Genomic DNA, 66,772 nt, shown 5'->3' with positions numbered 1-66,772 from the left:
ATTGGCAGTGCCACGCACAAGCAGTGCCAGGCGTGGGCAGCACCGGGTACAGGCAGTGCCAGGTATGGGCAGCACTGGGTACAGGCAGTGCTGGGTACAGGCAGGGAGGGAGAGGAGGACGTGGGAGGAAGTAGAGGAGCTTTGCAGCCACCATGGAGTGGGTCCTGCCCCGGGGGGGTCTGTCCAGCCCCAGCTGGTTTCACCCCTCACCCCACACCCACAGCTAAACTTGGGCCCCCCCCCCCCCGCACCCCAACAGGGTGAGCCCCTTGGTGAGGAGCCATCATGGCGGGGTCACATGCACCCCAGAAAGGGGTCCAGATGGGGGGAGCCCCATCCCCAGGGGCAACTCAGTGACACCTCCCCCGGACCCAGCAGCTTGGGGACCCACCGAGCCAGGGCCCCCCCACCCGAGGGACCCTTTGCAGAGGGACAGATGGACGGATGGGGGGCTCACCTTGAGGTCCCTGTGGACGACCCCCATCTGGTGACAGTGGAGGACGGCCTCCAGGATCTGCTGGATGCAGTGGCTGCGTGCAAATGGCGGGGCAGGGGGTCAGGGGCACGCTGCCCCCCCCCACCTCCTGCACCCCTCCTGCCCCCCCAAACCAGCCCCTGGCCGCGCTGCGCCTGGAGGGAACCCTACAGAAACATCAGTATCTCATATTGGTGGGGTGCTGAGCTTGGCACCCCCCATATCCCTGCCTGGGGGTCACTGCCTGGGGGGACACCCCTGGGTGCCCCTCAGGGGGTGCCCCCATCTTAGCGTGGAGCTATGGGGGTCACCCTCATGGTGCTGCTGTGCTGCCCCCCAGCCCTGTTGCCCCTCGGGACCCCCAGACAGGACTCACAGGGGAGGGACGGGGGATGCGGGGAGGGCGGATGGAGACGAGACAAGAAAGAAAGAGGGAAGGAGCGGGGGGGATGAGAGGCTGGAATGGGGGTGAAGGGGGGGCCCTCGCCCGGCTGGGGGGTGCTGGGGCATGGGGGGAGCAACCTCCCTGCAAGGGGGTGGCAAAAAAAGGGGGGGTGTCAGAAAAAGGAGGGAGGAGAGAGCCCCAGAGCGGGGTCCCGGCGAGGGCAGTGGGGCCGGGAAGCACAGATGCTCCGGCAGGCGGGGGGCACGGCCCCCCCCGGCCCCCCCCATTATACTGACCTGTGGCTCCCTCTGCACAGGGGCAAAGTGATGGGTGGGAGAAACGCGCTAATAGCTCATGGACACAGTGACTGCAAAACAAAACGGGGGGCGGGGGGGGCGGAGGGCGGGATGGCGGGGGGGGATCAGGATGGGGGTGAAGGGGAGGGATGGGGAAATAGGTGGGAGGGGTTAGGATGGGGATAAAGGGGTGGGATGGGAGAGGAATGGGATGGGAGTGGGGGGCAGGAGGACAGAGGGGCAGGTTGGGGAGCAGCAGGAGGTAAAACAGAGGGAAGGGGGTGCCGGGGGGGGCAGCGAGCAGAGGGGCAGCGGTGGGACAGACGGACACATGGACGGACACACGGACACGCACAGAGCCCGAGCCACGCGTGATGGGAGACGGGGAGGGATGAGGGGGACAGGGGGGGATGGACGGAAGGGGGGGGTGGGATGGGGACGGGGGGGGGGGCGGAGATGGGGGAACGAGAGAGGGGGGAGAAACAATGTTGTGAAAGCCCAGAGACCACGGGGACGGGCACACGGTGGCACACAGGGCGCTGGGGGCCTGGCACCGGCACGGGGGGGGCCCTGGGGGCCCCCCACCAGCCACCAGCCACTCCCCGCACATGTCATGACAGCGCCAGGCCTCAGCGGCGGGGGTGGGACATGGGGGGGCCCACTTAGCACCCAGCAGCAGGATGGAGCTGGGGGGGGGGAGCAGGGTAAAAACCACCCCCCCACACTGGGTGCCCCCCTGCCTGCCTCACTGGAGCTGCCCCATCCCTGCAGCCCCCCTGGGGAGAGGCACTGGGGGGGCCTGGGGGTGTCCGGGGGGGGTTTAGGGGGATCTGGGTGGGGGCGCGGGGCTCACCTGGCATCGGCTTCACTGTAGTACTCCCGCGCCACGATGTCCTCGAAGAGCTCACCCCCGGTCACCCTGAAACACATGGAGCCGGTGCCATCACCCTGGGACATGGCCCTCCAGGGCCCCCCCAGGCCCCCCCCGGTACCCCTGGCCACACTCACAGGTCGAAGACGAGGTAATGGAAACCCTCTTCCGAGATGCTGTCATGGAGCCGCACTGCAGGGACAGGGATGGGCACAGGGATGGGCACAGGGATGGGCACAGGGCCAGGAGCCCCCGCGTGGCACTTGCGTGTCTGTGGCATGCACCTAGAGCCAGCGCGTCCCAACACCCAGCAGGGAGCCAAGGGGGGACTCCCCATGTCCCAGGGGGTCCCTGCAGTGTCCGCTCACCAATGTTGGAGTGCTTCAGCAGCCGGCAGATCCGGGCCTCACGCTCCAGCTTCTGGTGGTCTGAGAGGAGAGGGGTGAGGCAGAGCCCTGACACCCCAACAGCACCCAACACCTGGACACCCACCACCCGCACCCGGGGTCCCCATCCAGAGGAGCCACACGTGAACACACGTGGCTCTGTGGGTGCAGGTGGCTGTGGGTGTGCACATGTGTGCAGGTGTGTGCACATGTGCAGTTGTGCATTTATGCAGCTGTGATGTGTGCATGTACATCTGTGGTTGTGCATGTATGGATGTGTGTGCAAGCATGTGCATGCACATATGTGGATGTGCATGTGTGCAGTTGTGTGTACATGTGTGCAGTGGATGTACGTGGGGTTGTCCATGCATGTACACGTGTACAGGTGTGCTGTGTGAGGCTGTACTTGTGTGGATGGGTGAACCTGTGTGTGGCTGTACCTACATGCACATGTGTACCTATGTGTGGCAGTACATGTGTGAGGCAGTACATCCATGTGGTCATGCTTGTGTGCACACGTGTATCTTTAGGTGTGGCTGTACCTGTGTACTGGTGTACATCCGTGTGGCTGTAACTCTGTGTGTGTGTACCCATGCGTGTGTATTCATGTGCATGTACCCATGTGCTGGGCAGGGCTGTGAGGGTACACACAGACATGGACACACAGCTCACAACCCCCTGCACACGTGTGGGTGTACACACACATGTGTAACCATAGTCACACATACAGCTCCCATGTGTGCACACACACGCAGAGTATCATAGACACCACGTGCACACGTGTGTGCATATGCACACACAGCAAACACACACATCCATGGCTCAGTACACACACGTGTGCACACACAGAGCACACATACACAGCCTGCTAACGTGTGCACACACACGTCACACACCTGCACACGCACCTCATGACACACTACAGGCACAGATCCTGCTCACGCACGTGCACATACCCCCATGTGCAGTGCACATGCCTGTGCATGTTGCACATGTTGCTCACACACAGCAAACACACACGTGTGCACCCCCCACGTGTGTGCACCCATGAACACAGTCATGTGCACACACATGTACACACACCATGTACACATCGCACATACATGTGCACACACGCACTGTGTACAGGTGTGCACACACACACTGCTCACACCCGTGTGCACCCCCCATTCCACTCACTCCTGGGCATGCACACACACTTTTGCACATAGCACATGCATGTACACACACAAACACACATGTACACCATACACATGTACACACACGTACGCACACACACATGCATGTACACACACACGCAGCTCACACACATGCACAACCCCTGTGGTGGTGTGGGGACCCTGCTGGGCAGCAGGAAGGAACAGGAAGAGCCAGAGCCAGCACCATGGAGCACCGAGCAACTTCCCAGCACCACGGGTGTGATGGGCACCACGGGTGTGATGGGTACCATGGGTGTGACGGGTGCCCTGGGCACGCTGCACATCCCCACGGGCACTGGGGGCCAGGCCAGGGGTGACTCGGGGGAGTCTCGGGGGGGGGTCCTACCTCTGGCCGAGAGTTTTTTGGTGTTGATGATCTTGGCGGCGTACTCATGGCCGGTGCAGAGCTTGACACAGCGCCGGACCACCGAGAAGGCGCCCCTGGGGGGGGGCAGGGATGTGCTCAGCCCCCCCGACCCCCAAATAGGGCTCCCCCCCGTGACTCAGCACCCAGGAACGGGGCTGCACTGGCCGTGACTCAGCAGCAGGGGGTGAACCCGGCACCGGGGGGGGGCCTGACACCGAGGGCCTGTGGATGGGAGGTGCTGGAGGGGAATGGGGAGGGAGGGAGAGTGTGGCAGGGGCCGGGGCAGCATCACAGGGGAGGAGGGGGCGCGGGAAGCATCCGGCACCGGCAGCCTGTTGCCATGGGGACAGCAGGTGGCCCGGATGGTGGCGATGGCCGTGGTGGGGATGGTGGCGGTGATCGTGGTGATGGGGATGATGGTGATGGTGGCAGTGATGGTGGTAGCAGTGGTGGTGATGGGGATGATGGGGGTGATGAGGGTGGTGGAGATGCTGATGGGGATGATGGAGATGATGATGATGATGGAGAGATGGAGATTATGGTGACGGGGATGATGAGGGTGATGGTGGTGGTGGAGATGGTGATGGTGATGATGTGGATGATGATGATGGGGGATGATGGTGATGGGAATTATGGAGATGATGGGGATGGTGATTATGGGGATGGGGATCATGATGGTGATGGTGGAAATGATGGGAATGATAGTGGTGAAAGTGATGGTGGTGATGGGGATGATGGGGATGGGGAAGGTGGAGATGGGGAAGGTGGGGATGGAGAAGGTGGAGATGGGGAAGGTGGAGATGGGGAAGGTTGAGATGGGGATGATGGAGGGGATGGGGATGATGGAGATTATGGGGATGGGGATGATGGAGATGATGGAGATAAGAGGGATGGGGATAATGGAGAGGATGGGGATGAGGATGATGGAGATGATGGGCATGATAGGGATGATGGGGATGGGCATGATGCAGATGATGGAGATGATGGGCATGATAGGGATGATGGGGATGGAGATGATGTGGATGATGGGAATGATAGGGATGATAGGGAAGCGTATGATACAGATGATGAGGAAGGGGATGATGAGGATGGGGATGATGGGGACGATAGGCAACGGAATGATGGAGATGACGGGGAAGGGGATGATGGGGACGGGGATGATGGGAAAGGGGATGATGGGGATGGGGATGATGGAGATGATGCGGATAGGGATGATAGTGGTTATGGTGGTGATGATGTGAGTGAGCACAGGGCCTGGCTGCAGGCACACTGGGGCACAGGGAGGCAGCAGCAGCCCCAGGGACAGGGACATCGTGCCCATGCCCGGCAGCAGCACCTGCTCACCCACAGCCCCTCCTGGTGCCACAAGTGCCTGTGTCCTCCCAGCACCACTGTCCCTGCTGTCCCCTGCCCATCCCCTGCCTGTCCCTAAGGCAGCGGTGCCCCCGCTCTGCCCATGCTCCGCAGCCCCATGCCAAGGTCCCATGGGGACACTTGGACCCTGTCCACCCCCTGTGCCCTAGGTCCCCTCCCTTGGCCGTGGGACGAGAGGGACCCCCTGGACCTGGCACACACCATCCCCTCCCCACAGGGCCCCGGGGACAGGGCCCCGGGGGGGTTCCAGCTCCCGCCCCCCCGTGCCTCAGTTTCTCACTGGCCGATGTCCCCCCACAGCCCCGGCTGGGGGGGATGCACACAGTGGCTGGTGGGTGACACGGAGGGATGGGGGGATGGGGACCACGTTGCCATGGCAACCAGGACGGGCTGGATTTTGGGGAGAACGAGGGAACGGCACCTACACCCGCCCCCCCCTCTAAAGGGACCCCTGGTAACCCCAGCAGAGCATCCCTCTGCCACCCCGATGGGATCTGCCCCCCCCTTCCCGTTTTATGCCCCCCCGCACACAGGTCGGGGGCTGATCTGCCTCTTCCCCCGCCCCCCCCCGTGGCCCTGGGGGCAAATGAGTCCCCTGCAAACAAACCAAGCTCCTCCAACACCCGCACGGGGGGGGACACGACGAGGGATGGAGGGACCGGGAAGTGGGGGTCCTTAGGCGGATCCATTGGGGCTGGCATCTTGTAAGGACCGGCGGGGGGGGGAGCAGATTTGGGGAGTTATGTAAGGCCCACAGGGGTCCAAGGGGGGGTGGGGGGTCTGTAAGGACCACAGGGAGGGGGGCTATAGATGAGGGGATGGGTGGAGAGCTCAGGAGCTCTGTAGGGGTGTGGGGCTCGGGGGGGGTCTAAAGGGAGCAGGAGCCAAGAGGACTCAAGGACGGTCGGGAGGATGAGGGATGTCTGTAGGGATCGGGGGGGGGCATAAGGATCCGGATGGGGGGTCTCTATCAGGATTAAAGAGGTCTATAGGGTCTGTAAGTACTGGGGGGCATCGGTGAGGGCTGGGAGGGGGTGTCTGGGTGTCTATAAGGACCAGGGGATCCGGACAGATGGGGGAGCTGTGAGAACGGGGGGTTCTACAGGAGCAAGGGGGAGCTGTGATGACTGGGGGGGACTGCAGGAGCCGGGGCGGGATCAGGTCTGCTTGGGGGGGTGTGGGTAGCCAACGGGGGGGTGTCTGTGAGGACCCGGGGGGGGTCAGAAGAAGTGGAGTGGGGGGGGATCGGGTCAAGGGCGGCTGTAAGGACTGGGGGGGGGATGGGAGTCCCCGGGGTGGGGGTCCTTGGAGGGCAGCAGGGACTGGGGAGGGGTCCGGGCTGTAAAGCACGGGGAGGGGGGACGGTACCGTGGGGGGGGGAGGCAGGGCCAGTCCCGGGGGAGGGGGCTGGGCAGGGCCGGTCCCGGTTGAGGGGGGGGGGATGCGTCACGTCTGCACCGAGCGGCGGCCGGAGCCCCGGGCAGCGCCCCCCGCCCGCTGTCCCCCCCCGCGCCCGGTGCCGGGGCCGCGGCTCTTACTTGCCGATCTCCTCGTAGAGCTGGTACTCGTCAGTGAAGCGGGTGCAGGGCACGGTGGTGGCCATGCTGCCGCCGCGCCGCGCCGCAATGAGCCGCCCCGGCACCGGCTCCGCTCCGGCTCCGGCTCCGCCCGGCGCGGGGGGGCGGGAGGGAGGGAGGAGGCGCCGCGGGCGGGGGAGGCTCCAGCCCGGGACAGCCCCCGCCGCCCCCCGGCCGGGATCCCCCCCCCCCGCCCCGGACCTGCCCCCGCGCTGGGACCACCCCCGCTGTCGTCTCCCCCCCCGGACCCCCGGGATCCCCCTTACCCCACCCCCCCCCGGGCCTCTTTACCCCCCCCATGGAGGTGACATTCGCATCCACCCCATATCCAGCCGCCCCCAAGGATCGCACATCCCCCCCGAGGACCCCAAATCCACACTCCCACTCCCAAACCCCCAATATCCGGACCCCCCGGGGACCCCACATCCACCCCCTCCCCCATCCTCCCCATAAGCCCCCCAAACACCGCACCCTCCCAATGTCACCCCAAACAACCCCTCCAGGCGCCAATCCCCGCCCCACAATTGGGAAAGGGGCTGGGGGGGGTGGACAAAAATCCCCCCCCCCAAAGGGCACCCTGAAGCCCCTCACTGCCAGAGCCCTGCTGCGGGGGGGGAACAGCTTTGTTTTGAGGACACGCACACACAAGAGGCCACCGGAGCTGCAAGGCCTGGCTGGGGGGAGGCCACACACACACCGGGGTCTCCCCCTCCCTGGCCGTAGGCGCCCATCACCGTGGCCGGGGGCGATGCGGGGCGCGGGCAGCGGGAGCCCCCCCCGGGCGCGGGTGGGCGGCTGGCGGCTGGCGCTGCCGTTGCCATGGGGACCGTGGGCGGCCGGGGGGGGCCAGGGGGGCTGCGCCGAGCCTGGTTCTATTTGTGCATTGCCACAGCGCGGGGGAGCCGGGGGGGGGGAGGGACAGGGACGGGAGGGGGGAGCAGCGGGGCGAGACCCCGAGGTCGGCACCCCCAAAGTCACCAGGCACCAGGCGCCCACCCCGACAAATCCAACCCCCCCCCGGTTATCCCAGATCCACCCCTCAAGGACCCCAAAATCCAGCCCTGGACGCCATGCACTGAGACCCCCAACTGCAGAGCAGGGCCCCCCCGGCGTGTCCCTGTGCTGGGGGGGGGCATGCTCCCCCCCGTGTGGTGGCACCGAACCACTTGCAGGCCTCGCGCTCAAGAAACGTGTTTATTGCAAACCAAGGGGGGGCCGGGCGGGTGTAAGGGGGGGGGCAGGGACCCCCTCGGCACAGGGTGGGGGTGGGTAGGAAGCTGCAAGCACGAGGCCGGGGCTGGGTTCCCATCCCAGACCCCACAGTGCTGTGGGGATGGAGGGGCTGGTGGCCACTGGGGCCCAGAAGCCTCCTGCCCGGGACCCCCCCATGTCGTAGGTGCTCCCCACTGACCTCCAGCCCCATCCTAGCAATGGGGTGAACCCAGGAGAACCCCCCCCCTCCCGGTGCTGGCTGGGGCAAAGCTGCCAATGGCAGGGCAGGGAGGGTTCCCTCATCCCGAAAAGAAGCATCCTCATCCCGCAGGAATAACGACTGTGTCACCCAATGAGCTCCGTCTATTCCACAACACAGGAGAGCCCCCGGCAGCAGAGGTGAGGGGAGAAGGGTCCCGGCGCCGGGTTGCCGCGGTGATCAGGCATGGATCCGGTTCATACGGCGGCGCCGGGGTCGGTACCGGCGTGAATGGGGCTCTCCCGGGGGCTCCTCCTCTCCCCGCTTCCTTTGGTGCCGCTGTCAAAACTGCACAGCGCCGGGGGAGATGTTGAACATGGAGGGGTCGAACTTCTGGCCGCGGAAGGGGGAGCCCTCAGTGTCCCAGCCCTTCTTCAGCATCTCATGCACCTTCTGCACACAGAACACAGGCTCCTGTCAGACTGGGGTGACGCACCCGACACAGCCACTCTGTGGGGTCAGCAGCAGCCCCCCTTGCCCTGGGTGAGGGACGCAGCCACTCAGAGCAGCGAGGTGAGGCTTGGGGGTGTGCCCATCACCAGTGCCCACGGTGGTGTGGGGCAGGCAGCACCTACCAGCTCATGGCTCTGGGGCTTGCCCTGCAGCTTCTGGTGGTAGTCGAAGGTGAGGCGGTCCAGCACGGCGTGCTCCTCCTCGTCCACCGTGGCCATGGAGCGCTCCTTGTTGATCTTGTCGATGTCAATCTGCTCCTCGCCCTCCAGGATGGCGTTCCACCAGTACTCATCCCCCTTGTTCAGATTGATCTGGCGGTAAAACGCAGGTCAGGGAGCAGGAGAGGAACTCCTGGGATGTGGTACCCCCACTATGAGCTCAGCTATGCCCAGGCATCGCTCCAAACCAGAACCCCCCCATGTGCTGGGCTGCACCCCCAGAGTGAGCAGCAGCTCAGGGAGGGGATCCTGCCCCTCTGCTGTGCTCTGGGGAGACCCCCCCTGCAGTCCTGATCCAGCTCTGGGGCAGCAGCACAAGAGGGTCATGGAGCTGCTGGAGTGAGGCCAGAGGAGGCCATGGAGATGCTGCGAGGGCTGGAGCAGCTCTGCTCTGGAGCCAGGCTGAGAGAGCTGGGCTGGGGCAGCCTGGACAAGAGAAGGCTCCTGAAGGGGAGACCTGAGAGCAGCTCCAGTGCCTAAAGGGGCTGCAGGAAAGCTGGAGAGGGGCTTGGGACAAGGGCCTGTAGGGACAGGCCAAGGGGAATGGCTTGAACCTGCCAGAGGGGAGACAGAGATGAGCTCTTAGGCAGAAGCTCTTCCCTGGGAGGGTGCTGAGGCGCTGGCACAGGGTGCCCAGAGAAGCTGTGGCTGCCCCATCCCTGGCAGTGCTCAAGGCCAGGTTGGACACAGGGGCTTGGAGCAAGCTGCTCCAGTGGAAGGTGTCCCTGCCCGTGGCAGAGGTTGGAGCTGGATGAGCTTTAGGGTCCCTTCCAGCCCAAACCAGGCTGGCATATGATGTGATGAAGGGGCTGTGCCCGGCAGAGCATGCGGCTTCCCCCACTGCAGTGCCATCATTCCGCATTCCTCTGGCCCAGGAGCCATCATGCGGGTGACAAGGAAGGTGAAGATGCCACCATTGGGGCATCCCAAACCATGATCCCCAAGTGCCTTGATCTGATTTTGCCAGGAGAGGTGGGCTCCTTCCTCCCGTGTTATCCCTGCACTAATCCCAGCAGCGGGGAAGGTTTATGGCATTCGTCAGCCTCTGCAAAGCCATCAATAAAGGCGGACAAAACAATTTACCCAAACCTCCCTGGAAGCTCCACAGCTCTGGAAGGGAAAAGAGGGGCAGCCCTTAAAGGTGCGGAGCTGGTGTCTGTGGCGTGAAGAGAAAAACCAGTTAATACTGGAGGGGGTGGCTGGGGCTTAATCTTGGGGGAGCAGAGGTAAAACATTCCAGCTTGGAAAGGCATTTGCTTTTCCAGCCACACAATGTGTTTGTTCTCCTCTGAACTGCACAGTTCCCCTTTGGAGGGGAGGAAAAGCCGCCACGGGTTTGATTTGGGGCTTCCCAGACCTGGGCAGGCAGGTGGAAGAACGCCGAATTCCCCTGGGAATACCATCTCCTGGGAAGGAGGATGAGCCATGGGGCAGCAGCTGCCCCACGCCAGCGTCAGGAGCACACTCCAGGCCCACTGCTGTTCCTCAGGCTTTCAAACAAGAGGGATGAGATGAAACCCATGGGATGGGATGTCCCCATAGAGCTGAGCTCTCACGGCATTGCTGCTGTCCCCACCAGAGCCAACCTGGCAGCAGAGGGATGAACGGATGCCAGAGGACTCCAGGGCTTGTTCCCACCTCCATCCCAGAGCATCACGGGAAGGAAAACCCATCCCAAATCCTGACCCCACCAAATTCCCTTCCATCCCTGGTGCCCTGCCACTGTCCCCACCACCAGCAGGCCCCAGGGAACCCACGGAGCCATGGACCAGGTGGATCCCCTCGTCTGCAGACCCTCAGGGCCTCAGCGGATCCTTTCCTCCCCCTCCCCACACGTGGCCCTCACTTTACTGACTACATGCCACTTCCCACCCTGATGGGAAGATGGAACCATTCATTCCCTCAGCAGTATTTCTGTGGTGCTGCTTGTGCATGTGAGGAATTTACTCATCCCCCTTTATTCCAGGTGGAGAGATGGAAAAGTGGGACTTGCTCCCAGGTGGGATCCCCATTTTCTGATGTGAGGCTCTGAAATGCCAGCAGGCCAGGGCAAAGTTCTCCCTCTATCATCCTGAGTTTGAGGCTTCGTGGTTGGAAGTGGTGCTGGAGCACTTGCCATGGACAGATCCAGCCTCCAGCATGGAAGCACAGGCTCAGATTGGTTTCTCCAAGACATCCCTGCTGATGGCCTCTGTTGATCCAGCCCATCACTTGGTTGGGTGCCTGCAGGAGGTTGTAGTGATGGAGATACAGGCTGGAGCCTCGACGAGAAGGTTGAGGTAAGGAAAGCCAAGAGCCTATGGCAGAGCCCTGGTCTAAGTCCAGGCAGGGGGATGTCCTGCAAATCCCACCCATGGAGAAAGGCTCTGGCATGCTCCTGACGGGCTCCAGGAGGGAGCGGAGGGGAGGGAACAAGGACAAATGTCAACCTCATTATGTTCCTCACTTTGATTTGCCTATGCTTGAAGCTGAACCTATGAGTTTCCGAGACGGGACCTCTGGGGTCCTAGAAATGCCCATGGCCACGAACCAGAGGAAGGATCAGGTCCCTGCAGCGTGCCCAGGCTCTTGGTCAGACTATGGCTCTGCTTTCCCAGCTGGCAGGTCCCAAAGGGCCTCTTGGGATGCAGGGAGGCCCTTAACCCACAGCCCAAAGGGTTGCAATGAGTCCAGATGAGCTCAAAGCCCAGATGAGACTTCGAGGGATCTTCCAGTGGCACAAAGAGGGTGACAGATGTCACTGGTATGCACATGGGGTCATGTCACAGCTCCACGCCCTGCCAGGAAGCTCACGGCCCTCTGGTGCCAGTGCTGGGCTTTGTCACAACATAAGGTTTCCTCTTGGATACTAAATACCTTGTCAGAGTTGCAGAGATGCTGTCAAGGGATATAAGTCTTGGAGAAACAGGCTCTCACCACCTGCTTTCCTTTGGGAACAACAGAAAAGTCAGTGGGAGATGTTTGGGGAGGTGACGTTCCCTGCAGGATGGGGAGGGCAGGACGGAGGGAGAGCACCAAGGGTTGTTATTACCTCGGCTTTGCAGCTCACGAGATGACAAGCCCAAGACTGTGATCGCTGTTCAAGGCAGGACTTGGTGACAAAAGTCCAAGTGTGGATAACCAGTGCTGGAGAGGAGGAGCAAAAGAGCGGGAACAGGGGGAAAGAATCCTCAACCACAAAAATAACCCCAAGCAAGCGTGGTGTGCACAACACTCAGCCGGGACTTCTAAAAACAGCTTGTGTGGAGTTATTTTAACCTCACTTTTGACAAGCGAGCGGGTATGCCACAGAAGGGAGAGCACAGGGACTACACCCAGGACCAGGGCTTTGGCACGGGCCTGGGATGGGATCCTGAGCAGGAGGATGTGTGGACAGAAGAGCCTGGAGCGCGCAGGCATCCCGGTGATCACTGACGTGTCTGCAAGAGTGCGCAGGACTCAACAGCCTCTCTGTACAGCACTGGAACCTTCCCAGATGGACAAGAGCAAGCAGGAGAGATCTCACCTCCTCGACACATGGATCAAGCTGCGCCCACAGGGATTGCCTCAACTCACATCATGGGCCACAGGAACATGAGCACATAGGGGCTTTCCTCTGGACACAGCCCATTGAGGTGGCCAAGCAGTATCCAAGGTGGCCAGGATGTCCTCAGATGACTCCGTGCTGGCACTTGGTGAACTTGGTTTCAGCTGTTAATCCCCCCTGCCCCAGGTCCCGGGGAGGGAAGCCAGGTACCACCTTAGAGCATCTTGCAGGACCAAGCCACTCCTGACTCCGCACACAGAGATGCACAATGTGTGGATGCACAAATTCAGGAACAGGAAGGGCCCGTGAGCCCCCAGGTGACCAGACGGGTCCTGTCCAGGCCCGCAGGCATTGAACGGAGCAGTTCGTTAACACACGGCTGCATGTCTCCTGATGAATGGATCGGGAGGAATCACAAACCACTTTTGGCTACTCAGCGCATGGGAAAAGGAGATGCTCTTGGACGAGAATTACTCACTCTGCTCCAGTTACCTACAATTCTTCAAGCAAAACTCCATCCCACCATCAATATGTTGGCAGCCAGCTGGAGCCTCACAACCCTGTGCTCGCGCTAACGGGAGGCGGGACCCAGCTCAGGGGTTGGAGGTGACGGGACTGCTTCCCCAAGTCCCATTCCATCTGCGTGCCACTCCCATCCTGCTCCCATCCTGCTCCTCTGGCACTGGCTATTCAATAAACATCACCTCCCTTACTGATCCTCAGAACATGCACCAGGGATTCCCAGCAGTCACCCGTTGGGCCACCTCCTCTTGAACAAGTTTACTCCTTCCCAGGATTGTTCCTCCTCCCAGATCAGCTGATTTTCAAGAAGCTTAAGAACACTTTAAAACACAGGTTAATGACGCCACCGCCTCCTTTTCCACATGGCCTAACGGAGCTGGAGAAGCTCCTCTCTCTTAGTACCAGTCTGTCATCCCCCGGTACATCCATACAGATCTGTAGTGGCCCCAAAACTCAAACAGGAATTTGGCAACTGTTCGACACCTGAGATCCCAGGCTGATGGGCAGCAACACAACCTCCAGGCCAGCTTCAGCCGGGAACAGAACACACCACCTCAGCCTGTTGAGCACACCAGAAATGAGTGTGTTACCCCCCAGCAACACACTACTGGGCAGCCACAGCCCTGAACCACCTTGAGAGGGAAGATCTGTGGTGCAGGGGCGCAGGCACACCATGAGCTGTGGCGTCTGCTGAAGGCAGAGAAGGAGCCAGAGCAACTGCTTCAAACAGGGGAAGTTCAGGTTAGATAAGGCAGAAGCTCTTCCCTGTGAGGGTGCTGAGGCGCTGGCACAGGGTGCCCAGAGAAGCTGTGGCTGCCCCATCCCTGGCAGTGTTCAAGGCCAGGCTGGACAGAGCCTTTGGCACCATGGTCTACTGTGAGGCAACCCTGCCCTTGGCAGGGGGTTGGAGCTGGATGAGTTTTAAGGTCCCTTCCAACCCAAACACTTCCATGATCCTATGAACAGGCATCTGCAGGATGCTGGAGCAGGACCAGGGCCAGGAGAACCAGAGGGCAAAGCTGGTGAGGACAGGCAGGCAGCACTGGTGCCACGGTGCAGTGCCATGGCCTTTCTCTGCCAGCAGACCTCCTGTGCTGGGATGAGGGGACAGTGGCCACCTCTAGATAACTGATGTGCTCCCACCATTACAGGCTGGAGCTTGGGAACCCTCCTCACCGAACCCAAAGGCTGTGCTGCTCTGCCAGCTTGCTCAGAGGGGCAGCTCAGGAGCCAGAGACAAGGGATGGCACACAAAGGGCAGAGTGAGCTGGATGTTGGACACAGAAAGCCAGACCACGTCCAGACCTGGCTCAAACTTCCAGCTGCTTCAGTTTCCCAGCCAAGCCCAGCAGAGCTGCAGGCCAAGGAGCAGAGACCCCCTTACCAAAACACACTTCCCTGGTTCCAGACTCCAGAGGGAACTCTCCGTGTTGATCTTGTGGGTGAGTTTCCCTTCCATGAGGACGTGCGGGCTGCTCCCCTCCAGCACTGCTACCCGAATCGTGCTGCTGCTAATATCCACAGACACCTGGAAACATAGAGAGAGAGGAAATAAGCAGGGAGGCTCCTGTTTGCCCTCTTGCTGTGCTACGTGAGGTGTGGGGTCAAGTGCACTTGCTGGGGATGAGAGAGAGAGAAGAGCTTTCAGCCCCATGTGTAGCAGGAGCCTGGGAATCCTGCTGTCATTTCTCAGCACCCAGCAAGAGCTTGGAGAAGAAAGGAAACCTCTCTGGGATCAGAGGCTGCAGGGCCCAGGGGACGGAGCCCCGGAAGGATACCAGGCAGCTGGTTCTGCCACCGCGGCTGCCCCGTGCCTCAGTTTCCCCACAGAGAAACCAGCAACGGCTACAGGCCTCCTCCATGCAGCACTCAAAGGCTGGATGCCCACTTGCTGTGAGCCAGCTCTGCAGGAGCACAGTGGGTGTCCAGCGTCACCGTGACGAGCCAGCCATGGCTGGGTGTCCTCCTGGGGGCTGAGCGCTTCCCTGTCCAGCAGGAGCCACCCAGGGATTTCTACACGAGCAAGAGCAGCAGCAGCTTGTCCCTTCTGCTGCACCACGCCACAAGCCGCCAGAGCCAGGGCGGGCTCAGCCCAGGCCTCCCACCGGGGTGCGAGGAGGGGACGCTGCAGCTCAGCTCCCTTCTCCCTGCTGCGGGGATGAGAGGACGAGGTAGCTCCGTCCCCAGGAACAGGGCCAGCTCCTGCCCGCAGCAGCCATATGGGGAACCCTGCTCCGACCTGCCACGGAGGTGACATGCCTCTCCCCTGGGGAGACAGAGGCAGGCTGCAGCTTTGCTGCGCCGCACGCAGAACCTCCCTCTCCAGAGAGACCATCTGCTCCCTGCTTTCCCTTTTGGTCCTGAGCTGCTGCCAGCAGAGCCCGAGCCAGGCCTAGGGACTGAGGGAGGACCTGGCCAGGAAGGGGCAGGTTGGTGGCCCCCAGCACTGCCCCGTCTCTGGCCCAAAAGGATGAGACTGCAGTGAGATTTGCCTGCATTCTCTCCCAGAGTTCCCCCAGATCTTCCTCCTGCTCTGCAGATCTCATTTGAAATGTTATTACATTATCCATTACCTAGGAGATTTCCAGCAGCTCACTAGCTCCACTCAGGCAAGAGACAGGCAAAGCCGCTCCAACCGGGGCGGGCACCATGGCTGCATCTGATTGATGCCCCCTAGATAAAGCCCCCAGACCTGCTGTGTGTGACAGGGACCTGCCAGGGCTGCAGCACAGGCCTGGACACACAGCCCAGTGTGACACCGAGCTCCCTGCAGCCGGCTGGGAGCAGGACCGCAGTCCCACAGGATCACGGAAGGGACATGAGCTCCCTTGGGATCTCCCTGGCACATGGCTGCAAACAGCATCTGGATGCGAACCTTCTCCAGAGAGGCTGCAGCACAGAGCAGCTTCCTCCAGCCCAGAAGCAAGGTGTTGGGATGAGGCTCTGCTCCCTGCCACCACTGACTGCCCTGGTCCCCGGTCCCTGGTCAGGGATGCTGACCCCGGGCTCTCAGAGCAGCCTTAACCCAGCGCAGGAGGCAAGTGTAACACTGGCTTCTTACCTGCAGTCAGCACAAAGCCCCTCTTGGCACCCCAGCCCTCCAGGAGCAGTGATGGGAGAACAACGTGCATCACCAGAGAGCCCTGACACACCTCAGCTGGACAGAAATGTCCAAGAGGACTCATGTGCACACACAGTGGTGCTCGCTGAGTGCAGGCTTTGGTGCATGTGGCAGCTTCTCAGATACCTTGGTGGGGTTTCACCCCACCTCTGCCCAGCATCCCCACTCCATGGGAGGATAGCTGGGCTCTTTGAGAGGCTGCCCTCCCTCCCTCTGACTTCCCCCACCTGAACTGCCCCATCCTGCCCTGTACAGCCCCAAAACGGGGGTTTGCCAGGCACAGACAACCAGCACCAGATGCTGGGCAGTTGCTGCAGGGAAGCCAAGGGCAATCCCACTGGGAACATGCTGTGCTGGCAGTGCAGCCACAAGCAGTGGCACTCCGTGAGCTCCCCATAAGCACCTCTGCCCTCCAAAATGCCGCTCTCGAGGAGACCCGGGTTTTGGCTCTGCCCTGGCTTTGCACCACGGCGGCTTCTGTGCATGCTAAAACGCCCACATCACCCAGGAATCCAAAGGAGCAAAGCCCGAGCTCTGAAGGCATCCGGCCGGGCTCCTGTGGCCAGGCACACGCAGTGCTCACTGCCATCATCTTGGGTTAAGTGCTCAGGGAGTGCTCAGCCCCGCGGGCCCCTGTTGTTCCTGTAAGTAGATCAGAGAGGTGGGGAGCACAGGGGAAGATGCTCCCACCCACCCCATCACCCGTTCCTGCTCAATGGGCACTTTTTTGGAGCTCCATACAAGGAAACCTTAAGCTCTCCCGAGTGTAAATGTGCCATAGCAACAGCCTCAATCCAAAAAAGTGTCAGAAGGAAGATTCTGAGCAGCGTTAGAGAAGGGCGCGCTCTGAGCCCGGCGACCAAACTGGGGAGTTTTAATCTCGCCTTGGCAGGCAGAAGCCAAAAGCCTGATCATCCTTACAGAAGATGAAGGTGTGCTGCTGAATGCAGGGGAATGATTCTTTTCTGCAGGAACCCAAGTCCATTGAGCTTTGAAATGGCTCTGACCCACCTGCTCTGGCCCATGACCCATCTGCTTCCAGCCCCCGCAGCTGGGGGAGACTCAGAGAATCAAGTCTCGAGTCAAGGGAAGGTCAGCAAAGCGCATCCTGGCCCCACTTCTCCTGCCCCGGCGAGGCCCCTGTGCCTCTGAGTGGCAAAGGACAGGGCAGGCAAAGCCTGATGGGCTTCTGTTTTGGCAAGGACACAACTTCCCTGGTACAAAGAGCACTTCCCTGGTACAAAGAGCACTCCCCTGGGCAGCGAGAAGCATCATGGTGGCAATAGGATGCAGAGGGATGGAACATCCGCCTGGATGCCCCTGAATCCTTCCAAGAAACAGTCTGGGTTTGTTTTGGAGACCCACCGGGAGCAATGCACCTCCCAGTCCCCTGCTGTCCCCATGGCAGCCGTTTGCTCCCTCACCCCTCCGGTCTGGATTGCTGCTGCCAATTACACTCTTTTGGCATGATCCGGAGCTGTGTAGGTTGGAGCTGGTGAACAAACCCAAGCGTACTCATTTCAGCTGCCCTGGAAGCAGAGGAGGACAGGAGGTGGGGAAGCAAGGACTTCCCAAATGGAAAAATACAGGATTAGCTGTGGGGAGGGCAGCACTTGGGAAAGACAGGATAGTTCAAATGTCTGGGTCCAACTAAAGCCAGCCACGGGCACCATGGGCACCGTGAGTCCCTCGCTAGGAGGGGACAGAAGTGGGGAAGAAAAGCTGATGTGACAGAGAAGGAAAGTTCCTGTCTGAGCCAAGGAGGGAGGTGAGACCCCCCTGCCCATGCAGGCTGCCAGGGAGAGGGGCCCCAGCTCCTTCCACCCGGAGCAGGTCAAGCCTCCCACAGGCTGAGCCTGAGTGCCAGAGGAGTTGTTCCAGCAGCTCCCACTTGCAAACAAGAGGCAGGAGATACACCAGGCCAGAGGGGGAGCTGGGAAAGGAGCATCCATCCCCAGCCAGGCTCAGAAACCCGCGTGTGCCTTTGCAGTCAGTGGAAGCAGAGAAAGAAAGTGCCACGTGGTGCCAGTGAACCCGCCAGGGCTGGAGCAATGGGACACTGCAGTCTCAACAGGAACACAGGCAGGCTGGGTCCATACACATAGCACCAAAGAAAAAGGCACAGCCATTTCGTCCTCCTTGAGTATGAAGGACAAGGAGCCTCCTGCTCCAAGCACAGCTTCCCAGGCAAGCTGAGAACCTGAGGGAAAGGGAAATGCTGGAAGATACACCATTAACACCACTTTACCTGTCTGCCTTTCACAATGTGCTTGGGCACGGGCACTTTAATCTCCAGGTCACTGTAGTCTTGGGACCAGGAGTAGTTCTCTCGCACAGCTCCGTTGTAGCTGTCGGGGTTTGTCTGGAACTGCTCCTGTTTCCTGGAGGGGGTGAAACAGGTGACATGGTAAGTGTCAGAGGGAGCAGAGCCTGGGAAGAGCAGGAAACCTGAAAGTAGGATATAAGAAGCAGAAAGGGAGGACCCTGTGAGCTCCCCTGCGAGCTGGGTTCACCATGAGAAACCAGAGCCGGTTTTCCTCCTCCTGATTTTAGTGTGTTTGGGAAGATCCCAGCTGGAGGGAGATGGGCACAGAGGTAATGGAGCTGAGCTCCACTGACCCTGGGATGTGACGACTGGATAAGCGCATCTTGAGCAACACTTGGTGCAAACTGCCATGTCCAGTTGAGGAGGAGAAGGATGAGGAGGCGGCTGTGGGGATAGGATGGGGCTTATCAGATTCATAAGCGACAATCAGTACAGTGTTTCCAGACAAGATGCGAGATCTCCATCACCCCACATCCCTTTGAAAAGGCAGGCTGAGGATCTATTCCACCGAAATCTCCCGGAGAAGGCTTTCAAATCAAACCAAACCCTTCCTAAAGATAGCTGCGGTGCTCACAAAAGGCAGAGTTATTTTAAAGTGTTTTGCTATGTACCTAAGCCTCCAATCTGGAGCTCTACAAACACGGGGCTGCAGAGTGTTACATAAAGGGGAGATGGGGACGGGTGGCCCCGGGGACCGCATCGCCCCACTGGCACCCCCCGCTGAGGGGCCCTCGCTGCACGGGCGGGGGTGGCCGCGCTGCAGCACCCTCTGCATTACGCACGATCCATGGATTTTAATTAAATGAGAGCCAAGGCGGTCGAGGGGGTTGTGGAGGGGCTGCGGAAACAGCCCTCCCCTTTCCTGTTGTTCTGATGTATTCGCAGCGGGCACCGAGGGTTTTACCGGCCCTGTTACAACCTCCCGTGCCCCCCAGTGGGTTCTGAGCCGGTTCCCATCACAGGCAGCGCTGGGGTCTGGAAGCACCCGCGGGCTCCCAGCCTCCAGGGGGGGATTTGGGAGCAGGGGAAGAGCATCTTTTTTCAGGCATCTTGGCCTTGCCTGGCGGTCGCCCATTGGGTGCCCATCGCCATGGAAACGGGGTTGGCATGGCAGCGCCGAACCGGTGCTGGCGCGCGGTGGCTCCAGCTGCCGGCTTCCAACCGCCCCCGGATGGTGGGAGTCGAACCGGCTGGAGGGCGAGAGCAGGAACGGCGCTGGAGAGCGGGAACGGCACCGGAGAGCAGGAACGGCGCCAGGGATGGGGAACACGGCGCTGGAGAGCGGGAACAGCACCAGAGAGTGTGATCTGCAGGGCTCTGAGGGGGGAAAATGAGGTGCACTCCAGACTCACAGAGTGGTTTGGGTTGGAAGAGACCTTAAAGCTCGTCCAGCTCCAACCCCTGCCACAGGCAGGGACACCTTCCACTGGAGCAGCTTGCTCCAAGCCCCTGTGTCCAACCTGGCCTTGAACACTGCCAGGGATGGGGCAGCCACAGCTTCTCTGGGCACCCTGGGCCAGCGCCTCAGCACCCTCCCAGGGAAGAGCTTCTGCCTAAGAGCTCATCTCAGTCTCCCCTCTGGCAGGTTAAAGCCATTCCCCTTGGCCTGTCCCTACAGGCCCTTGTCCCAAGCCCCTCTCCAGGTTTCCTGCAGCCCCTTTAGGCACTGGAGCTGCTCTCAGGTCTCCCCTTCAGGAGCCTTCTCTTCTCCAGGCTGCCCCAGGCCAGCTCTCTCAGCCTGGCTCCAGAGCAGAGCTGCTCCAGCCCTCACAGCAGCTCCGTGGCCTCCCCTGGACTCACTCCAACAGCTCCACGTCCCTCTGGTGTTTTGGGCCCAGTGCTGGATGCATCCCATAGTCCTGCCTGCAGCATCTTTCAGTTTGACTGCACCCTCCTTACACCAGAAGCTCCACCTCCAGGCTCAGTGGCTGCACCGGCCGAGGCAGAGCTCACCATGCTCCTCCCAAACCTGCCAGCAAGACACTAGGGGGAAATTATGCCAGCATCCCAAGCGTCAGTGTCTCTCTGAGCTCAAGCAAAGAACCAGACAAGAACCAGCAAATGGCTGCTTCCTTCCAGGCCGCTCCCCTCCTGCCTTTCTCAGGACAATCTCAAACGCCAAAGGGGGAGACAGCAAGCCTGTGCCCGGCCAAGGTGTTACAGCAGATTCAGAGCATCAAAGATGGGCCAAAATCCATCAGCACTTCACGGCACCCCTGTGGAGGTCAGTGTCAATTGTGCTCCTTCCACATGGAAACCAAGGCAAGACTTGCTCTGCAACAGCTCTGCTGGACTTCTCTCTGCACAGCATCACTCCCGAACAAGCATAAGCCTTCCTCCTAGCCCCAGCTAACGGGGTGACCTCGTGCCCCAGAACAGGAGCACAGGGGCAATTTGTGAAGGCCTCCATGAATTCCTCCGCCATAAAACTGCCTGCTCCTGAGCAAACGAGGGTTTGAGATGGTGAACACGGGCCTCAGCCTTGTTAGGCGCCTCTGACAAACAGCTGACAGCTCTACCATCCATCTCCTGGAGGAATTCTTCCTTTCCTGGAGGTTTTCCAACCAGATCCTTGCTTGGTCCAACTGTGCTTAGCACATGCTGGCGGCACTCAAGAAATTGGACCCAGCTCCTTGGTTGGGAGGCAGCTCCTGCTTGCACCAAGCTGGGCCACCATGCCCGAGGTGCCTCTCCCAGCCAAAGCCATCCTTCGTGTCGCTTCAACAGCACCACCATGCAGCAGGCGAGAGAACTTCCTGCACCAACCCCATTGCCAGGAGACAGCCCCGTGCCCAGACCACCAGGCAAAGATCAAGGCCAGATCCAGAGCATGGTGCGGGTTGGCTGGGAGTAACACGGCTGCTCCCAGTGCGATGGTCACTGCCGCTGGGCCAAGCGACGGCTGAGGACAGGGAGGGTGAAAAAGCATCAGGGTTTGGCACCGTGTGCACTTGGCTGCCGGGTGGTGGGGATGCTGTGGGTGGGTCTGTGTGTTCTGTCTTGTTCTATTTTTGCTCATGATGTGTCATTTTGGGGGAGGTGAAACCTTTAACAATGCTCTGGCGAGAAGCAGCCGATCTGTTTTCCACTCCTTGGAGCTGCACGGCTGCGCTGGCACCAGCAGCAGAGCTGCTCCCCTTGTGCAGGGTCAGACCCCAGACGCAGCAAGAGGGGAGCGGGACCTGCCAGCGGTATCACCAGGATGTGCCATGGCTGAGGCAGAGCTGGATGCAGGTCGAGTCATGCACCAGGCCTCGATTACATGTTTCTGGGCATTTCTTATCCCAGGATTTCCAGCTCCGTGGGCTGGTGACGCACGATGAGCTGAGTGATGTGGAAACGGTGACAGAGCGATCCTCTCGCTGCGGACACGGCTGAGCGCGGCTCCGTCCTCAGAATGCACCAGCTCCAGCTCTGCAAAAGCAGCACCGGACACAACCCAAGAGCAGGAACCACATGCCGAAGGATTTCATTGAATGTTCTGTATAAGGAGAAGTAGGGCAGCTCCCTGAGTTCCTCTTTACTGAGCACTTTTGGGGCAAGAATGCAAAGGTCGAGGAATGGATACAGCAGCATGGGAGCAGCCACCCTTCAGCCCGATGCTGCAGGCTGAGGGTGGACAAGCCTCATGGGAAAGAGCTAATACAGGCCTAATCCCAAAGGACTTGCTTTTCTCATAAAAAGAAGAAAAAAAATCCCAAGGATTTTCAGACCTACTTAAGGAATCCAATCCCCTTAGCCTGGAGCACCTCAGCTTTCTGATGCAGGGCCCCTGCCCTCTTGGGAGGGGGTGCTGATGGAAGTCTGGGACACCAACCTGCCGCTCAGTGTCCACCAGGACAGGGACTGGGGCAGGCACCGAGCTCAGGAGTCTGCGTGCTACTGGTGCCGCGGACGCCCTCCAGCCACTTGGCATTCACGGAAAGCTTCCTGCGGGAAGCAGCTCCGCTGCTGTTTGCTCTTAGTCAAGGTGAATTATTTAGGCAGCTTTAAGGAAAACGTGTCACACCAGTGAAGTGATGCAGATGTGGAGGTGGAGATGTGGAGAAGAGGAACAGCCACGACAGCTAAAGCCGGGCGAGCAGGACTGGCTGAGGCAGAAGAGGATGATATGGGGAGAAAGCCAGGTCAGTGCTGTGAGCAACCAACCCGCATATGCCGTAATGGGGACCCAAACCTGCTTCCCTCTGCAAAGCTGCTCCTGAAGGAGGGATTTATAACAGTCCTACCCCACCTGTGCTCTGCCAACACATCCCAGCAGGTCCCACAAGCACATCCCAACACAAAACGTCCCAACGCCTCTCCCCTCCACAAGATCTTCCTATGTTCTGAGTGGGAAAAAGAGGCGAATGGCGTCTTACAGTCCCCCTGCCAGCAAACAGCAGAGAAACCCCACCCCAGCTCTGTCTTTTAACCACTGTCAGAGGCTCCGCGCGACGCATGCAACCTTCTTCAAGCTCAAGAGGTTCCAAGAATGGAAAGATCTCATTAAGTAATAATGAAGTTCTGAGCAAGTAGGAGAAGAGAGAATCAGGCACAAGACGTCCGCATGCCTAACCCAGATCGGCAGCAGCCTGCAAGGGAGATGCACCGCGCCGCCAGCCCAGCCAGCGCTCAGTGCTAGGAGCAGACATTCGGATCAAGGCTGTTGCTCCATGACAGCAGCCTGGAGCACGTGGCAGCCATCAACGTAACTAATCCCACATCCCAGCGCTGCGATGACTCTAAGAGGCACCAGGAACTGCAGGAAGAGAAGCTGCTGCTGACACTCAAGCACCTGAGCAGGCTGCAGCACTGCAGGACACCCAGCACCACAGCTGGGCTGTAGCCAAGGGCTTCTTCCCCTTGATGCCTGCCCTGGGTGGGTTTCTCCAAGCCAGAAGCCTCCACGGCAGCTCCGAGTGCCAGTGCTGGCAGCTGTGGTGGGAGAAGGACCCTACCTCCTGCTTGCTGTGGCCTCAATGCCTCTGCTTTGACAAGGCAGCAGCACTTGGATCTTCCTGTAGCTCACAGCCAGCACTGGTTGGCTCAAAGCCTCTTGCTGGGCTTCCCAGCAAACAAAACAGGGAGGACGATGCAGAGGAGGGTGAGAGGAGCCATGTGCAGCCTGTCCCCCCCAAAACCTCTGCAGTATGCTCAGCTCTGCTGCTGTGGGTAGCGCAGGGTGGCCACTGTCCTCCTGCCCTGGTGTCAGTCATCAGCCAGGCTCCTGCTCCCATCACAGCCCCCTCTCCCCGCTGGGGAAGCAGCCTGAGCCACACCTGCATCCAGGCTTCCCAGCACTAACAGGACTGGAAATCATTGCGTGAAGAGCGGGGCAAGGGCCAGCAATGGCAGAGCCCTCCCCGTGTCACTGTGGAAAGGCCAGGCTCGCGCCACAGCACCCACACAATGCTGGAATGCAGCTTTCCAGAGCTCTTGGCTCCCAGCCCCTGCTTGCCAGCATGACCAGATGAAAGCTCAAAGCCACCTCAAGCCATGGGAAGGGCTGTGCACCCTCAACAGCTTCTGTCAAGCCCCAGCATGAGCCAGACTACAGACAAACCCCAGCCTTTAAGAAGAAACTGAAGAGGGTCAGACATGGCCTCTGCTCCTCGGGGTACCAAGACAGGTGCTGGAGCAGCTGAGTAACAGGTAGAGAAGCCGAAAGTTTCACCTCTTTGGAAAGCTGCATTTCCAAAGCTGCAGGGATTGCGTGTGCAGAAAATAGCAGGGTTGTGCTCCTCCTGCCAGCGTGCCGCAAAGGAGCCCCCCCCCACCTCCACAGTGAACATCTCCTGGCATCAAAACATCAGCACCAGGGCACTTTCTCTCTCCTGCTTTCGCCCGAGAAGTGCCAAGGCAGGAGGAGTGCCGCTATGGGCTCTGCAGCCCTTCACCAGGGCCTGCAGGCACCCAGCACTTCCGAACAGGTCCCTCTGCACGCAGCACTCCGGTTTACTAGGTCTTGGGCTCAGCAGTGAGCAGCTGAATACCAAACCCTTCCCTCTCAGAGCTCAGTTCATAGCCACAGTCAACAAGCCTCATGATCCACTCGGATCCACGTGGCAGCTCTATGGCTGTCAGTGAGTTCAGCAGTGGCGCAAGGGGCATCCCGGAGCCCTCCTGACCCTCAGGGTTTCTTCCAGCTCAGGTGTGTATGTGCTGCTGGGGCAGAAGGCCCCAAATCCAGCTGTGGAAGGTCCCCTTCACCCCCAAAACAGACAGAAGCTCAGCAGCAGTTCCCCAAGGATCTACTCCCCCCCACCCCGCGCACAGCTCCAGGGCTGCAATGCACAGCATTGGTGGTCCTGCTCTCAAAACCAGACTGAAAAATGGAAGCCAACACCTCCTTTTGACCCCCCAACCTCAGGCACCCCCCAGCCAGGCTCCAGCCTGCAGTGACCACCCTCAGCTCTACAGGAAGTTCTTCTCACCTTCAGGAAGCCTCAGAGCTTCGACTCATCCCCAGGATGGGACTAACAACCGAAAACAGGGCGCATGGAGACACTTTCCCCTTGTATCCCATTGCACTTCTGTGCCCGGATGACCCTGGAGGGCTGCCCTGTACGAGGTGCCTCTCAAGACAATGCCTTTATTACTGAACCCAGCAGCCCACGAGTGAATCCACCCAAGGTGCAGCAGCCAGAATCCCACCAGTCCCAGCATACGGGCTGAGGCTCTGCCCCTCTCCTGGCCAGGTAAGAGCCTTCCTCTTTCCCAAGCTCCCACACTTCAGGCAAGCTTTTAGCCTTCCCTTTTGGTTTCTGAGTTATTTATGGAGCCCTTTGACAGAGCCAACTTACTGACATTAGGCGAGTTTAAATGCCACTGCCAGCTCTAGGAGCTCCAAAGCGTCGTCACCAGAGGGCTGGATTTCACTGCTGCCAGGATATGTAGGTCAAGGACAGCAGGACACACCACTGTTCAGAGGAGGCCCCCGGGACCTTTATTGTTTGTACAGAGCTGATACAACCTTGGCTTTCAGAGGTGTCCTCCAAGACACCTACAGGCAGCCAAAACGGCTCTAATAACTAACTACATACAACATAACCAAGTTCAGTTATAGCTCCCCTGGGAAAAAGGAGGTAAGGCCAAAGAAATCCAATGGGATTGAGTTGTGGAAGCACAGGACAAAGTGGCCCCTCAGACCCCCACACTGCAGACTCCAAGCAGCCAACGGGGCCGTTCCAGACTGTGGTAGTTTTCCACATTAGGCCACTTCTTTTGGTGGACAACACAGTGTTAAAAGAAGCAAACAGAAAACGCCACTTTAAATCAGAATCAGGCACACGCTGTCCCAAGCCTCCAGCCCTGGGATTTTCTTCTTGTTAAGAGAAAAATTTATAGGTTTTAATTTAGTTATTTTTGGTCCCAGGACCCAATTTGGGAGCTCAGTACCTTGGTAGGGCAACCAAAGCCCTGAGCAACACAGTGTGCAATGGGAACCGGCGCTCCATGGCTGAGCTCAGCAACCCAGCCGCAGGAGCCCCACTCCCCATGAAAGCACTGGGAAAACGGGACCCCAATTGATCCTCATCAGCTGAAAAAGGCTTGTTACAGTGAAGGGCTGCACCGGACACAGGACTGGGTGGGTCCCATCCTCAGCTCAAGCATTTCAGCCCTTTGAAAAGATGCTGCTGAGCAGCCGAGTTTCCACTGCTGTGGGAGGAGGTTTGTGTGTTAAAGGGGTTCTCCCAGCGGGAAGCCACGGCCTCTCTCCTTGCAAGAACCACAGAATCAACTCAGTTGGAAAAGACCTTTAAAATCATCAAGTCCAATCATGCCCCAGCACTGCCAAGGCCACCACTAACCCATGGCACTGAGGGCCTCGTCTACACAGTTCCTTGGGAGCAGAGCCCAGCCCCTCCTGGCTCCATCCTCCTGTCAGGCAGTTGCAGGGAGCAATCAGGTCCCCCCTGAGCCTTCTCTTCTCCAGACTGAACTCCCAGGTCCCTCAGCCCTTCCCCATCACACTTGGGCTCCAGGCCCTGCACCAGCTCCGCTGCCCTTCTCTGGCCCCACACCAGCACCTCAATGTCTCTCCTGTAGTGAGGGGCCCAGAGCTGAGCACAGGATTTGAAGTGCGGCCTCATCAGTGCAGGGCACAATCCCCGTCCTGGCCCTGCTGCTGCACTAGATGAAAGACTGCTTGGCACGGAGGACTTACTTTAAAGTTTCCCCCTTCCCCCAGTACCTGGACACACCCCTCCTAGAAATCAAACACAACAGCCCCACAAGTCCAGCTGCAGCTCTAGAGAGTGAAACAGCTTTGGTGACACCAGGCAAGCCAAGGACTCAATGCCTTTCTTCCCCTGGGCATGCAGTGGAGGGAGATCTGGCTAACATGGGGCTTCTGTGAAGGTCCTGTTCCCAGTAGCTCCCACCTGGAGAGGTGATGTTCAGCATTAGAGAGCGCTGGGATGGGAGGAAAAGTGTTTGAGTGATGCCAGTTGACTGGGGGAGGACCACATTTCTGGAAGAGGGTTTCATGGCCCCATGGGGACAGCTCATGAGGAAAGAAGCAGGGCAGGAAGTGGGAAACACACAGGCTCTTGCCACCCAAGCATCAGCAAGGAACACAAGAGGATCATGCAGAACCAGGAGGAGCATGAAAAAGCGTAAGTGAGAAGCATCCTCGTGCTTCTCACTCGTCAGCCTAAAAACAGGCTGAAAGGGAGAAACGGACACAGTAGGAAAACCCCACATGGGGTGCAGAAGGGAAATGGGAACCGCTTCCTGCCCCTCCACCTGCATGGAGACAGAAGCCGCTGCGCTGCTCTTTGCCGGCGGCAGGGGGAAAACAGAGAGGAAACATCACCGCACGCTCGGTCTGTTCTATTCCTCTTCCCTAAACATCTGCTGCTGCTGCAGACAGGACAAGGGGCCAGATGGAGCCTGGCGGTACCGGGTCAGGCCGTTCTCCCGAGGTCTGTCTGGCTCCTGCTTGCAATGGAGGAATTCCCTGCGGCATCTCTGCGCAGCTCCTGAATGCAAGAGGAATGAGAACCAGGACAGACACTGCCTTAAATATGGATCGGCATCATCGCCATCTTTCTGGGTCAGGCTGGAAGAACAGTGTGGACTCAGGTGAGCTCCCACGGAAACCCACAGGGATGCTGGGGAAGGAAACCAGTTTAACTGGCTTCTGGTCTGGATGGGCCCAGGTAGAGCCAGCTGAACAGGAGCATCCGCACGTTCCCCGCCTGTTCTCCTGGAAAATGCTTGAGAGGAGAAAGCTTGGGACAATGCTGCCTCTGAGTCAAACCAAACTAGCCTCAGAGCCAGCAGTGTGCAGTGGTCCCTTGCCTCCACAGCCCTGCTCCTTGCTGAGGGTGATCAGCAGTGAAACTCCCCTCTCCAGCACCCCAAAGAGAACAAAGCCCAAAGCCATGCCAGAAAACTCATCCTGCAAGCACCTCACACGACAAACACCCATCTGGACTTCCAGCAAAGCCAAGCTGGTGCCAAGTCAAATTAGATTCAAACAGGAGCTTCGTGGAAATTCCCCAGAGCGCTGCTGTGTCATCTTGAAGATGCTTCCCCCTGTGCCCCACAAAAGATCAACCCCAGGGCTTTGGGAATGGAAGTGGCTGCTTTCAGGAGAGCAGAGAACTGGAGCCTAAGAGCAGTCAGCTCCCCACATTAACATGTTTCAGTTCAATTTTGGTCTGCCTCTCGCCAGGGACAGTGGGATGGGAAGCACAGAAGTGAGTTTTGCAGGTCACTGCTGAGCCACCCGGAAGAGGAACGGCAGAGCCAGCCCCATAGCAGAGCTCAGCTGGACACAGGGGCAGTGTGGCCAGGGCCAGGCTGGGGCACGGGCAATGCTGCTGCATCTTCATCCCCTCCTTCAGCACAGCCACATTGCACACACAGGGCAAGGGGAGCCTCTTCCCCAGGTCACACATGGCGAGAATCACAGAAGGGTTTGGGCTGAAAGGACCCTAAAGCTCATCGAGCTGCAACCCCTGCCACAGGCAGGGACCCCTTCCACTGGAGCAGCTTGCTCCAAGCCCCTGTGTCCAACCTGGCCTTGAACACTGCCAGGGATGGGGCAGCCACAGCTTCTCTGGGCACCCTGGGCCAGCGCCTCAGCACCCTCACAGGGAAGAGCTTCTGCCTAAGAGCTCATCTCAGTCTCCCCTCTGGCAGGTTAAAGCCATTCTCCTTGGCCTGTCCCTACAGGCCCTTGTCCCAAGCCCCTCTCCAGGTTTCCTGGAGCCCCCTTAGGCACTGGAGCTGTTCTAAGGCCTTCCCTTGAGGAGCCTTCTCTTCTCTAAGCTGAACCAGCCCAGAGACCTGCAGGGTTTCCTTCAAGGCCCAACCAGCCATGAACTGCCCCTTCTCACTGCAGTCCCCTCCTACACCCCCCTCTTCCCCCTCCACGCCGCAGGAGGTGGTCAGGCCACAGAGACCCCAGGGTTTCATTCTGCTCTGGTTTAATGCTCATGTCCTGCTGGTCCAGTCCCAAGGGTCCACCCCCATCCTGGAGGAGCAGAGGGACCAGTGGCTGCCCCAGCTCCCTGCTGTGGAGGTAACCACCATCTTTTGAGGGAACCCTTCAACATTTGCCCACCCCAGAGGTTGTTCTCTGTGAGACCCCACCTGGGTCCATTGAGTCTAAGGTGGTGTCGAAGATAAAGCTCATAGCAGCTCTGGCTGTAGCACCCGGGAGAAGACACAAAGGCTGGATGGAGAAATACATGAGAGTAAGCATTCACCATCAGGCACAGGCTTCCAGAGCTGCTGCTACAAACCCCCTGCCATCACCTCCTGCCAGAGTGGGGCTCCCAGTGCATGGGGAGGAGGGCTTTGCCCCCCATTCTGCTCCGAGAAAGAAAGGACCAGAGGGGAGCCATGAACCAGAGTCAGAAAGCACAAGCTGAGCCCAGGCCGGGCTGCACAGTGCCACACGTGGGCTGCCGGGCTCTATTTTAAATGCTGTGTGGCAAATATATGCAGGATGAACTCCAAGCTGGGGGAAGGGGAGGGTGCTGGGTGGCGGAGGTGTTCAAAATTAGGAGCTGAGCTCAGGGAAGGATGGCTTCTGGGAGCAGATGGGGGAAGAGCCGGAGCCGGGGCCTGTGCGAGCTGTGCGGTTGCAGCCCCAGCCCCAGCTCTGTGCTCCTGGGGTGCACAGCCCCTGGTGGGGGCTCATGGGGGACACAATACCCTCTGCCCCCTCAGCAAGGAGGGAGAGCAGGAGAACCTTGATGGCCCGGGAAGGATGCCAGGACACCCAGGGCAGCTGCAAGCTGGGCTGAGGTGGCACAAAGGAGACCTCTGGTCCCCCTCAGCACAGCTTCTGGCACTCGGGTCACCCCAAAGACACCTCACTCCTTGGCACAGTGACAGGCACTGCATCCCCTGCCTTCCGCAGGCAGGAAGGCGAAGGACATGGGGAGACCCTCCTCGCCCGCAGGCAGCCCTCTGCACCCACAAGGCTGGCTTGATTCTGCTCTTCCCTTGTGCATTGACCCTGAAAAAGCTGCTACCACCTCAGTGCACTCTGCAAGATGCTCACCACCAGCTCCCAAGCGCCCGCCCGGGCACACAGCTAGGCTCTGATGGGAGCTGGCAGATCTGGGCTGGTACCTGCCCTACATTTAGGGAGCAGTCAGGCTGACAGAATGAGCAGGTTTTTACGTAGACCTGGGTGGCAGTGGTTTGCTTCCCAGCGGTGGGGGCAGGGGAGAGGGACGTGGAAAACAGTTTAGTTCAAGCTTTTCTCTGCATCCCTGCAGCCGGAGCCGCACATTAGTCATGCGCCCCTCGTAGCCAGGCTGGTGGCTCCGGGTTCTGCTCAGAAGGGGCTGTGCAGAATTAAGCAGCCGGTTAAATTATTAATAAGCTGTCGGGGGGTGCCCAGGACACTCGCTCCTGGTCCCTGCTGCTTCTCGGGGGGCTCCAGTGCCCCCCACAGGCACAGAAACCAACTGCAGCCGTTTGACAAACCCGGTGCCTGCTCTGCCCTACTTCGAGCCCACAGACACCCTGTTCTTCCGGCCTGAAAACCAGCAGCGAGGCTGTGGAGCCGGTGTCACCCATCGGTGTCACCCACCCAGCAGGCGCAAAGGACTGCGATCGCTTCACCCCACAGCATGTCTGAGGCAGCAGGAAAAGGAAAGGCTAGACTGGCAGGAGAGCAGCCACACAGCCTTGCATTCGGTGTGACGTCTCTGGGTGCAGAACGGCATCCGAGTGCCTGAACTCCGCCACAGGCCACTCTCCAACTGTACCAGGACAGACACTCAAAGCAGGGACAAGGAAAGGGCTGAGCTTTCACAGGACTCCCATCACCACCTGGAGCAGAAACCAACCCTGTCAGCTTCAATGTACTTGCTGTCAGATACGTCCTGCTCCCACACCGGCCCTCGGCTTCCTTTCTAATCCCTCTAGTTCCCTTCCCACAGCCTGTTTTCAAGCACCTGAACACCACTTACAGCAGCTGCTGCCCCACAACAAAAGGCGCAAGTGGCATTTTCACATGGCAGAAGGCAAGAAATGTGGGCTGCAAAGGGGCAGAAGCACTTGGGGCAGCCCAGCTCCGTCCTGCTCCTAGGGGCTTGAGACCCCCCTCTCCATCAGCATAAATCACAGAGACCTGCCTGCTCCAACAGGGCTTTTTTTTGGCTCGTTCATTTTGTGCTGGGAGAGGTGTCAGACTGACAGTCCTGAGGACAACCTTCCCTCCGCAGACCAGTGCTGGCGGCAGGATGCAGCTTTTCAGGTGAGCTCATTTTTGGCCTCTGGCTTATTTTTATCCTGCAGGATTTGTGTCAGATCTGTGGAGTTAAGCCCAAGTCCTCCTCCTCCACCCCATGGCATCAAGTTACTCGGCAGGCCCTTTGCCCAGGAGCAGCCACTGATACCCTTTCCCTTCTCCTTCCACAGGACAGCTGCCACACTTGGGCCCTCCTCTCTGCCACTGCAGGCTCAGACTCTGCCACAGCCCTGCCACTGCCCGCAAGGGTTTGGTGCTCTGCCCATCCCTTCCACACACCAAGGGCTGACAGCCCCTGAAGTCTGGGCTCTCAATCCTCTCTACCCCTTATGGAGTTGGAAGGATGTGGGGCTCTCCCAAGTGACCTGCTCTCACTGCTGCTGTGTATCAACTGGCACAGAGCACAGGGACCACTGGCCCAAGCTGCCCTCCTCACCACACACCAGTGGGACAGCAACGATAGACTGCAGCAAACCCCACAGAGGACCAGGAAAGCAGCAGTGAGTGCACAAGGCTCCAACCATGAGTGACACTGGGGCAGGACAGAGATGTCAGTGAGGCACAGTCCACACAGGGTGAGGCAAAGCACTGCCTTGGGCTGAGGAAGCGCAGGAGACTCAGTGCTGTGGGAGGCCCTGAGCAAGGGGCTGGGCAGCTCTGCCTTGGCTTGGCAGTCAAGGTGACGCCTGAGGAATGACCCTGTGCTCAGACAGTGGTTCAGAAAGGCCACACCAGCCCACAGGAGCTCCCCTCCTGCTGCACAGTAGAGTCAGGCTGGAGGAAGACTTTCGAACAAGGACATTTCTGTAAATCACAAGGCTTGAAAGCAGCTCATTTTGGCAAAAGAACACAGCTAAAGACAGAACTCTCTGCAGCACCTGACTGAGCTTCAAAGTTGGCCCAACTCTGAGCAAAGGGACCTCCAGAGGTCTCTGAACCCAATTCTGCCGTGTGTATTTGATGCCATGGCTGGCCTCACTGTCTGCCTCACACCAGCCCTGCCTGCACTGCCTCGCAGGCATTGCAGGTGTCTCATAGCACCCAAGGGGAGTCTGACACCGAACTGCCATGACAAAAGGGCCACATGATGGGAAGACACCAAACAAGCAGCAGGAAATCAAACTCCTGCCCTCCTGTGGGTCAATACACACTGCCTCCAGCCACTGGAGCCCTCACGGGAGCCTCCTGCAGGGCTGAGCGCCACAGAGAATAGCAAAGGGTTGTGCACAGGACAGTGAACACCACCTCCATGCTTCTGCCTCCCCCCAGACAGGAGCACAAAGAGAGACCCTTACGTGGGCAGCTCTGCCGGGGCAGTGGCCCCCAGGGGCTCTGCAGACACCAGGCTGGGGGCTGCGTCTTGGGCTCCAGCCGACTCCTGGGTACCCGCAGCTCCCCCAGCATCCGGCACTGGGATGTGCTCTGCTGTTGTCTCTACCTCCACCTCCTGAGCTGCAGCAGGCGGCTTCACCCTCTCAGCAGCCTCCTCCTCCTCCTTCCTTAGCTTTGCCTCCAGCTCTCGGCGCCTCTTCTCATCATCCTGCCGGGCCATCCGCTCAAAGACTTTGAAAGCCTGAAAGACAAAAAGCAAACCCAGCAAGTCAGCAAGCTGCCGAGCTCTGCTGGAGAAGCCAGGGAGAAGGAGAGGAAAAGCATCACACATTTGGGGCACTTAGAGCTGTCCCTCTCCCTCTGGACACCACACACCCCCCACTCCGAGCTGCTTCAGTCGCCAACAAAACCAGCTGGTGACTAGCTCAAAAGCCATATGGCCAAGTTGAACAGAGCTTGGGAGAAAGCCCAAGCTCCTGGGAGCCCTTTTGAAATCATGTCTTGGGTCATGTCCTGGCCGCCAAATTCACATCTGCCTGCAAAGAGGAGAGCAAGGAGCACCGACTGCTGGCTGGGAAGGGGGCTCCAAGGAGCCAGTGCTCACCCAGGGGCTGTCTGCAAGGCCAAAGCTTGGAGCAAACCTCCGAGGTGCAAACAGGACAAGCTGCACCAGGAGAAGCTGGAAGACAGCTCACCTGGAGCTCTCAGGCCACACAGGTGAAAGAGCAGAGTGACCTCAAGCCAGAACTGATTGATTCAGGTCAAAGCCATGCACTTGCTCAGAGAAAAGCCATCCCTCCCTGCCCCAGGGTGAGGGTGCTCCCCACGCTGTGTCATCCCACTCTGCAATCTGCTTCTGGCCATGCCTGGCTAGCACAGGCTGGAGAGTTTGGCCCAGCACTACAAGAGAGACATTGAGGTGCTGGAGCGGGGCCAGAGAAGGGCACTGGAGCTGGTGCAGGGCCTGGAGCCCAAGTGTGATGGGGAAGGGCTGAGGGACCTGGGGGGTTCAGTCTGGAGAAGAGAAGGCTCAGGGGGGACCTGATCACTCCCTACAAGTGCCTGACAGGAGGATGGAGCCAGGAGGGGCTGGGCTCTGCTCCCAAGGAACAAGGGATGGGACAAGAGGAGACGGCCTCAAGCTGCACCAGGGCAGGTTTAGATGGAGCTGAGGAACAATTCCTTGCCCAAAGGGTGCTCAGGCATTGGAACAGGCTGCCCAGGGCAGGGCTGCAGTCACCGTCCCTGCAAGTGTTCACACACCCTCAGTGCCATGGGTTAGTGGTGGCCTTGGCAGGGCTGGGAATGGTTGGACTGGATGAGTTTAAAGCTCTTTTCCAACCTGGTCGATTCTGTGACTCCCACCCCTCGCCGGGCCCCCCTCCCGCCCCTCCTCCATCCCTCGGGGCAGGGCCGGTTACCCGGGAGCTGCCGCGCTGCCCGGTCCCCATTCCTGGTCTCTCCCAGATCTCTCCCGGGAGAGGCGGCCCGGCTCGGATGGGACAAACGCACTTGGTGAGGCCCTGCGACCGGGACGACACCGCCCACCCTGGCCTCTGCCTCCTGCCCCGCCGGGCCTAAGGCGGAGCAGCGGCGCCGGGAGAGCGCGGCAGGCCCGGGCGCGCCACCGGTACCTGGAGGGCCATGGCCTGCGCGGCGCCGGGCGGGAAGCCCAGGCGGTCCCCGGGCCGCAGCAGCAGGCGGTAGAAGTCGGTCTTGCGGTAGAGGAAGCCGAAGAGGACGCGCAGGAACTCCTCCACGTTACCGACGTGCTGCAGGATGCCCAGCAGCGCCTGGTCGTACATGTCGGTGAGGGCGGCCGCGGCCTCCATGGCGGCTCCGGGACCGCTGCCACGGCAACCGCGCCCGCCCGCGCTTCCGCTCCGCACCCACACGTGCCCAACCGCCCGGAACCCGCCCCGCGCCCAAACGTTCCGGGCTCCCCGAGGGCCCTGCCCTCGCGGGGGGCCCTCAGCCCACCGACAGCACCGGTGCCTCCCCCACACCAAGTGCCCAGGGGACGCCCCCAGTGGCATCCGTGGGACCCTCAGAGCTCTCAATGGCAGTGGGACACTCAGAAGTGCCAGCTGCCCCCCTCCTCCGTGGTACCCAACGGGACCCCAGACCCCCCCAAAGTGGGGTGCAATGGGGCCCCCACCTCACTCCAGTACCCTGGGACCCCAGTAGCACCGTGCCCGCCGCGCTGGGCTGCAGGCCCCCAGGGACCCCCAGCACCCCAAGAGTGGCAGTGGGACCCCTGCCCCACTGTGGCACCCACCGCGCTGCCCCCAGCCCCAGTGCAGCTGGCTGCGGGGGGGACACACGAGGGTACAGTGGGGCACAGCATCCCACCAGCGCAGGTTTGGCTCCAACCTTTTGGACCTCTCGAGTTTTAGGACAATGGAGTCTGTAAATTAAGCTTTAATTTATGAGTCCAACAGGAAGAAGAGGTGAATAAGGGCCCCATCCGCTGGGCACAGTGTCATCCGACCCATGAACTCACCAGTTCATCACTTACCTCCTGCGCTTCTCACCCAAAGTTCTCCAATGTGTGACTTGTGGCTTGTGTGTCCTGCTCCTGTGAGGTGGGAGAGGGCAGCAGCGCTGTCCCCCCCTCCCTGTGCACGTACACAAGGATGGTGGCTTCAGGGGAGTCTTTAAGGGACCCTCAGGGGTTTCTCCATAGGGGCATCCATCAGAGCCTCCTCTGAACCCCCTACAGGACTCTCTGTAGGAGTCCCCTGTGAAGTTGAGGGAGGGGATCCTGCCCCTCTGCTGTGCTCTGGGGAGAACCCCCCTGCAGCCCTGATCCAGCTCTGGGGCAACAGCACAAGAGGGACGTGGAGCTGCTGGAGTGAGTCCAAAGGAGGCCATGGAGATGCTGCGAGGGCTGGAGCAGCTCTGCTCTGGAGCCAGGCTGAGAGAGCTGGGCTGGGTCAGCCTGGACAAGAGAAGGCTCCTGAAGGGGAGACCTGAGAGCAGCTCCAGTGCCTAAAGGGGCTGCAGGAAACCTGGAGAGGGGCTTGGGACAAGGGCCTGTAGGGACAGGCCAAGGGGAATGGCTTGAACCTGCCAGAGGGGAGACTGAGAGGAGCTCTTAGGCAGAAGCTCTTCCCTGTGAGGGTGCTGAGGCGCTGGCACAGGGTGCCCAGAGAAGCTGTGGCTGCCCCATCCCTGGCAGTGTTCAAGGCATTCACAGTGCAAACAAAGCCAACCCAACACCGGGGCAATGCAGCTCCCATTGGCACAGGCCTGCAGACTCTGCCACCCCCAAGCCTCACCTTTAGGCTTTGTACAGGATGTGCAGGAGGCCCTGGGGTGCAGGGGCTCCCCATGGCCATGGGCATGGCTGGAGCAGAGAAGCTCACGCCGGGCACCTCCAATGCCATTGGCATCTGAGAGGGAATGTCTCTGTATGGAGAAGCAGAGAGAGGTGATGGGGGAGAAGTTGACAACAGAGCCCTGGGCAGGAGCACAGGAGCAGTGGGAGCTGCACATCACCACCACAACCACAGCATGTCACCACCATGACCACAGCACATCCCACCACCACCACAGCACATCACCACCATGACCACAGCACATCCCACCACCACCACAGCACATCACCACCATGACCACAGCACATCCCACCACCACCACAGCACATCACCACCATGACCACAGCACATCCCACCACCACCACAGCACATCACCACAATGACCACAGCACATTACCACCACCACACATCACCACCACCACAACAGCACACCGCCACCGCACATCGCCATCACCACCACCACACATCACTACCACCATAGCACATCACCACAACCACCACCGCACATCACCACCACAGCGCATCACCACCACCACAGCGCAGGACCACCACCACAGCACATCTGAACCACCACCACACATCACCACCACCACCGCACATCACCACCGCACATCACCACCACCACAGCACATCACCATAACCACAGCACATCACAACCACCACCACAGCACATTGCCACCATCACCACAACACATCACAACCAGCACAGCACATCACCACAGAACAGCACATCACCACCAAAACAGCACATCACCACCACCGCACATCACCACCACCACCACAGCGCATCACCATCACCACAGCACATCTCTAAAACCACCAAAGCACATCACCACCACAGCACATCGCCACCACCACAGCACATCACCATCACCACCACATCACCACCACCACTGCACATCATCACCACCACCGCACATCACTACCATCATAGCACATCACCACCAGCTCCACCGCACATCACCACCACCACCAGAGCACACCACCACCGCACATCACCACCACCACATTACATCACCACCACCACCACTGCACATCACTACCACCGCACATCACAACCATCACCACCTCACATCACAACCATCACAGCACATCACCACCACCATAGCACATCACCACCAGCTCCACCGCACGTCACCACCACCACCACAGCGTATCACCACCACCATCTCACATCACCGCTACAGCACATCACCACCACCCCCGCACATCACCACCACCACAGCACTACGGCCCCATGGCACTATAGCCCCCCAGCCCCCACAAGCTCCCCTACAGCCCCCCAGCCCCCCCCCCCCAGCCCCTAGCTATTTGCCCCCCCATCAATGGCAACTGCCCGCCTTCCACCGAGGATATGTTGATATCAACCGGTAGGCGGCGCCAAGCCCCCAGCGGCACTCACGCGGGGGCGTGTCCTCTGCATGGAGGGGGCGTGGTTTCCGCCCCGGGGGCTGGGCCAGGCATCCCCCGGGGAGAGACGGCGGGAGCCGTCTTGGCGCCGTCATAGGGACCCCGGGGTCGCTGTGCGGGCCCGGTGCGGATCCCGCAGCAGCGGTGATGGGCAGAGCCCATTCCATCATCTCCCACATGGAGCCCAGCTCGGGCCCTGCCCGCGGCTGCCGGTGTTCCCCAGGGCTGGGCTGCCTTGAACACTGACAGGGATGCAGAATTTACCACTTCTCTGGGCACCCTGTGCCAGCGCCTCAGCACCCTCACAGTAAAGGACTTCTTCCTTATCTCCAACCTGAACTCCCCCTGTTTCAGTCTGAACCCATCACCCCTTGTCCTATCACTACAGTCCCTGATGAAGAGTCCCTCTCCTGCATCCTTGTAGCCCCTTCAGACACTGGAAGCTGCTCTGAGGTCTCCACGCAGCTTCTCTTCTCCAGCCTGAACAGCCCCAGTGTTCTCAGCCTGGCTCCAAACGGGAGCTGCTCCAGCCCCTGAGCATCCTCGTGGCCTCCTCTGGACTTGCTCCAGCAGCTCCATGTCCTTATGCTGAGGACCCCAGCACTGCACACAGTGCTGCAAGAGGGGTCACAAGAGCAGAGTAGAAGGATCACCTTATTCCACCTGCTGCTCGTGCCTCTTTTCAGGGAGCTCCTGAGCGTTCTTGCTTGACTTCCTGTTCACTGAATGAGAATATAGCATCAGATGAGAGCAGACATGGTACAGAATGATGCAGTGATGGTGTCAAGTGTAGAAAACCAGCTCTCTGAAGGCAGAGCCTTGATAGAGCCCTTCAGACATGCTCCTTCGCTTACTTCTGTGGGCTCTTCCTTTCAGTCCTGCAAATGACTCCCTCCTTTTCTCTGCCCTCGTCTCTTACACTTGCCTCCCCGTGCGACCATGCTGACAAAAGAAGCTGAAGCACAGATGTGTCCTCCCATGGGGAGGACATGGATTGATCCCCCCGTTCAACTCCATAGCCGTTGCCTGCGGTGCTTGCCCTGGAGCTGAGCTCTGGCTCCTAAAGCCCTGTGGCTGACGTGCTCACAGCCACATGTTCGCAAGGAGCTCGCACCATACTCATATTGGCATGGCCAACAACTTTGTGAGGAGAACATGGATTTGGGAGTCGGCTGCGGGAGGTTGTGGGATCATCTTCCAAGCACAGCAGCATGAAAAGAGGAGATAAAATCTTCCACTGGCTTCAGTGAGGGATGGAGCCTCGAGTTTTCGCTTGGCGGAGGACTGGGTGCTGTGACAGTGACCCGCTCCATCACTAGAGGGCTCCTGAGCCCTGCAGTGCCATTGCCTGGGTTGACACCTCTGCAAACAGCTCGCAGTGGGATAGGGAGTGGATGAGGATGCTCAGGAAGGGGAAGAGATTTGAGCAAACAGGGTCGTGGGTGACCTTGGCTGTATGCCGGGTGCTGTGTATGGTGGAAAGCTTGTGGTTCACTCCGCAAGTACCATCACTGGCAAAACAGACTTGGCTCAGAGAATTGATTTCAATTAATTGCCAATTAATGATGGATCAGGATAACGAGAAACAGGAACCAGTCTAAAACACCTTCCTCCCACCCCTCCCTTCTTCCCAAGCTCATCTTCATCCCTGATGAATGGGATGGACCTCCATGGGCTGCAGGGGAATCCCTGCCCCAGCACCTCGAGCACCTCCTATCTTCCTCTACACAGACCTCGGGGACTGCTGTTCTCTCACATGTTCTCACTCCTCCTTCCCAGCAGTTTATATCCCTTCTTAAATACATTGTCCCAGAGGCACCACCACCATCACTGATGGGCTCAGCCTTGGCCAGCGGCAAGTCCATCCCAGAGCAGCTGCATTGGCTCTGTCGGACATGGGGAAAGCTTCTGGTATCTTCTCCCTCTTGCCACAGGACACCTTCAGAGACCTCCAGGTCAAAGCCAGTGCTGGGGCTGGGAGCACCAGTGCAGAGCAGCTCAGCTCAGCAGCTCTGGGAGCCCTGTTCCCTTTTGGGCAGCTCTGCTCCAAGACTCCAGGACTTTAAAATACTTAAAGGAGCTGCAGGAAACCTGGAGAGGAGCTTTGGACAAGGGCCTGTAGGGACAGGCCAAGGGGAACGGCTTTAACCTGCCAGAGGGGAGACTGAGATGAGCTCTTAGGCAGAAGCTCTTCCCTGGGAGGGTGCTGAGGCGCTGGCACAGGGTGCCCAGAGAAGCTGTGGCTGCCCCATCCCTGGCAGTGTTCAAGGCCAGGTTGGACACAGGGGCTTGGAGTAACCTGCCCTAGTGGAAGGTGTTTTCTGTTCCGGTGGTTTAAATCTGTACCTCTTGCCTCTTGTCCTGCCTGTGAGAACAACCAAGAGGAGTCTGGCTCCATCTGCTCCATTCTCTCTCTGTATGACACTCACAGGGCTCTGCCCATCCAGGGTGCCAAGGTCCATCCAGCTCCTCCTGCTCCATCACCTGCAGTGCTGCTGGAGTGCATCCACCCCGTGCCCAGGTCCTTCTTGATGACGTTGAACAGGACTGGTGTCTGCATCCACCCCGGGGCAGACCACGAGCCACCAGCCTCCATGGACTTTGTGCCATGATCCCCATGCTCCGGCCCGGACACTCAGCTGGGTTTCGGTCCAGCTCACTGTGACGCAGCTAACCATGCTCCTCTGGTTGGTCTGAGAGAATGCTACATCTGGCAGTTGTACTGAGAGGCAGGTACAGAACACCCTCTGCTTGGCCGCCAAGCCAGTCACCTCACTGCAGAACTGGTGAAGCTCCATTTCCACTTTGGCAGCCCATGCTGACTGTTCCCCATCAGCTTCTTGTTCTTCATGCACGTGGAAATGGTTTCCAGGTCTTCATTATTGTCTTCCCTGAAGATAGGAGTGGTGTTTTGCTTCTCTCCAGTCCTCAGGAAGCTCTCCCAGTCACCAGGACCGGTCAAAGCTGACTTGGATCCAGCTCCTCCAAGAGCCAACGCTGCTGATTCCTGCTGGGCCCCACATGTCACCTGGCGGTGGCTCAGGAAGCACCCTGCCTGCATCACCCTGTGCACCCCATGCAAGTGAGGCTGCTCCCCACATGCTCAGTGCTGCACCCCACAAGTTCAGAGCAGCACCCCATGTATTCAGAGCTGCCCCTGGCCACCTCTGCCCCGCAGGGGTGCAGGCACACCCGGGTCCCCTCCAGCTTTGTGGGTACAAGGGGATGGACCGGAGGGCCCAGGCCATGGGCACTTCCAGCTTCATCGAGGGGAATCTGCCTCACCACCATGAGCAGATGGAGCCACCCCGTGGTGACCGGGATGTGGGGAGGGGACAGGGCACGAGGCTACCCCCTGTTTCTGTCTTGGGGGCTCAGAGGGACAATGGAACCCCAGGCTCTGGGCATGCTCCCCCCTCGGCTTCCCCCCAGCCTCACGCCGCAGCCCCTGCGCCCAGCATCGCACATGGCCAGGGACACGGGGCCCTCAGGGACACAGAACGGACTCTGGCCGGTGACGCGGGAACAGCGGGGCCGGAGCATCCCGGCCGCTTCCCCCTGGGGGCCCACGTCACGGGCGGCCCCGAGCGCTGACCCGTGCGGCGGCCGGATACTCCGGTGTGGCTCTGCCCGATGAGCCGCGGTTCCTGCCGGCCAACGGTCACACCGAGGCGGAAACGGGCACTGGCGTGTGCACGGGTGTGCGTGTGTGTGCCCCGGGTCGTGCTGCCCACGCTGGGGGGGGGGGGGAAGGGGGGTGCTGCGGGTACCCACGAACCAAACGGGACCAACTGGCCCAAGGGCCGGTGCTCTGCGACTTGGTACTGCCCGACCCGGTGCCGCACCCGAGCTGCGCTGGGCCCAGGCCGCGCTCGGAGCCGGCCAGGGCGGGGGCAGGCCCACACGGTGCCGCTCAATGCCGTTCCGTTCCGTTCGGGGCCGGGCTGCCGCTGGACGCGCACGTGGTGCCGGGGCGCGCTGTCCGCGCGCGGTCGCGGCGGGGCGGGGAGGGACGGGGGCGGGGCCCTGCTCTCGGCGCTGCCCAATGGCGGCGTGGCCTCGCTCCTCCCCTGGGGCGAGTTGGCCAATGGGCGCCGCGGGACGCGCGGAACGTCAGAGGAGGGGGCTTGGCGTGGTCACCTGGGGCGGGGGGGAGGTGCTTAAAGCGGCGGCAGCGGCAGCGGCGGCAGTTGGGGGCGGAGCGGGGGCACCCGGTCGGACCGGACCGGACCGGTGAGCACCAGAGCGCGGGGCTGCCCGGCCCGGCCCTGTCGGTGAGTGGCGGCCTCGGGCCCGGCGGGCAGGCTCTGGGCTGTGCTGGAGCGGGGCGGGCACATGGCGGCGGGAGCGGGCGGTTGCGCGCGCGGGAAGGGCCGTTATCCGGTGCTTTCGCCCCCCCCCAGTGCTGATCCCCGTCTCTCCCGCAGGATGAGAAGAAGCGCAGGCCATGGCGCTGTGCACGGGCCCCTGCGGCCGGCGGGGCCGTAGGACGGTAGAGCCCCCTCGCGCCCTATAGCGGCCGCTGAACCCCTATTGAACTTCCCACCTAATTTATTAACCCCCTGCCTGAGCCGTGGACCCGACCCCCGCCGTGCTCCCCGCGCCCATGGAGGACTTGCTCTGGATGCTGATTTTGGGCTTCATCATCGCCTTTGTCCTTGCCTTCTCTGTCGGCGCCAATGATGTGGCCAACTCCTTCGGCACGGCAGTGGGCTCGGGGGTGGTGACCCTGCGGCAGGCCTGTGTCCTGGCCAGCATCTTTGAGACTGTGGGCGCTGTCCTCCTGGGGGCCAAAGTCAGCGAGACCATCCGGAAGGGGCTGATCGATGTGAACATGTACAACTCCACGCAGCAGCAGCTGCTGATGGCGGGTTCGATCAGTGCCATGTTTGGTGAGGAACAGGGGTTGAGGTGGGGGCACTGGGGTGTCCAGGGGAGGCTGTCTCACCAGGTTCTCCTTCTTCTCCAGGATCTGCTGTGTGGCAGCTTGTGGCTTCATTCTTGAAGCTGCCCGTCTCTGGTACCCACTGTATTGTTGGGGCAACCATCGGCTTTTCGCTGGTGGCCAAAGGGCAAGAAGGTGTCAGGTGGTCTGAGCTGCTAAAGATTGGTAAGCCTGGCTCATGTGGCCACCACATGCACTCCTGGCTCCCCTCCTGGCAGCAGGATGCTGATCCTGCCTCTTCTCTCCTAGTGTTGTCCTGGTTCATCTCTCCCCTCCTCTCAGGCATCATGTCTGCTGTCCTGTTCTTCCTCGTCCAGAGGTTCATCCTTCTTAAGGTAAGGGCTGTTCACCCGTTTTCTGTCACCTTGGGGCTCACAGATGCTCCCTTCTCTGCCAGTTGGGTTTTGTGCCCCAGAACTTCTCCAGGCCCATCCACCCTTGTGCTGGCACTTGGGTGAGCCCTTTAGAGGAGCCAAAGGGATGGAAGAATGAGATCTGTAGCTGTTCCACAAAGCAGGGCGTGGGGGGGTGAGGATGTGCCACTTCACCTCCTCTAAAACATCTGGGCCAGGCATCTCCTGTGGTTTCCAAGTGGTGAAGTAACCCGGAGCTGGGAAGGTCAGAGCTGCTCCTCAGGCTTTTCCTAAGTCCTGGTGCAGGGCTGCACCTCCTCTTGTGTCAGGCTGCAGACAAAGGCAATGGCAGCAGCTTTTGTGAAGCCAGAATGGCCAGAATGTGGGAACTGGGTGTTCTGCCCACCTGGTGCCCCAGGTAAAGTGAGGTGCAGGTTCTGGGAACAAGCCCCTACTGCTGGGAGTGTCTGAAAGCCCAGGTGGAGGAATTGGGCACCCAAAAGTGCTTGAAATGAAGGTGGCAGCTTTAGACCTCATATTTGAGATGGTGATGGTCCTGGAGTGCAGGATGCTGCCAGTGCAGAGCAGGGATATCCAGAGGAGTTCCAGTGTTTTGTTCTGCATGCTTGAGGTTAACTGACATTATTTTAGGTCTTGGCTCTATTTCTAACCCCAGAGATGTTAAGATCTTATCGCTGCTGATCCTTACCTGGCAGCCCTTGTAAAACAATTCAGAATCGCTGCTGTCAGAGTCCCTTTGTGTAACTGGCCTTTCCAAGCCGGGCTGGCCCCGTCACGCTTCGTTCTGGAGCTGAATAGTCCAGTTGCTCCCTCCTGTTTGGCATTCAGAAAGGCTCAGTGTGTTTGTACCAGCACTAGACTCTGATTGCTGGGCAGCAGCAGAGATTAAGTGCTCCTGCTGCTCGGGTGAGGGCCTCTCCTTGCAGGTATGTGCCCAAATAAGCTGCTTTGTGAGTAATGAGGAGCTTTTATTTTGTCCAAGTCAGCTGGGCTTAGGTAAAAGCCTTGATTTGGGGTGCTCGGCTGGTCCTGCCCTGGATCACCTCATTGCTGACAGTGACAGCTCCATGGGTGACTCCTGAGGAGCTGTTGAGAGCGGAAGCCTGGTGTTTGGAGCTGCTGTCAGCAGCTGACCCAAGGCAACAACTCCCTTTTGGGGAAGGGGCTGCTTCTTGGCTGCTGGGCAGCCCTCAAGGTCCAGCTTTCTGCAGCAGTGCTCTGTGTTTTGCAGGCTGATCCTGTTCCCAACGGCTTGCGAGCTTTGCCTGTCTTCTACGCCTGTACTGTGGGGGTCAATCTCTTCTTCGTCATGTATACTGGTGCCCCTTGTAAGTACCCGTCAGAACGCTTGCACCTGAATTTATGAACCTGTTACAAAGCCTCCATTAAATGCACGATTTACCCCTTTTTTGCTTTACAGGGCTGAAATCTCCTAGAAGGCGGCTGGCCTGTGCCGGTTTCGGAAGGCTGCAGGCTAGCGTGCGCTGAGTTCTGGGCTAGATAGTTGCCCAACCAAAGAGGCCTGCTCAAACTAAACCCCTCCAGACATTTCTCCTTAGACTTCCCAGGCATGGCACATAACAGGACCTTTCCCCTTCCCTTCTTTTACCTGTGCTAAAACTCAGTTACCTGCCTGCTGCTGGAGAGACCCCTCAGGCTGCCAGTAGCAAGGTTATAGGAGTAGAGATGGGGGCTGCACCTCCTGCTCCTGCTGTCCTATGAGCAAACTCGTTATCCCTGGTGAGAGGAGCTGTCACCTGTACCAAGAAGACGAGTTTGTGCTGCAGTTTGAAAAGCCAAATTGCAATGCTTGTTTGGCTGTTATGTTGTAGGGGACAGGATGTGGGCAGGCATAGGACAGGGCTTGGCAGGGGAAGGTGGCTTTGCTTGTGGAGCTGGAGGCTCCGTAACCTCCGTCGCCGGGGTGTCTTGGCACAAGCTGTTGTTGGTCTGAACCTGCGTTTCCTGTTGCGGAGGAGCCGCTGGAGGTGGGGTGAGGGCAGCGGGCGCCCAGTCTCTGTAAACAGTGGCTGAAAAGCAGGGATGTCAGCTTCCCTTCCCTCGGCTTCCCAGCCTGGGGAGCTGCTGAGGGCAGTGCTGCTGCCCTGACATCGCGTTATCACTTGCACCCGGGAGGTGGGTGCATGTTTATCCTCAGTTCAGCTGCAGGAGGGCTGGGTGAGCTCAGTGCTGCTCCAGCGCAGGGGCTGGTGCAAGCAGAGAGCCAGGAGCGTGGGTACAGCAGTGATGTGCTGGCAGCGGAGCAGTGAGTGATTGCCTGCAGGAGCTGGGTGGTCACAGGCACCCAGGGGCTGCAGTGGGCTGTGGAGTGCCAAAGCGCTGCGAAAAGTCACGCCGCATGTGAGAGCTCTTCTAAGTGGGTCACCCAGCACCTTGGCTGCCTCTGCTCAAGCTCCTGGGAGCAGGAGACTTCCCCCCCACAGCAGGCAGTGCCCTGGGGCTCTGGGGGGAGCAGCCCTGGTCCTGCCTGTCCATGTGTCGTGTTCCCCCCCCCCCGCCAGGGATGCGGTGCAGGCGCTGCAGCAGCCACACGGGTGCTTTGACATTGCAGCAAGGGAGGAGACAAGGGCTGTGAGGAGCCTCTGGGCACACACCAGCCCCCAGCTGCGTTTGGCTGCAGGAGAGGGAGGGAAAGTGTCTGCACATGTGATAGATGAGCTTGTGGAGGGGGGGGGAGATTGTAACCGGAGGGGGGTTTCTGTGTTGGTTTAGTGCTGGCATTCCAACAGTGTTTCTCCCTAGCAGGTGAATTAGCTCAGGGACGTTGCAGGTGATGAAGTCCCTTTGTTGGGAGGAGCAAAGTCATATGTGGAGGAGGCTTTTGCCTGGAGGTTTTCAAAGATCCGTTGTTTTATTTCCTAGTGCCGGGCTTTGACAAACTTCCTCTGTGGGGTATCCTCCTAATTTCGGCGGGGAGTGCTGTTGTCTGTGCTCTCGTCGTCTGGTTCTTTGTCTGTCCGAGAATGAAGAAGAAAATTGAACGTAAGTAACACCTCTCTCTTTGCAATCTCTTGGGGAAGGGCACAATCAGACTAACCAACTTCTTTTCCCAGCGGGAGATCTCATTAGCTGCAGGGCTGTTATTAGCAGGGGCTCCTCAGCTTCGGTTATCGCTTAAGCTGCTCTGCAAGCTCTGAGTCACTGGGGCACATCTCATGAAGCTGGGCCCTGCTGCTTCCCGAGACCCCTCACAGGAGCTGTTGTGCTGGTACCTGGCTGCTGGCTTCTCCCCTTGACTATGCAGGATGGCAGCAGATACCAAACAGCTTGATTGCCCTTTAATACAGGAGAGAAGAAGGCAGGAGAACAACCTGCCTGCTAACCAGTGTAACCTTTAATCCTCCCTGTACCTGCTGATCAATCTTTGGCCTGGCAGATGCAGATCACAAGTTTAAAGCTGTGTAAGCTGATGAAATCCTTTCCCTGGAGCAAAAACATCAATTGAAAGGCATCCAAAAGAGCAGTCAGTCCCCAGCTCTGCCTCCTGGAAGCGCCAGCAGCAATCCTGGAGTCGTGTGTGGTCTTGCATATAAATGTCGCATGCAGGCTGCGGGACCCGAGGTGCTGGAGATGAGGGATAACCAGTCTCCTTGTCAGACTGGTGTAACTGGGGTGTGACTGACAGCTTTATGGTAGCCCTTGACAATCTTCCAGCTGTTTGAGCTTTGTCTTACCTGCAAGGAGAGCATCACTGCAGGGGCTTGATGCCAGGCTGAGGGGCTGGAGGCCACAGCCCAGCCCTTGCAGCAAGCAAACATTCTGGGTACCGGTCATGTTTGTGACCAGGAGGTGATTTTTGTTGTTGTACGAAGGAGCTGACCTCATGTTTTCACCTGGAGAAAAACATGCTTTTTCCCGGTAGAGGGGGAGGAACAGCCTCAGTTTCCAGGGCTTGGTGTTGTAGTTTGGCTTTTCCAGTGGGACAGGAAACCAGGCTGCCCTCGGGAGGTGGGGACTGGCTCCTGTTTGGGTTTGTCACCCACCAGTGGGAGCTGGAGAGGAGCCCGGGCTGGCTGGAGCTGATGGGCTGGCAGAGCCAGGTTCTCCTGGGTACCTTCCCATTGGCTCCAGGGGTCGCAGCCACCTCAGGAGTGGGTCCAGAGCATCCCACGGCTGCCGGGAACTCGGAATGGGACAAACATGGCACAAAGAGGAGCCTCTGCCATAGGAAAAATGGGCATAAAAGCCCCATAATGGTGCTTACCACACCCCGTGTGGGTGGTGGGGGTCTATAAATAGGCGATGAGTTGGCTTGTGACTGTTTGGCTGCTGTGCCCGGGCCAAGGTGCCACTGCCCAACGGCTTCCAAAGTTCAGGATGGGGGAGAAGCTGTAAATTTTATTTAGCCGCCATAAATGTGCATGGCGAGGGCCATGGGCTGGCTCCTTTCCTTGGGTGCAGTGGTGGAAAAGGGGTTGATGGCAGCTGCCTCCCTTCACAGGAGAAATCAAGTCGAGTCCTTCTGAGAGCCCCTTGATGGAGAAGAACATCAGCCCCAAGGAGGAGCAGGAGGAGCCCAAGGTGCCTCTGGGTGATGCCAAGAGCCCTGTTGCTGATGCAGGGTTGGCTGCACCCCAGCGCACCCCGGTAGAGGAGAGGACGGTCTCCTTCAACCTGGGGGACCTGGAGGAGGCCCCGGAGCAGGAGCAGCTCCCTAGCGTTGACCTGAAGGAGACCAGCATCGACAGCGGTGAGTGCTGGGGGGTGCTATGGGGGTGCTGGGTGGTCTCCCCCCACCCCAGGGTGCTCAGCCCAGGCCATGTCCCTTGTCAGGAGCTGTGCGGCTGCCCAATGGGAACCTCGTCCAGTTCAACCAGGCTGTGAGCCACCAGCTGAGCTCCAGCGGGCAGTACCAGTACCACACCGTGCACAAGGACTCGGGTCTCTACAAGGAGCTGCTGCATAAGCTGCACTTGGCCAAGATGGGGGACTGCATGGGGGACTCAGGGGACAAGCCGCTGCGGCGCAACAACAGCTACACCTCCTACACCATGGCCATCTGTGGCATGCCCCTGGACTCGCTCCGTGCCAGGGACAGTGAGGACATGGAGAAGCTGACGTGGCCCATGGCAGACACCAAGAAGAGGGTCCGCATGGACAGCTACACCAGCTACTGCAACGCGGTGGCTGATGCCCACCCGGCTGCTGACGTGGACCTGAACACGGCCCAGGCAGAGATGGGCATCAGCGACCGCAAGGGCAGCAGCGCCTCCCTGGAGGAGCTGCAGGACCAGGACAAGCCTGCGGTGTCCCTCCTCTTCCAGTTCCTGCAGATCCTCACAGCCTGCTTCGGCTCCTTCGCTCACGGTGGCAATGATGTCAGGTCAGTTGGGTCAGCGGGTTGCTGATGCCCTTCCTGGCCCAAGCCTCTGGCCCTCTACACCAGATCTCCTTTCCCTTCCAGCAATGCCATAGGGCCCTTGGTCACACTCTACCTGGTGTATCGGAAGGACGATGTGGCTACCACAGTGGCAACTCCCATCTGGTTGTTCTGGTTGTTGCTCTACGGGGGTGCAGGGATTTGCATCGGCTTGTGGGTCTGGGGAAGGAGAGTCATCCAGACAATGGGGAAGGACCTGACACCCATCACACCATCAAGGTAAGGCCTTGCCATGAGGCAGGGGGAGGCCTCAGGGAGCCCTGAAGCTGCATCCTGCTCCTGAAGCCCTGTCCCTTCTCTTTTGGGGGTGTCACTGCTTGGATGGTGGAGTTGGGGTGAGCATGGCCCTGTAATTGCCCCCTCTGCACCCTTTGGAGGGCTCACTGTGGGGGTCTGGAGAGCCAAGTGAGGAGCTTGTTGGGTGCTGGGCAGTGAAGGGTGACCGGTGCCCTGCTTCTCATGTGCTTTGTGTCTTTGCAGTGGCTTCAGCATCGAGCTGGCGTCTGCCCTCACGGTGGTGATTGCCTCCAATGTTGGCCTCCCCATCAGCACCACCCACTGCAAGGTAGGTGGGGGCCAGCTTCAGCTGGGGACAAGCTCATCTTCCCCCCCCCCCAGCCTGGCACTAACCAGGCTGAGCTGTGTGGGAGGTCCTGGACCTGGCTGCCCTTCAGCTCCTGGCTCTGCCATTTGCATCTCAATGTGGGGTGGCAGCGGCTGCCCAAGCCTGGGGGGGAGTCCCTGCGTGCCGGGACACTTGGAGGGGTGATGGAAGGACAAAACCCCTTTCATAGAGGTCCGAGCTCTGCCAAGTGGCCATGGGAACAGGGGTGCTGCAGTGCCCTGGGCCTGCTCAGGGTGGCAGCTCCTCACTGGGCTCTTTGGGGCTCCCCACATGGTCCCTGGGCTCTGGGCAGTGCTGAGCATTGTCCCCGTGCAGGTGGGCTCGGTGGTCTCAGTGGGCTGGTTGCGCTCCAAGAAGGCCGTGGACTGGCACCTCTTCCGCAACATCTTCATGGCCTGGTTCGTCACCGTGCCCATCTCGGGGCTCATCAGCGCTGCCATCATGGCTGTGTTCAAGTTCGCTGTGCTCAAGGGGTGAGGACATCGGTGCTCGCTCCCCTCCTGCTGCTGCCCCTGTCCCGGGAGCTTGGGGCTCATCCCACCGAGGCCATCGTCACCTCTGGGGCTGCTTCAGTCCTGCCCTGTGTTGTCACTGAAGTTATCTTTATGTTTGTTTTCTAATGGCCCTGTCCTGGAGCTCAGTTTCTGGGGGGTAGCGTCTGCCCCCGCTGTGACTCCCCTGCTGCACTGTAGCTTTAGATTAGCAGTTATGGGAAGCCACTTCTCTTCATTTTATGACTTGTTAAGGTCCCCTGGCAGTTATTCCTCCTTCAGTAAGGACTGGGGCTGGTCCTTACCCCCCGGGGCAGGGCTTGGGGGTGTCATTCCCCCCCTGGGCTGTGCTGTGTTCAGCTTTGCCTCCATTGCTGTCGTGGTGTGGACACCAGCTGCTGCCCAACCTTCCCTCTTGGGGGGCAGCCCCTGCCCCCCCCCCGCGCTGCTACCTCGGACTCAATAAAGGTTTCCTTCGTACGCCAGCAGTGCCTCTGTGCTGGGGCTGGAGGGTGATGGCCCCGTGTCCTGCCCCTGTCCCTCACATCCTGCCCCATGGCTTCTGCTTGGCCCTGTGCCCTGGGAGAGAGCAGGGACTTGAGTGCCTGATAAGAGCTCCACATCTCTCCTGGTGTCATGGGACTGGGTCTAAACAGCCCGGGGGGGGGTTATCAGTGCTCCACACCTGGGGGGGGGGGGGGGTGTGGTGTGTCCCTGACTCCCTGTTGCCAGCCCCATGGCAGCAGCTGTGCCTCTGTTCACTCCATGTCCCCATCCTATGGATGCTCCCTCCCATCCTGCGATCCCAGCCCGGGTCAGGGCCGCGCACTGGGACCCGCGTCACCCCCGGGGTGTTGCAAGAGCAACCGGTGATTGCGGCGGGACCGCGGCTGGCACCGGGCCTTGGGGGGCAGCTTCGTACCTCCGGGGCTCCCTGGGGTGAAGGGATGGGACGTGCCCCGCGGCGCTGTGGCCCACCGGGATGTGCCTGTTTCCCGCGGGCACCGGGACGTGGGTCCCGTCTCTCCGGTGTGCGGTGCCGGGCAGGGTCTTCGGCGCCAGCCCCTCCCCGCGGCGCCCACCGGGGCAGCCTCGGGGCTGCAGCGGGGCTGGTCCTTGACCCCGGTTAATGATTCTCCTCCGGTCGCCCCCCGCTACCGTCGGGCAAACACCGGCACGGGGGGGCACCACGGGGTGCTGGGGAGGGGGAGCCCCTGTTGTGGGTGCCCGGGGGGCGCTGCCCCGTGGAAGGGCACGGGGGGGATCGCCCGCTCCATTGTGGGGGTCCCCACCCCTGGGTGCCCCAGGTCCCGTCCCGGCTGTTGCGCCTGGGGGGGGGGCCGGGCCGGGCGCCGGGTCGGGGCGGTCCCCAGGGCTCCGTTAAAGCGGCGGCGGCCGCAGGCGCCGGCCCGAAGCGGCGGCAATGGGCAGCGAGGGGGAGCGCGGGCCAGGGCCGGGAGATCCCCGGGCGCTGCGGAGGGACTGCCTACACCGGTGGGACCGGGAGCCGCGGGGCACGGGGATTGGGGGGAGGGCACTGGGACGGGGTGCAGGAGCCGAGGGAAGGACCTTAGGGGGTGAGGAGGAGACAGAGGCCCTGGGGGCCCCCATGTAATGCTGCCGGGCGGGAAAGGCAAACACGGGGGTCACCATCCCCCTTCGTGCCCCCCCGTCCGGCTCCATTTCCAGCTCAAAAGCCCATTTTTCTGCTCCAATAACTCACTGTGGGGCCCTTGTGCAGGGGTGGAGGGGGAGGGGGGCCTGTCCCCATCCCTTCCTCATGCCACCCCCCAGCCCTACCTCCCTGCCCCATAACCCTCCCATCACCCCCAGGATCTTTGTGAACCGGAGCCTGGCGCTGGAGAAGATCAAATGCTTCGGCTTCGACATGGATTACACCTTGGCCAGTGGGTCCGGGGACCTGGGGGGGTGGGTTGGGGTGATCCCCCCATCCCCTGCCCACACCCCCACAATTGCCCCCATGTACAGTGTACAAGTCCCCCGACTACGAGGAGCTGGCCTTTGCACTGCTGCTGCGGCACCTCGTGTCCATCGGGTACCCCCCTGAGATCCTCGCCTACAAATACGACCCCACCTTCCCCACACGGTGAGGGGTGTTCGAGGGGGTGAGTGTGTGTGTGGGGGGGGTCATGGTGGGGATCCCCCCGCTGATGGGGTGTGCGCGCAGGGGGCTGGTGTTCGATGCCCTGTATGGGAACCTGCTGAAGGTGGATTCCCATGGGAACCTGCTGGTCTGTGCCCATGGCTTCCGCTTCCTCAAGGGGTGAGTGAGGCTGGAACCCCCACAGGGATGGGGGGTGCCGGGGAGCCCTTGGTGTGGGCTGCAGCTCCTTGCTCCCTCCCCAGGGCTGAAATCCTGCACTATTACCCCAACAAGTTCATCCAGAGGGACGACATGAAGCGCTTCCACATCCTCAACACCCTCTTCAACCTCACAGGTGAGCGAGACACCCCCACCATGAGTCGCCCCCACCCTGGTGGGGTGCTGCCACCCAGCCCCCGTGCCCCCCCTCACCCCTGTCCCCTGCAGAGGCCCATCTCTACGCCTGCCTTGTGGACTTCTTCACCAACTGCTCCAGATATATCAAGTAAGAGGGGGATAGGGGGGCCTGGTGTATTGAGGAGGGGTTGGGGGGCTCCCACTTGGAGGAGCAGCCCCTTCACATTCTCCCCCCCATCTCCATTTTCCCAACCATTGCAGCTGTGACACTGGCTACAAGCATGGGAACCTCTTCATGTCCTTCCGCAGCATGTTCCAGGACGTGCGCGAGGCCATGGACCACGTCCACCTCTCAGTGAGGGCAGGGGGCTGGGGGCCGGGGGGGGGTTACTGGTGGAGGAGGTGCTGAGGGCCCTGGGGATGCCCCCCCCAACCCTGGGGCGGTGTTTGCCAGACCCCATCCCTGTCCCCTCTGCAGGGCTGCCTGAAGGAGAAGACTCTGGAGAACCTGGAGAAATACGTGGTGAAGGACGTGAGTGTCTGTGGACCCCCTCTCCCCAGAACCCCTCCCCACCCCGCTGCCCGGGTCCCGCTGTGCTGACTTGCCCCTCGCCAGCCCCGTGTGCCGCTGCTGCTGAGCCGCATGAGGGAGGTGGGGAAGGTTTTCCTGGCCACCAACAGTGACTACAACTACACCGATGTGAGTGGGGGGGCTCTGTGTGTGTGTGTCCCACCCCAGGGGGTACAGCACAGGCTGGGGGCTGACAGGGGCACGATGCTGGGTGTCCCCGCAGGCCATCATGTCCTACCTGTTTGACTTCAGTGATGGGGACAAGGTGAGTCTTTCCTCACCAGAAGGTATAGGGGGTTGTGGGATGCCACACATAGCCCCTCGCTGACACCCCCCTGCCAGGCTGGGACCGCACAGCGCCCCTGGAGATCCTATTTTGATCTGATCGTGGTGGACACCCGCAAACCGCTCTTCTTTGCCGAGGGCACTGTCCTGCGCCAAGTCAACACGGTGGGGCCATGGGGCAGGTCGGAGCACTGCGGGTGGATTGACCCCAGGATGGGCACCAGTGACGGCTCCTGTCCTGGGGTGCTGTTGTCTCGCAGGACACGGGGAAGCTGCGCATCGGGACGTACACGGGTCCCCTCCAGCACTGCGCTGTCTACTCTGGCGGTGAGCAGGGCTCCGTGGGCAGCACGGGGGGGACGTGCCTGCGCTGAGGCCCCGATGCCTGGCTCTCGCAGGCTCCTCGGACGTGGTGTGTGACCTGCTGGGAGTGAAGGGCAAAGAAATCCTCTACATGGGCGACCATATCTTTGGGGACATCCTCAAGTCCAAGAAGCGGCAGGGCTGGCGAACCTTCCTGGTGGTGCCTGAGCTGGCGCGTGAGCTGCAGGTCTGGACGGAGAAGAGCGGTGAGCAGAGCTTGGGAGGATGAGGAGGGGGGCCTGGAGCCTCCTTCCCCCCCGCCTTGATGGCCACACCAGCCCCAGTGGGACAAGCCCATGTTGTTTGTGCCAGGCAGTGGGGATACTGCCTGGGCTGAGTCAGCCCCATTGCTCTTGCAGAGCTGTTTGAGGAGCTGCGGAGCCTGGATCTCTTCCTGGCAGAGCTGTACCAGTAAGTGGGCATGGGGCAGGCTGGGGGAAGCAGAAGGGGGGTGTGGGCACCCGTGGGGGACCCTCCAGCCGGGTCTGTCCCACCGCAGGCACTTGGACAGCGGCAGCAGTGAGCGCCCGGACATCAGCTCCATCAAGCGTCGGATCCAGGTGATGCCTGGGGACACCGGCGCACTGCTATACCCAACACTGCCATGGTGCTGGGTGCCCTGATCCCCGCTGCACCCGCAGAAAGTCACGCACGAGATGGACATGTGCTACGGGAAGATGGGCAGCCTCTTCCGCTGCGGCTCGCGCCAGACGCTCTTCGCCAACCAGCTGATGCGCTACGCAGACCTCTACGCTGCTTCCTTCATCAACTTCCTCTACTACCCCTTCAGCTACCTCTTCCGGGCCCCCCCAGTCCTGGTAAGCCACTCGCAGACCGCCCCCCCGCTCACCCCCCGTGCCTCAGTTTCCCTGATGGAGGCGTTAGGTGGGCACCAAGCCCTTGGCTGGTGGGGCCCGGCCCCTCTCAAAGCCTCCCCCCATGCAGATGGCTCACGAGTCCACGGTGGAGCATGGCCGTGGGGACACGGGTGAGGCCAGCACAGCCCTGGCACCATGGCTGGCCTGGCACGGCCACCCCAGCCCACAGGTGAGGTGCAGGGACGAGGCCATAGGACTCCCAGCACCAGCACCCTGGTGCTGTGGGGTCCTGCGCCCACTGATCCCCTCACCTTGGCCTCAGGTTGGTGCTGTCCCCCAGGGCTCCAGTGGGGAGGAGGAGGAGGATGGAGAAGCCTGAGCCCACCCCAGCACCAGTGGCTGCTGAGCTGCCGGCCCCCAGGAAGGTGTTGGTGGCCCTGGGCTGCCCTGGGCTCCCACTGTCACTCATGGGCCCCCGGGAACCCCAGCTCCTCCCATCACTGGGAGCACCGCTGGGGGTGTCCCTGGACCCCACTGCAGCATCACTGGTCCCTGCAGCGCCTCCAGCATCAGAGGTTGCTCAAGCCTTGAGGGCTCTGGAGGCGACTGCTGCTCCCCAGGGTTCCCTTCACCTGTCCTGGCCCTCCTCTGCCTCTGCCCTTTCCTATTTATAAGATACTCAAACTCCTGCACAACAGAGACGTAGAATTGGCTGTTCTGAAGGAAAACTCAGGCAAGTGCAAGCCCCTGGCTGAGGGTGGCAGCTCTGAGGGCAGTGCTGCCCACCAGCAGTGCCCTGCACCCCCTTGAGAGACTCAGGCTGGAGCCAGGCCCGTGCTGGGACACCCTGATGCTGCTCCAAGGCTTTTCCCAGCATCGATGTTTCTCAATAAAGACGCTGAGCCAATGCTGGTGGTGGCTATGTTGAGAGGAGGCAAAAGGAGGGGCTGAGGACAGGATCGCTGCTTGCTGGAGACCAGGAGATGACATCAGGGCTCCCTTTCACCTCCTCAACACAGGGAAAATAGTGCCAGTCTCAGCAGCTGCCTGTGTCTGGGTGGGGGACAGCCCTTGGGGGTGGCAGGGGGCTGCTATGGGGCACTGCAAATGGGGCTGCACCCCCAGAGCGTGAGCAGGAGGTCATGGAGGGGACTCTGCTGCATGCTGGGGAGGTCCCCCCTGCAGTCCTGATCCAGCGCTGGGCCCACAGCACCAGAGGGACCTGGAGCTGTTGGAGCGAGGCCAGAGGAGGCCACGGAGCTGCTGCAAGGGCTGGAGCAGCTCTGCTCTGGAGCCAGGCTGAGAGAGCTGGGCTGGGTCAGCCTGGAGAAGAGAAGGCTCCTGAAGGGGAGACCTTAGAGCAGCTCCAGTGCCTAAAGGGGCTCCAGGAAACCTGGAGAGGGGCTTGGGACAAGGGCCTGTAGGGACAGGCCAAGGGAAATGGCTTGAACCTGCCAGAGGGGAGACTGAGATGAGCTCTTAGGCAGAAGCTCTTCCCTGTGAGGGTGCTGAGGCGCTGGCACAGGGTGCCCAGAGAAGCTGTGGCTGCCCCATCCCTGGCAGTGCTCAAGGCCAGGTTGGACACAGGGGCTTGGAGCAAGCTGCTCCAGTGGAAGGGGTCCCTGCCCGTGGCAGGGGTTGGAGCTGGAGGAGCTTTAAGGTCCCTGCAACCCAAACCAGTCTCTGAGCCTAGGAGGTGCCACAGCCAGACTGACATCATCCTACTGCAGGAAAAATCACAGCCAAGCAGGCACAGGCAGGCCCAGGGGACACCCCCCTGCCCCACCCCACCCCCCAATCCACACTGAATCCATACAGAGAGTTTATTTAGAACAGTGCTTATATATTTAAAACAGGCTTATCATGTACAACACATACGTATTTACAGTCGATAGGCAACAAGAGCAGTCTGTGAAGTGCAGGGCAGCAGAGAGCCTGCACTCTGCTGGGAACCCCTCAGCAGCTCTCAAGGGGATACAAACTCAGCCCCTCCAGCTCCGCCACCTCCGGCAAAGCCTTGTTTTTCCGGAAGAAGAACTGAGTCTCCTCCTCAGCATCCAGGATTTCACTGAGGGATGACACCACAGGGTCATGGTCCTTCAGCAGCTCCGGGTAGCGGCTCCCAACCCGCTCTATGCGCACTGAGCGCCGCACAGGCGTCAGGAATTTCAGCTCTGGGCCTTGCAGCAGCTCCTTTACTCTGCACAGAAGACAATTTAGGTAAACCCTGCAGTGAGCACGGGCACACGGGTGTTTGCTGCCAGGAGCGGGCAGCTCGGCCTTACCTGGGTACAGAGGTAACCTGTAACTTGATTGAAGCAGGCAGCCTGGTCAGGGACCTGCCTGGCAGGCAGGGAGTCGCTGCCACGTGCTGCCTCTTGCTCGGGCTCGGTGTCCTGGGCTCCTCAGGACCGGGCTGTGCCTTTTCCCCTGACAGGAGAGGCAAATGGCAGCACAGTTGCAGAGAGGGGAGAACAGGGCAGCCGGGGAGGGAACAGAACATGCTCCAGCCACAGCAAGGGCATCTCACTACAGAGTCATGCTGGGCCAGGCCCATCCCCAGCCCTGGCAGAGAAATCTTGCCCCGCATTTAAAATTGAAACTCTGGACTTTCACAACACTTGGCCTCCATCACAGCCAAGGGTGCTGGGACAGAGTGCAAACCATGCTGCTTCCCTGCCTGCAGCAACCAGGGAACCCCAGCCTGCCCATGCTCCAGTGGCCCCACATGCATGTATTACCTTCTGGTGTTTGGTCTGCAGCCTTCAGAATGTTAAGGACAACTTCTCTGAGCTCCTGCAGCGGCTGCAGGGAAAGCAAAGTGTAGGTCAAGGCAGGCCTGACTTGGGAATGGAGGCCAGAGCTACAACTGAATAGGAGAAAAGCTTTTTACTTCATCCATGCTGGAGACAGTGGCAAAAGGCTGCAGGATTCCCCTTCTGCAAGGGTGAGCTGTCAGCACACAGGCTGAGCCACAAACCCCACCACACGCTGCAGCTGTGCCGCCCAGACCAGTACTGCGCTGCTGGCACACCACTTCCAGCTACAGCTCCAACACAGCACACGCTGCATATGCTTCCTGGCCCCATGCCCACCCGCATGAACCCACTGGCTGGGCTGAGTGAAGCCAAAGGTGTCAAAATGGGACTGGCAGCTCTAAAGGGCTTTTTCTCACAAGTGTCTGGTGCTGCTAAAGTCATCCCAGAATCCAACCTTGGGATCTGGATGAAACGTGCTCCTGCAGGGAGCCCAGGGAGCTATCAGAGAGATGCCCCTCACTTACCACAGCACCAGCACAGACCGCAGCTCTGTACAGCCCTGCCGCATCAAAGGGGCCGCTCCGGGCGAGCAGTTTCACTTTGCAGATCCAGAAGTTGGCAAATTTCTCTGCCTGGGGCACATGGGACAGAACCTCCAAGATCTCCTCGGTCTCGACACCCTGCGAGAAGGGCAAGGTCCCAGAGGCAAGCGTCAAGCAAGGGCCAGAGGTGTGCGACAGGAAGCTGTCGGAGCACAACCACTCTCCCAGTGCTCGCTAGGGAAGGGAGGGTCTGAAGGGGCAGCTCTTCAGTATGAGGACATGGAATAGTTTGTAAAATTAGTCTGGTATTTCAGAGGGATGTGGGGGGATAAGTTCCTCAGTGCTGGCACTAACAGAGAAACCAAACCCCAGAGCAGGGCTGGTGGTCAGTGTTCCCAGAGGTGATGCTGCACGGTGGCTGTGATGTCCCCCAGGGACATGTCTCAAGCTGGCTCAGTCAGCCAGGGTTGCTGCTACAGAAGCTCCTGCTGCAGGGTCCCCTGCCAGACACCAGCAATGACACACACGTACCCCCCGTGACCAGGTACGGGTCCATCTTCCCCATCTCACTGCATGCCTTTGGCCTATCTGTAACTCCTTGAGGACTTGAGATGTTACCCTTCTGGCAACTGCAGCTCAGCATGAACATTTGCTCCAACCCCCTCTGTGCTGTTGGGGGAACACGGCCCTACCCTCATGTCCCAGGAAGCTCCAGGGGAAGAGGAACCCATCCAAGCAGCTTCTTTCCCATTCCCACCTCCTCAATGAGCTTCAAGCACTCAGTTAATACATCGTTGATCTTCTCCAAGCAATGCTCCTCCGGTTTCTCCTGCTTTTCTTTCTCCTTGACATTTCTGCAGGACGGCTTCACTGCCTTTTTCTGAAGCAGCATCATAGGTGGCCGTTTGTACGTCTTGCCTTTGGATGCCAACCACTCTTCCAGCTGTTTCCTGTCAAAGGACCCAGGGATCACTGTCACCACCCCAGTAGACCACCAGCACTTGCCAGGCTACTGTTTTCCCTTGGAATCTCCCTCTAGCCAACTTCAGCAGCTTGGGGAGAACATCTGTCCTCAGCTGGTGGTAGACAAACCCAAGGCACCACTGAACCTCAAACCCACCCTCCTCTTTTCTGGGGCATCAACCTCACACAGTTCACAAGTAAGGGGACTTTGGACCCTGTTTTCAGCAGATTGGTGCAGGTTCACCCAGTTAAACACTTCCAAGGGACAGCAGAGTTTAAAGCAAGGACAGAGTTGGCCAAAGCTACTACTTACTTGCGATCTGCTGCTGAGAGGTTCTTGGGAACACGCCTCGCCTGTATGCCACTTGCCTGTGGCAGCTCTGGTTTAAGCCACTCTCTCCTCCTAAAAGTGCCTTCAGTTGCTTGAGTTTTGGAGCCATGTGTGCTGCAAGGCCGGTTTTGGGGGACTGTCACTTGGGATGCTGCTGCGCATCTGGGAGGTACCGCCTTCATACCCCTCCTATCCACCTCCCCTTTAGCCAGGGACCTTTGCCAGGGCACAGTGCCACCCGGCTTCAGGCTGCTGTCCAGGGTTGTGGAGCCCTGGAGCCTGCCAGAGGCCAGAGACTTTGTGGGAGATCTTTTCATTTGAGAGGGTCTACTCTGGGGCTCAAGACTTCCCACTGGAAGTGTGCAGAGCGGCTTCTCTGTGGACTGCCTTCCTGTGTTAGGTTTTGCCTGGTTTGCCCCTGGGTTTTTGGGCAGCAAATGAGTAGATGCAGTGAGTGGCCAAGGGGACTGCAACGGCCGAGTTTTGGTACTTGGGTTTTGAGACGTGCTCTTTGAGCCTAGCAGGGTTTTCCTGAATTTATCCTCAAATGGCTCTTCCTTAACCTGGCAGCTATTCATTCTGTCCTTTGGGTCCATGACTGTTCTTGGCTTTGTGGCTGAGCTTTGCCTGTGAGCCAAGATGCGTGTGGAGACCTGTGCACGGTCATTTTCTTTGTTGCACACCAGCCTGTCCTCCAGACCCTCATTTGGAGAGCAAGCTGTCCCAGGAGAGGGGTGGTCACTTCCAGTCTGAGGTGCTGCAGTGGGGTCGGTCTCCTGCGCAAGCTTCTTGGTCCTGTCTGGATTTAGGTGACCACAGTTTGCAGTTGGGAGCCTTGCTCTGTTCTGTGCAGGGTGGCTCATAGGAAGCTTTGCACTCTTCCTTGGCTGCTGTGGATGCGCCACCGCTGCTCTCTGGGACGTGCTTGAAGACTTCTGCGCAGCATGGCCAGCACGCCACTTGGGTTTGGCACCAACCTCACCATCACCCTTCCCCTTGTTTCCAAGAACATCCTTCTTGCTCCTGTCAACCTGAAGACAACAAGTGAACCTCGGGTCAGTCCTGCCCCAGCCCTGCCAGCCCAGGGGTGACAAAGCGCTTGTCAACAGAACAGGAGCACAACAGGCTGCAGACCCTGTTCGGGGTCAGGAACTCACAACCTTCATTTGGGGACCCTGTTTGGCCCAGACTCCCTTCAAGCACAAAACTAGACTCAAAAGATTTCTACTTACATGCTGCAGTTTAGAAACTGGTTCTAAGGGAGGATTCAGGTGATTCGTCCGGTCCTTTAAAAAGAGTCTGTAGGAAGCCAAACAAATATCAGGCATTTAACAGCTATTGCACAAAACCACTGATGTCTCAGTCACAGGAGCTAGAAGAAGCTTTTGGAAAGCAAAGAACTATCAAGGAAGTACCATATTGTACCCAAAAACCAGCATAAACCAGTCCTGCATCCACCTCTGGAGGCCTCAGTACAGGAAAGACATGGACCTGTTGGAGAGAGTCCAGACAAGGGCCAAAAAAATGATCAGATGGATGGAGCATCTCTCCTGTGAGGAAAGGCTGAGAGAGTTCAGGTTTTTCAGTCTGGAGAAGGCTCCAGGGAGATGTTAATGCAGGCTCTCAGTTCTTAAAAGGGGGCTTATAAGAAAGATAGGAAGAGACTTTTCAGCAGGGCCTGTTGCGACCGGACAAGGGGTGATGGGTTTAAACTAAAAGAGGGAAGATTCAGACTGGATGTGAGAAAGAAACTCTGTACAGTGAGAGTGGTAAAACACTGGCACAGGTTGCCCAGAGAGGTGCTGGATGCCCCATCCTGTATGTGGCTCTGGGCAACCTGATCTAGATGAAGTGCCTGCTCATTGCAGGGGTTGGACTAGATGACTTTTGAAGGTCCCTTCCAACTCAAACTATTCTATGATTCTATGACTGACACCCAAGGTTGCCACAAAACTTCTGGCTTTCACTGACAATACAAGCAAGCACAACAGCTCCTGCAGGCAGTGGGTCTGCAGGCTTGGAGGCTCCCACTGCTGCTGCCACACTGCAGGTCACAGCAGCACCCCAGAGTTTAGTGTGTCACAGCGAGCTGCAGCCCCACAGCTGTCCAGGCACTGGGAGCAGAGCAGGGAGGTGGGAGAGCAGCACTGGCTGTCAGCTCCCCTCATCCTGCCCTCCTCCTCCTCCCTGAAATGCAGGCAGTGGTGTGGTTCTCTCACCCCTTGCTCCGGGGCCTGCAGCTCAGCCATTAGGGAAGATTAATGCCTGTGCAGATTTTTTTCTGTAATGAAAGAGCCCAGAGAGTTAGATGATTGTCCTCTGTGCAAGTGGTGTACAAAGCCAGAAAGAAAGATCATGAATCTTCTCTGCTCGTTTCTGTTATATTACTGGTGTTTTCCAGAGCCCTGGTACCAGGGATGTTTTGCTCTTTTTGGTCTTGGATCCCACTTCCCTTTATCTTCTCCCCCACTGAGAAGGTTTACAGCTTCCCCTGCACTACAATGTCATGAGGAATACTCACTGCAACAGGGAGTCTCTCAAGTGTTCAGGTTTGCCAAGCTCAGCAGGAAGGTGCCTCGCTGCCCTCACACAGGCTGGTTCCAGAAGAACTGAGCAGGGCAGAGGCTGGTGACTCCCTGAACACATGGTTGGGACTTTCTAAATGCACTGAAAATGCCCCTTCCTAATGAAAGGGCTGTTAAAAACCAGCCGTGAGACGTGAGCCATCCTTTATGCAAGACCCAGCTACAAAACTGAGCTGTTTGCACAAAGGCTGATGCTGCCAGCCGCAAGCACTGGGATGAGAAAGTTTCAGAGAGACTCAGAAAATACCCAGAAAGGACAATATCAACCAGCAGGAAATGTCAACATTCATCAACACTCAAACCATCCCTTTGCCTCTGCTGCCAGTAACTCCGCAGAGCGCTGCTGGATGCCATGGGGCCGTCCCAGGCGCTGCTTTGGCAGCGAGGCACAGGCAGGAGGTGTTCTTTGTACACCAGTGAATCACTGCAGGGAGAAGGCAGACCCTAGCAAGGCAGGAAAAACCATCTACACCTCAGAATCACGAAGTGATTTGTGCTGGAAAGGACCTTTACAGAACAGCTCATCCAAGCCCAGCGTCCTCCTGACTTACCTTGCACTTGGGCATTTTGGCTTTCCTGTGGCTGCAACGTAGTCCTGGAGCGGTCTCCTCTGCTCTTCTGCAAAAAGATGGTAGGAAATGCAGTGCACACACAACAACCTCAGTGCTGGATCAGAATGAATGTGTTTTACACCCACAGCATTACTGTACTGCTCCCCACCTGAGCCTGGCAATGCTGCTTCCAGCACCAAGTGTTGCCCAAAAGCTCATTGGTACATGAAGACCAGAGCTCTCCAGCACTCGCAGCATGATACTGCTTAAAACCTCAGTTGTATGGGGCTTGGGCAACTTTGAAAAGGAAAGGGAAGATGCTGCCAATGACCCTGCTTCAGCTGTGCATCCCGTAAGCCTGTACCTGCTGTGCCAAGCCCCTGCTAGCACAGGCTGGTGGGAAGCAAGAGCGTTTCAGTGGGGGGCGTAACAGGGGATACCTCTGACACCCCCGGTTTGGCTGCAGTACCTTAGGGCAGGACAGCCTGGCCTGGCTGAGGTCCAGCATTGCCCCATCCCCAGGGCCTTGCCCCCGTCCCTGGGGCCGTGCAACGCCCATCTGACGGACAGAGCAGCCAGCCTGCGCCCTGGGCTCTGCGGGTGTCTCAGCCCCTCTGCCCCCCAAGGCTTCCACAGAGCCACCCAGTGCTCCCCGCCTCTCTGCACCCCACTGGGCCATCCAAGCCTCGGGACAGCCCCAGCCCAGGGCAGTCGCGATGGCGCGAACCGCTCCCGGCCCGTACCAGCGGGGTGACCCGTGCCCCTACCGCACAGACCCCCGAGGCCGCCCCGCCCCACACCAGCCCCCGCTCCGCACCACCTCTCACCGCACAAGGCCCCGCATCGCCACACGGCCACACCTGCCCCACCAAGAGCCCCCGGCCGCTCACCCTGAGGCACCATCCCAACCTGCTCCATGACAAACACCAAACACCGCTAACCGCCGCGCAGCACTTACTAGAGAACGCCTTCTTCAAACCGACCAATGGAGAGCGCGAAACCGCCGGCTCCGGGCGGGGTCGGCGGGATAGCAGAGCTGTGATTGGCTAGAGGAGGGCAGAAGGGGCCGTGACAACGCAGTGGGCGGAGCAAGGACATGGGCGGGGCCCGGAGCAGGGGAAGCTCATTGGCTGCTGCCACGTCCATTAGACCTGGCTTCCACCAATCATGGTGCGCGGGGCGGGACATGTTAGGGCGGGAAATGGCGCCCCGCGCCGGCAAGTCCAGGTCGCGTTATGTCATGGCACGCCGTGCCTGACCATGCCATGCCCCCGCACATCACACCATGCTATGCCAGAGCATTCCACACTACACCGTGCTGTAATGTGTAGAGTTTGTTCATCAAAAGGTTTAAAGGAAAATATTGTTTGCTACATTTTAAGAAACTCTCTGTAATTGTCACTTCGTGTGGAATCATATTTTCTTTTTTTTTGTGACTATTGTACTTCTGCATTGCGACTTCTGTGTTAGGAAGAAGTCAGTTGAGTTATTGCAGGGGATTGTGAGAGGGAAGAGAAGGGGGGTTGGGGAGTTTGAGGTAGTGTCTTGTTAGAGCATACGGGGGATGGAGGTTGCTATGACGACTGGGCTGGGGGCGGGAGCTCCTCGAAACTTCCAGGAGACTTCTCGACACTTCTGGGAGCTTCTCGAGGCTTCTGGAAACTTCTCGAAGTTTCTCGACGATGAGACCCCAGCGGGGGGGAGAACCCATGGAAAAGAGCCACGTCAAAACATCCGAGCAAAAGAAACCACATGATTGGCTGAAGTCCGGAACCGAAAAGGTATAAAGGACAGCCTCCAAAGAGACCCGGTGTGCGTTTGGGGTGGAGCGGGGCCTCCTGGTGCACCCAGTGCTGGGTTTTTTTTATCTGCTATCGCTTGCTCAATTTAATAGATTTATATTTTAAAGCAAGATTGGCTCACTCATCAATAACAATGGCATGGAATGACATGCTAGGCCATGTCATGTCACGCCATGCCACTTCACGCTATGCCATGTCATGTTATGCCAGACTATATTGTTACCAAACTCCAGGAAATAAACTCTCCAACCAGAATCACAGAGGTTGGAAAAGACCTTCAAGATTATCAGGTCCAACCATTCGCCAGCCCTGCCAAGGCCACCACTAACCCATGGCACTGAGGGGGTGTGAACACTTGCAGGGACGGTGCCTGCAGCCCTGCCCTGGGCAGCCTGTTCCAATGCCTGAGCACCCTCTGGGGCAGGAATTGTTCCTCAGCTCCATCTAAACCTGCCCTGGTGCAGCTTGAGGCCATCTCCTCTTGTCCCATCCCTTGTTCCTTGGGAGCAGAGCCCAGCCCCTCCTGGCTCCATCCTCCTCTCAGGCACTTGTAGGGAGCGATCAGGTCCCCCCTGAGCCTTCTCTTCTCCAGCCTGAACCCCCCAGGTCCCTCAGCCCTTCCCCATCACACTGTGCTCCAGGCCCCGCACCAGCTCCGCTGCCCTTCTCTGGCCCCACTCCAGCACCTCAATGTCTCTCCTGTAGGGAGGGGCCCAGAGCTGAGCACAGGATTCAAGGTGCAGCCTCACCAGTGCCCAGTGCAGGGGCACAATCCCTGCCCTGGCCCTGCTGCCCCACTGGTGCTGATCCAGGCCAGGATGCTGGGGGCTTCCTTGGCTGCCTGGGCACAAGCTGCTCGTGATCAGCTCCATCAATCAGCACCCCCAGCTCCTTTCCCATGAGGAGCTTTCCAGCCACTCTGCCCCAATGAATGACAGGTTAGAAAACGACACGACTTTATTGCAGCACGGGGTACTGGAGGATTGCTCTGCCTGTCGTATGCACCCAGAAGAGACAGTTCACAGCTTATGTACCTTTATTATATACGTACTTCTTCTAATGCCATGAAATGCCCACCCAGTTCCTGTTCCTCATGTTAATGGGAATTTGGGCAGACAAGGCCATGGCACAGGCACTGTGAATTTGAGGACTGGCCCCTGAGGATCATGGAATCCTTGTAGCCCTGTCTATGGCTTTGTCTCTATATGCAGTGAATTACTAATTTAATTCAGTATCAATTCCACATGAGGCTTTAACATGGCAGGCCACACTATGTCACAGCATGCTAAGGGATAACATGCAATGCCACACCATGTCACACCATGCTATGCCAGGCCATGCAATGCCACACCACATCACACCATGCTATGCCAGGTCATACCATACCAGGACATGCCACACCACACCACGTCGCGCGGTGCCACAGCTGCAGTGGGAAACCCACCCAGCCACCCCCTGGCTGCGGGAAGATCCTGCTTGCGCCAGCCAAGCTCACAGGCTGTAGGGTCACCCCCACCCCCTAGGCATTGCAGTCATGCCTGGAGAGCCCAGAAAGCAGCTGGAACTGCAGGATTTCTCCATCCATACACCATTCTCCACATGATTTCAGCCCTGTGAGACACCAATCTGGGAAACCTTTTATTTCCACCTCCATTACCAACAAATTCCAGATAACAAAACCACAATATTTCCAATAAAATATACAATAAGTTAAAAGCAAGAGGTGTTACACAATAAATAAGAACAAAAGCACTGGATATACGCAATAAATCAGTGCAAATGGGGGTGGGTCGGGCCAACAGGGCCCAGAGATGCTATTTCATCTGAAATAGATGGAGAGGATGGGGGGTCCCACTGGGATTTGTACTTGGTACATACAGCCTGAGAACCAGCGACTGCCAGTTGGTTTGGGTTGGGAGCGGGGCCTCCTCAGTGCCTGCTCAGCTCGTAAGTGGCAATGTTGACCTGGTCAGGGTGGTTGGTGATGCTGACGGGCTGGCGGGGCTGCAGGGAAGTGCAGATGAACCAGCCAGGGAAGGCAGCCGACTCAAAGCGTGTGGTGCCCTCAGCTGGGCTGTCCAGGCGGTAGAAGATGAAGCGGGTCAGCTCCACACTCTCAATGTCCCTCCTGACGTCAGCTTCCTACAACCAAGGGGTGAAACGGGATTCAGGGTGAGGTGGAGCCCCCAGACCCATCTGAGATGATGCCAGCAGGATCCCCCCACTCACCTCGAGCTGCAGCACGGGCTCAGCACCGCTCATCACACACGACATGTAGAGTTGGTAGCCCTTGATGCCCAATGCCACTGGCACCCGCCCAGTCCCTGGGGCACCCTGTGATGACTGAGGACGGTACAGAGCGATGTTGAGCTTCACTGCAGAAAGAAGGAATGAGTTAATGGGTGATTGTGGAGCTGTGGGATGGCACCTCTGTGGTCCTGGAGACATTGGGTCTGTTTGGGGATGGGGACATTGGGTCAAGACTGTGTCCCCTTACCTTTCCGCCCAGCAGAGGGTCCCTGCAGGTGCAGGGCCACCAGCTGAGTGGGTGACTCCAGCACAAAGCACTTCTGGTCAATATCGAGGATGTCGAAGGACTGGGAGCGGGTGTAGCGATAGACAGGTGCTCCAGCATAGCTGCTATTAATCCGCTGGAAGGAGACAGGCTCTGTGGGGAGGGAGAGAGTCAGGGGTCAGGGGGATGCTAATGATCTCCGTTGCAAGAGCATCTCCCAGGAGTATCCCCCACCTGGGCTGACACCCTGACATCACCCCCTTACCAAAAATATCATCCAGGAAGTCCCCAAGGTCACTGTCAGCAAACTCCTTGTGTGCTGGTTTGGTCACAGGCGCCACAAGGACAGCAGCCTGGTGAAAGGTCCTGGCAGGGTGTCCCTTGGTCACTGTCACCTGGATGCCCACCCCAGGTGATGCCACATCCAAGTCCAGTCGGGGTTTCTGGGGAGGAAAGGGGATGTGGGGTAAGAGCCCAGGTTCTCCACACAGGGTTCTCACGGTTTCCACCATGCCAGTGTTACCTTCTGCAGGCAGAGGCAGTCAGGGCCAAAAAACGTCTCCTCATTCAGGCTAAAAGGCAAAAGGAGATGGTGAAGCCAGGGCCACCAAGGCGGCATCACATGCCCCACGTCCCCTCCGGCACGGCCATGCTTACCTGCTGCTCTCCAGTATGTCCAAATCAGGGACGAATGCCATCTCCGCTGCTGATTGCAAAACCTGGGGGAGACCTGCCAGTACCTGTTGAGTGCTGCGGCACCCAGCTGCCTGCTCCTGCCTGTGCTGCTTGTGGCGTCACTTGGGCGCTCTCTGAGCCTGGTGTTGGCGTGGTGGGTTTTCAAGAGCCTCCGAAGGAAGTGCCGTCAGAGCGGAGTTTCCACCTTTCGCAATGCCTGGATTTGCCCAGTTCCTCCAGAGAGACCGAGGGGTTTGGGGGGCTGCCCTGAGCAGCACTGTGGGGCTGAGCATGTGGCTGTGTGTTTGGAAGAATGGGGGGATGCTTTGGGGTTGGGGTGTGGAGCAGAGAGCAGGGCTGATGCTCCAGGGCTGGTATGT

General features: G+C 59.3%; 6 protein-coding genes across 22 annotated transcripts in view; 2 read left to right on the top strand and 4 right to left on the bottom strand.

Annotated features, from left to right (window-relative positions):
* Positions 1–6,956, bottom strand: part of CAMK2B (calcium/calmodulin dependent protein kinase II beta) — a gene marked incomplete at its 5' end in the record, with an annotated part of 18,876 nt that extends 11,920 nt beyond the window's left edge. For all 11 annotated transcript variants that reach the window (XM_080634622.1, XM_080634625.1, XM_080634631.1 and 8 more), the window contains 6 exons: positions 458–530; positions 2,010–2,075; positions 2,165–2,219; positions 2,396–2,455; positions 3,959–4,053; positions 6,892–6,956. In XM_080634622.1, coding sequence (XP_080490748.1) covers positions 458–530; positions 2,010–2,075; positions 2,165–2,219; positions 2,396–2,455; positions 3,959–4,053; positions 6,892–6,956 — 414 coding nt within the window. The remainder of the gene's footprint in view (positions 1–457; positions 531–2,009; positions 2,076–2,164; positions 2,220–2,395; positions 2,456–3,958; positions 4,054–6,891) is intronic.
* Positions 6,957–8,125: 1,169 nt separating this feature from the next.
* On the bottom strand, positions 8,126–34,451 carry NUDCD3 (NudC domain containing 3). The gene is made up of 6 exons (XM_080634372.1): positions 34,240–34,451; positions 32,569–32,846; positions 18,490–18,622; positions 14,505–14,648; positions 8,977–9,165; positions 8,126–8,794 (listed from the first exon to the last, which is right to left on the bottom strand). The coding sequence occupies exons 1-6, from the start codon at positions 34,435–34,437 to the stop codon at positions 8,684–8,686; spliced, it is 1,053 nt and encodes a 350-aa protein (XP_080490498.1). The 5' UTR covers positions 34,438–34,451; the 3' UTR covers positions 8,126–8,683.
* A 7,056-nt stretch (positions 34,452–41,507) lies between these two features.
* SLC20A1 (solute carrier family 20 member 1) lies at positions 41,508–49,656 on the top strand. 2 transcript variants are annotated; one of them, XM_080634334.1, is made up of 11 exons: positions 41,508–41,609; positions 41,763–42,227; positions 42,305–42,445; positions 42,563–42,615; positions 43,886–43,982; positions 45,538–45,657; positions 47,117–47,365; positions 47,449–47,998; positions 48,080–48,274; positions 48,536–48,620; positions 48,996–49,656. In XM_080634334.1, the coding sequence occupies exons 2-11, from the start codon at positions 41,942–41,944 to the stop codon at positions 49,155–49,157; spliced, it is 1,938 nt and encodes a 645-aa protein (XP_080490460.1). In that variant the 5' UTR covers positions 41,508–41,609; positions 41,763–41,941; the 3' UTR covers positions 49,158–49,656. The 2 variants fall into 2 exon arrangements, with proteins under 2 accessions (XP_080490460.1, XP_080490459.1); XM_080634333.1 differs by having other exon boundaries at positions 42,530–42,615.
* A 258-nt stretch (positions 49,657–49,914) lies between these two features.
* On the top strand, positions 49,915–54,577 carry LOC308229944 (cytosolic purine 5'-nucleotidase-like). Of its 4 annotated transcripts, none has more exons than XM_080634327.1 (18): positions 49,915–50,040; positions 51,005–51,078; positions 51,161–51,278; positions 51,360–51,455; positions 51,539–51,630; positions 51,723–51,780; positions 51,894–51,987; positions 52,111–52,164; positions 52,249–52,332; positions 52,427–52,468; positions 52,546–52,653; positions 52,749–52,815; positions 52,887–53,057; positions 53,211–53,262; positions 53,351–53,411; positions 53,493–53,669; positions 53,797–53,898; positions 53,992–54,577. In XM_080634327.1, the coding sequence occupies exons 1-18, from the start codon at positions 49,937–49,939 to the stop codon at positions 54,046–54,048; spliced, it is 1,611 nt and encodes a 536-aa protein (XP_080490453.1). In that variant the 5' UTR covers positions 49,915–49,936; the 3' UTR covers positions 54,049–54,577. The 4 variants fall into 4 exon arrangements, with proteins under 4 accessions (XP_080490453.1, XP_080490455.1, XP_080490454.1 ...); XM_080634328.1 differs by lacking the exon at positions 49,915–50,040 and adding an exon at positions 50,470–50,665; XM_080634329.1 differs by lacking the exon at positions 51,360–51,455.
* A 920-nt stretch (positions 54,578–55,497) lies between these two features.
* Positions 55,498–62,331, bottom strand: CKAP2L (cytoskeleton associated protein 2 like; the record flags this gene model as incomplete). 3 transcript variants are annotated; one of them, XM_080634542.1, is made up of 9 exons in its annotated part: positions 55,498–55,869; positions 55,955–56,099; positions 56,411–56,474; positions 56,953–57,108; positions 57,728–57,920; positions 58,247–59,295; positions 59,497–59,563; positions 61,401–61,467; positions 62,291–62,331. In XM_080634542.1, the coding sequence occupies 9 exons, from the start codon at positions 62,316–62,318 to the stop codon at positions 55,626–55,628; spliced, it is 2,013 nt and encodes a 670-aa protein (XP_080490668.1). In that variant the 3' UTR covers positions 55,498–55,625. The 3 variants fall into 3 exon arrangements, with proteins under 3 accessions (XP_080490668.1, XP_080490670.1, XP_080490669.1); XM_080634544.1 differs by having other exon boundaries at positions 62,228–62,303; XM_080634543.1 differs by lacking the exon at positions 59,497–59,563 and having other exon boundaries at positions 62,228–62,325.
* A 2,800-nt stretch (positions 62,332–65,131) lies between these two features.
* On the bottom strand, positions 65,132–66,415 carry LOC308230006 (interleukin-1 receptor antagonist protein-like; the record flags this gene model as incomplete). The annotated part of the gene is made up of 6 exons (XM_080634447.1): positions 65,132–65,344; positions 65,432–65,577; positions 65,700–65,870; positions 65,983–66,160; positions 66,241–66,289; positions 66,375–66,415. The coding sequence occupies 6 exons, from the start codon at positions 66,413–66,415 to the stop codon at positions 65,132–65,134; spliced, it is 798 nt and encodes a 265-aa protein (XP_080490573.1).
* Positions 66,416–66,772: the final 357 nt, after the last annotated feature.

The sequence above is a fragment of the Psittacula echo genome (genome assembly GCF_963264785.1).
Source record: "Psittacula echo genome assembly, chromosome: 25".
NCBI classification, from domain to species: Eukaryota; Metazoa; Chordata; class Aves; order Psittaciformes; family Psittacidae; genus Psittacula; species Psittacula echo.
The sequence above is the reverse complement of the archived record's forward strand: the minus strand, read 5'-3'. Positions and strand labels throughout refer to the sequence as shown.

Excerpts from the sequence above, each read along its gene's own strand:
- NUDCD3 (XM_080634372.1), bottom strand. The coding sequence starts at position 34,437 with ATGGAGGCCGCGGCCGCCCTCACCGACATGTACGACCAGGCGCTGCTG. Across the intron at positions 14,649-18,489 it reads ACATTGTGAAAGGCAGACAG|GTGTCTGTGGATATTAGCAG; the intron begins GTAAAGTGGTGT and ends CTATGTTTCCAG. Across the intron at positions 8,795-8,976 it reads AGCCCCAGAGCCATGAGCTG|AAGGTGCATGAGATGCTGAA; the intron begins GTAGGTGCTGCC and ends TTCTGTGTGCAG.
- SLC20A1 (XM_080634333.1), top strand. The coding sequence starts at position 41,942 with ATGGAGGACTTGCTCTGGATGCTGATTTTGGGCTTCATCATCGCCTTT. Across the intron at positions 42,228-42,304 it reads TTCGATCAGTGCCATGTTTG|GATCTGCTGTGTGGCAGCTT; the intron begins GTGAGGAACAGG and ends CTTCTTCTCCAG. Across the intron at positions 43,983-45,537 it reads CATGTATACTGGTGCCCCTT|TGCCGGGCTTTGACAAACTT; the intron begins GTAAGTACCCGT and ends TTTATTTCCTAG.
- LOC308229944 (XM_080634327.1), top strand. The coding sequence starts at position 49,937 with ATGTCCCCATCCTATGGATGCTCCCTCCCATCCTGCGATCCCAGCCCG. Across the intron at positions 52,469-52,545 it reads ACTTCAGTGATGGGGACAAG|GCTGGGACCGCACAGCGCCC; the intron begins GTGAGTCTTTCC and ends CCCCCCTGCCAG. Across the intron at positions 53,670-53,796 it reads TCCGGGCCCCCCCAGTCCTG|ATGGCTCACGAGTCCACGGT; the intron begins GTAAGCCACTCG and ends CCCCCCATGCAG.